The 69,093-nt window shown below is 49.5% G+C and overlaps 4 protein-coding genes across 7 annotated transcripts; 1 reads left to right on the forward strand and 3 right to left on the reverse strand.

Annotated features, from left to right (window-relative positions):
* The first annotated feature begins 1,982 nt into the window (after positions 1-1,982).
* Positions 1,983-2,669, forward strand: LOC147527484 (uncharacterized). The gene has a single exon (XM_086623150.1). It carries the CDS (start codon positions 1,983-1,985, stop codon positions 2,667-2,669), a length of 687 nt encoding a protein of 228 aa, XP_086479276.1.
* A 3,382-nt stretch (positions 2,670-6,051) lies between these two features.
* IFT52 (intraflagellar transport 52) lies at positions 6,052-16,217 on the reverse strand. 3 transcript variants are annotated; one of them, XM_086623006.1, is made up of 13 exons: positions 16,035-16,217; positions 15,090-15,177; positions 14,716-14,845; positions 13,774-13,849; positions 13,614-13,685; positions 12,614-12,740; positions 11,619-11,705; positions 10,855-10,923; positions 9,961-10,115; positions 8,867-8,954; positions 7,630-7,738; positions 6,964-7,109; positions 6,052-6,383 (listed from the first exon to the last, which is right to left on the reverse strand). In XM_086623006.1, exons 1-13 carry the CDS (start codon positions 16,151-16,153, stop codon positions 6,336-6,338), a joined length of 1,314 nt encoding a protein of 437 aa, XP_086479132.1. In that variant the 5' UTR covers positions 16,154-16,217; the 3' UTR covers positions 6,052-6,335. The 3 variants fall into 3 exon arrangements, with proteins under 3 accessions (XP_086479132.1, XP_086479131.1, XP_086479133.1); XM_086623005.1 differs by having other exon boundaries at positions 13,614-13,712; XM_086623007.1 differs by lacking the exon at positions 15,090-15,177 and having other exon boundaries at positions 16,035-16,063.
* A 1,710-nt stretch (positions 16,218-17,927) lies between these two features.
* On the reverse strand, positions 17,928-33,235 carry SGK2 (serum/glucocorticoid regulated kinase 2). Of its 2 annotated transcripts, none has more exons than XM_086622689.1 (14): positions 33,184-33,235; positions 27,063-27,132; positions 25,713-25,770; positions 24,610-24,659; positions 23,958-24,015; positions 23,300-23,383; positions 22,847-22,978; positions 21,886-21,998; positions 21,297-21,333; positions 20,642-20,728; positions 19,193-19,288; positions 18,795-18,950; positions 18,309-18,398; positions 17,928-18,083 (listed from the first exon to the last, which is right to left on the reverse strand). In XM_086622689.1, the coding sequence occupies exons 1-14, from the start codon at positions 33,233-33,235 to the stop codon at positions 17,928-17,930; spliced, it is 1,239 nt and encodes a 412-aa protein (XP_086478815.1). The 2 variants fall into 2 exon arrangements, with proteins under 2 accessions (XP_086478815.1, XP_009976015.2); XM_009977713.2 differs by lacking the exon at positions 33,184-33,235 and adding an exon at positions 30,585-30,786.
* An 8,679-nt stretch (positions 33,236-41,914) lies between these two features.
* SLC32A1 (solute carrier family 32 member 1) lies at positions 41,915-44,357 on the reverse strand. Its single transcript, XM_086623045.1, has 2 exons — positions 43,980-44,357; positions 41,915-43,102 (listed from the first exon to the last, which is right to left on the reverse strand). The coding sequence occupies exons 1-2, from the start codon at positions 44,355-44,357 to the stop codon at positions 41,915-41,917; spliced, it is 1,566 nt and encodes a 521-aa protein (XP_086479171.1).
* Positions 44,358-69,093: the final 24,736 nt, after the last annotated feature.

A 69,093-nucleotide genomic window follows, 5' to 3' on the forward strand; every position in this document is an offset into this window, starting at 1 on the left:
GCAAGAGGATCGCCCCCTGGAACACCCACACCCCTGCAAAACCCACGGCAGCCCCCCCCGGGACCGCGGCTGGGGGGGGCTCGGGGTGCATTACCCCCCCATGACACATCCTTGCTCAGCCTCTGTCACCGCACTGCTGCGGCCACCTCGTGCCAGGGCCAGCCGGCCACGGGACACGCGACCCGGCAGCCGCCTCCCATCAGAACGAGCAAAAAAAGGGCAAATTAAAGTCAACCACCGCCCCCCAGGCTGCTTTCGCAGCGCCCTCCGCCCCAGGGGAGCACTGCGGGGTCCCCGGAGCAGGGCACAGCTCTGGCGCTTCCCAGGAGAGAAGAGCGGCCGCCAGCGGACACGCTCCGCTCTGCCCCGCATCCCGCAGCCGCGCGGCGGCACCGCCGCACCGCGCACGGAGAGCGGGAGCAGCCACCCCGCTGGCAGCTGCTCCGGAACACTCCGGGGCTGTGGGCACGTGCGTTTTGGGTTCCTGCTGCTCCCACTGCCAGGGCACACCAAGCACATGCACCTGTGGGTGTCTGTATGTTATCTATAACGTCCATGTCCAACCTGGGCACGGGGATGCTCCTGACCAGCCTTTCGGAGCAAACGAGACAAAACATCACAGAGAGGTCACCTTGTTAGGACTCTGCCTGAGCTTTGGGTCCAGGGAGGAAGGCTCTGCATGTTCTTGTCCTCCTCCTGCAGCAGAGGACCACGGCTCCTGCAAACACCCCTCTGCTCTCCAGGGCTGCCCGCTGACAGGCTGCAAACAACAGAGCCTGTGCAGGACCCAGTTTACCTCCAGCACCTAACCACAGTCACTGCCCCTGTGCTGGAAAAGAAACAAACAAAAACCCCTCCCTCTCCCAAACTAGCTTAATTAGGAAATTAGTCCATTAATTCACTACCAGAAGTATAAAATCTCTGTAAGGAAGACTGGCAAAAAAGGATCAAGATCTTAAGGAGGGGTATCTATAGAAGTTGAAGGTAAGTAGCACTTTTTAGTCTACTGTTTGCTATTTATTTCTCACATACTAATTTATTTCAATTATCTTTAAAGAAAAAGTATTTTAGCCTCTTAAAGAAAACTTTCCTTCCAGACTGACCATACAGGCCCTCTTTGCAGTGAATTCAGGAGGTTTTTATCTCTGCTATTAATGTGTTTAGTGTGAAAGTGGTTTCAAACCACAGTAGCTGCCTTCCCCTTCCCTGACCTGCCCCGTTCCCTCTGGGGGTAGCTGGAAGGCAGCTGCTGCCTGAGCCAGTGGGGAGAGCTTCCTTCCCAGGCAGAGGAGGACCACAAAGGAAGCTCCTGCCCGTGGAGAAGAAGGCAAGGGTACATGGTGTGAGAGCAGCCAGGAGGGTCTGTGCGCAAGGACCTCCCTTAGTGTCCTGTGTGGGCTGTGGGACCCCACAGGTCTGTGGGTGGGGGTTACCACCTGTGGGACTAAAGATAAGATGAGAGGTGCTCCTCAACCTCCCCCGTCTTAACTGGAGCCTGGTTTTAGTGCCTCCCTTGCAAAGGGACTCAACTCTAACTGGGGTTAATGGCCCTCTGACTTGAGGAACAAGGATAAAGTATTTTATCTCTGGGGAAAAACAACTCCATCTTAGTACTACTAACAGGTGAAGCTTGCTGAGACTCTCTACACCCCATGCAAAGCAAAAAGTAGTGGTATATGGGCTGAGGCTGAATAAATACAATTCTAGGGAGGCTCCATGATGACCTCTGAGCAATGTATAGGCTATGGTGTAATTGAATTGTGTTACTCTAGAAGTCAATGACAGGCTGGATGCCCACCTACCTGCCCTGATCTCACTTGGCCTCTTGCTCTCCTAAGCAAGACTGAGATAAGATTTTGCAGAGAGCAGCCCTGCTACTCTAAGTCTGCAGCTTGCTAGTGAACAGTAATGAACAGTGACTCATTTATTCTGACAGGGACGTCCTGGTCTCTATAAGCCTGACAGTGGAGGGATTCTGCACGATGCTGTCCAGCAAGAGGCATGGTACCAGCATCCTGACCATAAAGGAAATCCTAGACAACGGGTTTGTGGCTGAGGCCTCCAGCCACATCCTTTCTCCTGTCCACAGTTATTACATGGACTCTAGCATCGCCTGCAATCCAGACACCTGGGAGCTTCTCATGGACTTGGACAACGCAACGAAAGGCAGTTCTCTGTGTATTGTCGCACAGCCCGAGCCTCTGAGCAGCTGTGTGAAGACTGACCTGCACAGCCTGACCCAGGGTGTGTCTGACCTCAGTCTTGTCTGCTTCTGCAAAGCCCACTGCAGTCAGGCTGCCTTCGACCTGTCTGACCTGGTGATGGTGCCTTGCGAGCACGTGGGCAGAGCCAGCTGCCTGATGGACATGACATCACGGAACACCTCGACGCCGTGCAAGAAGGAAAAGCACCCCAAACCACTGGAGAACCTGCTCTCCAAGAGTATGGAGCTCACTGGTGACCTCTCAACCCCCGGGAAGATTCCAGCACCTAAATGGGACATCTCGGCCATAAAAGCCTCCCTGGATACCAGCCTGTCCCTTGACGTGAGCACTGAGGAGTTAAGGTTACCGGGATGCTCGAAACTGGACGCGTCATCCTTGGAGGCCCCTGTAGTAGTTCCTCTGCCTTGGCCTGGTGCCTTCAAGAAGCCCCCGACGCCCAGCTGAGCCATCCCGACCCCGTCCCTGTCTTTCTGAACCGGGATCCGTGATGCTCCCGCAGCCCCGCCGCCTCCCCCCCGATCGCTGCCTTTTGTACCAGCGCAATAAAAACATGAACGTCGCTCCGCGCCTGGTCTCTGCTTTCCGCCCGGCCTGCGGCTGAGCCCCGCTGAACGCGGCCGCGGCTGCCGGTAAACCCCCACCGGAGGCAGCCGCCTGCGGCACCCTCCCCACCCGCGGGCGGAGCCCCGCGCCCCCAGCCCGCTGCGGGGCCGCCACGGAGCTCCGCGGCCGCCTCCACCCGCCTTCCGCCGCGACCGGCTGAGGAGGGGCGAGACGCCGCGACAAGATGGCTGGGCCCGGGCGGGGAGCCCCGCGGCAGCCGCCGCCCCGGCCCGGCCCCGCTCCCAGGTGCGCGGCGCGGGGCCGCCCCGCCCGCTCGCCCCCGTTACCTGGCGGAGGGGCCCGGGGAGGGCTCTGTGGAGCAGAGGCGCGGGAGCGCGGCCCTGGCCCCCGCCACCGAGCCATGGCGGCGGGGCCGCCGGGGCCGGCCGGCTGCCGCGGCGCGCCGCTGCCCGCAGGGAGGCGGCGGCGGGGCTGGGGATCCCTCTTCCGGCACAGAGCGGGAAAAACAGCCTGGGAGCGGCGGGACCGGCCCGGGCAGCGCCGCGCCGCTTGTCAAGGGGCTGCGGGGAATTTTTTCGGCTTCCCGGGAGCGCCCGAGCCGCCGCCGCGACCCTCCCGCTGTTAGTTTTCCGCAGGAGTTTAATCCTCGTCCCAGCTGGAGGAATTCTTCTCTTCTTGCTCAGCTGTTGGAGCTTCCCACCTGACACTGCCACTTACTCGCTTTCTGGGTTTTCCTTCCTCCCCAGTTGCTGCTTACAGCAGACATGAAGACATGGAGAATTACTCCTTAACAGCCAGCTTTCCAGGCATTACAGCTTGTTGAAGAACCAACATACACTCCCCTCTCTTCTTTTAGGGATAGATTATGGGACAAGAGGTCATGTTGCAGAAGAGGACGGAGAAAAAACAGGGAAAACAGCGATAGCTGCTTGGAACTAACTTTTGTGAATTACAGCAATAATTTCATTAATATATAAACTCCACGCCTAGCTGTGTGCCTGACCTGCCAGGGGCTGGGCCTCAATTCTTGAAAACCCTCACCTGCTTTGTATTCCTTCAAAATTCTGCCAATCAGTCATAAACTTTACATGTACCATATTCCCATGACCAAAGCAAGCACTTCTGTTTACAAAATAAGTTTAAATACTTCCAGAGGGCCAAAGGGACATCTTTGAAAGAGACAAGCAAGCTATTGCCTCTATGTCCAGCTCACATTAGAGCTTCTGGCCAAAAAAAACCCCCACATCCATTCAGTGGAAAATCTTTCCTTCAGCTGTCAGTGGGACCACAGACAAACAGTAAACAGGGAGCTGTTTGTATTCTCTGGCTGCTCAGATGACGTTTTTTTAAACCATGTTACGACACCAGGAACAGGTGACAAAACAACCCAGAAAAAGGGCCCCAGAAAGAGAACGTATTTACAGTTTGAAGTATAAACAGCACAAACCAGACCTGTAATTCGGAAGAGGATCACGCAGTTGTTTGGATCAACTGCAGTCTGTGCTGGTTGACTGACTGGTATTGATACAGCCGAGGAAAGATTAAGCTTATTGTGTAAATCTGTAGCTGGAGCACACAAAGTACTCTGTGTGACAAACACAACCATGCCATTGAACTAAAACAAACAGAAAAGGAAGAAATGAAAAATTTCAAACATGCTGCTCTGAAAAAGGCATGTCTGCAGTACGTGGTCCATAACTCAGCAGGTGCTTTGAGGCAGCTCCTTCAGAAAAACCTGCACCAAAGTGGCACCCAAAGCATGAAGCCATGCAAAATTAAATGACTTTTTGTGGGATAAAAGATGAACAGATCTTTCAGAAAGAGCAGCTTTGACGTTAAAAAAGCATGGCAGAGCAAGATAAAGCACAGGTGTCCCAAAGGCAGCATAGAAGGCTTGAGTGGGGGAAGAAATTAAGTTTCATGGTTTGGGTGCCAGATTAAATACAGAATTTTTTGGACATCAAAGTGCAATCTCAGTGTTGAGATAAAAAAAAGTCCTTGCAACACAGACACACAGTGTTAACGATGTTTACAAATCTTTTCTTCTCACCACTCATATCCTTGGCTCTGTTTTTGCTGTGCACTGAGCTTCAACGTTCATGGTGTCTTTGTTTAGCCCGTACCCGGGGCTAACACTAGCCAGCTGTTCTATTCCCCAGTGAGTTCTCCCCACTCAAGAAGAGGAACTGAGAAAAGGAAGGAAGACCCATGAGTTGAAATAAGAACTATTTAATAATTGAAATTAAATAAAATTAAATTAAAAATAATAATAATACATACAGACAAGTGATGTACGGTGCAATTGCTCACCACCCTGGACCAATGTCCAGCCCGTTCCCTGCTAGTGACCCTGGAGCCAGAAAGTCCTAAAACCACAATCCCAGAAGAGAGCGAGCAGGCCTTGGGAGCAGAATGACAGGCGAGACCCTCCAGGGACAGCAATCATTAAGGAAGAGAGGCTGTCTCCAATAAACTTCCCAATTTATAGTGAGCATGACGTTCCGTGGTATGGAATACCCATTTGCCAGCTTAGGTGTCAGTCGCCCTGGCCACACTCCCCCCGGATTCTTGGACATCTGGGTCATTAGCAGAAACAAGCTTTAAAGTCCTTGAGCACTACAGATACCTGCACACCACAGCCGGCTACAAACTAAAACAAAGTGTCTTGTCCACTTTGTTCTCACCAAATCGGGTGCTGCAGTCTTCTTAAAAAGCAGCTTACTTTAGACATGTACCTTCTCCAAACAGAAAATTGCTTCTATGATTCTATCCCAGCGAAACCAGGACCTAGCTGACTATCTCTGGGAACAGGCTAGATACCAAATAACTGTAAGTAAAAATATTCCTGAGTTTCTGCACAGTATCACATTGTCTTAATAATGAATCCATTAAATCTTAAAGTTTTTTTTTATCCAAATGCTGTCCCTTCTTTTCAGAATGATATATTTCCAGTCTTACACGCAGCAGCAAGCTGCCACAATGTCAGTACTGCTTAATTTCAACTCTTCCCCTCCCTTGGAAGAAATGTTTTCCTTCTACAGCAACAAACCCTCCTCTTCTTGGTTCACTTTGGCAGAGAGACAAAAGGAGACTGCCTCGGGATGACAACAGCAGCAGCTCCTGCATTTATGGCTGTATTTTCTTTTCCACAGTTCACAAACCAAAATAGCAATCTTTCCCACAGTGCAATTAAGGACTATATGCACACTAAGAGAACCCACAGTACGCCTTACTTCAAGAAAATAAATGCTGGAGCCAGAAAGAAGGACCAAAACCATGTTTTCTTAGTATAAGATTTTTTTTCATATATTACAAAATTACAGTTTCAATAAAGAAGTAGAAAAATAGGAAATTCTTTGAAAAGTGCTTGCAAAAGACAAGCACTTCCTCAAAAGGCATTAATTATCCAAACTACTACACATAAATGATCCAAACATTCAGTGAACTACTGAGACAGTCCGAATCAATATACCGAACACAGAGGTTGAAAAAAAATGGAAATGTTTCTAACTAAAAGATCTGTCTCAAACTGGGGAAAGCCAGGTCTCAGTTACCGTTCTGGAATCCAGCTTCACTTGTGTCGGTATCATGTTCCTTAGGTAAGGGAAGAAGAGAAAGGAGAGAAAAAAAAAAAAAAAAGGGCATTTTAACAATAGAGTAGAAATATCAGATTCTTCTCTTAACTAGATCATCTGAGAAAGAGGGAATACTTGTTAGTAGAAGCAGCTGATCTACCAATACGTTCCAAACAGACTTTAAAGCATCAAATTTACTATAAAGAATTATTTCAGAGTACTGCTTGTGAGTAAGAACACTAGTTTCACATCTACACTGTAGCCCCAGCAAGCACTATGAACATCCGTGAGGACACACTGCTGTTACAGAATGCACCAGTAATGAACTGTATTTACCAGAACTACGCTTGCACGTATTAATCCCCCAATTAAAATAAACGAGAGACTTAATAAATTGAGCACTACACATTCTATACGGATTAACAGTCATAAAGTATTCTGGATCACACTTCACTGGTTTGATTTATTGTACAACACATATTATGGCTTAACACATCACTGTACCTCTTGCCTGTGACAAGCGTGGCTGCAACAAAGATGTATCAGCCTCAGTGCTGATACTACCAACTATTCACTTGTAATTCTGTTATTAAAAATACCTGATTCAGTTTCTTAAACTCAACCACTTGGAAGAAGATGTGCTCCAGGATATGTTTGGCATCTTGTTTCTCCTTTGGGAGTTTACTCGTTACTCCCAGGATGTCACCGCATTTTCGTACGTAAAACTCCAGGTCATCATCAGTACCTAAACAAGCAACCCAAGGAAGAAGGCAGTTGGTATCACACATATCCATATGAGCTGGGGAAAAAACGTACTACGAATCTCCACTTGTTGTTGGCATTCTGGGAGGTTAAGTCCTACAACTATGTTCACTGGACTAGCTGAGATGTATTCTTGCAGTTAGTACTTTCCCATCATTTTTAGATTTAACGTGTGTTTAGAATAACCTTAACATTTTAACTTCAAAGTATAAAAAGATGTGAAATAAATCAGCAAGAGTGTGCAAAGTAATCAAAGTAATTTATGCATAATACAGGAAACAGCAGATAGAAACACAATAAAATGTCATGTAACAAAATAAAATGTCATGGTACATAAAGTCATGTTATCAATTCCCAAGGCCTTCCAATTTCTTGGCCCAGGATGAGAGCAGTGGATTTTCATAGACGAAGCCCATGTTTTAAAATTAAGTGTAACAACCACTTTCCTCAAAAAACTTGGACTTTATACACAAATGTGTAAACAATCAGTCTGCTCTGCTTACATTTGTTTGTAATCTCTGCAAGACGAGCTTTCTCAGAGGAAAAAGTTTCGTCCAAGTCAAACAGCTCCAGAGGGGGAGGAGGCAATTCTCTGAAAGCAGGTGGAAAAACCTTGAAGAGAAGAATTAGCATGGTTTATTGCCATATATTTTTCTTATACTTTACAAAGACAATAGTTTTGGACTTAGATTGAACTTGAAGAAACGTTTGAAGTCAAAAGCAACTTCAAAGGCCAGAGTGCAAAGGCACACCTTTTTAAAAACTCCATTTATATTTCGTAAAAATAACTGAATATTCCAAAAGAGTTTAGTCACAAGAATGCCAGAATTATCATCCTGCATCACAATTAGACGTACTGTATTTGCAGTTTGGTTTTAGTTTTGCTCCATGAGATCCAGGTGATAGCTGAGATAACGGAGGTACTCAGCTCGCCACAACAGCTCACCTTGGAAACATATTCACACTAACTCCAGTAGGAGTATTTTGTTTTTCATGCATTCACTGCTTTTGCTGCAAGTTGGACTTCTGTTTTTAAAGAGCAGTCCATGAGATACTACTTTCAGTTGCACCCCTGCAGCTATAAGGATCCCAGTAATGTTTCCTCAGTGGCTGAGGTAAAGAAGGATGGAGTCATGGTGGCAAAACTGAAAGATACTCAAAACTGCCTGCTTTTCAAAATAAGTCTGACACTGCCATAGCTCGTGTCGTTGCTGTCAGCCCACATCTCTGCTGGCAAAAGTTTGGCCAGTTCTTGCTGTAAAAGACCAATGCTCCACTTTTTAATTCCCCGAAGGATAGGAGAGATGGAAGAAGAATGGGATAGACTGGCTGCTTGCCTGGCAGCAGTTAGTATATGACTCACACCACTACTGCTTTCTGAAATACCTCACTCTGTTTTCACAGTAAAGGCTGAACCAGCACCTCACAGGACTGGGAGCAGCTACTTGGCTGAAGGCTTATACACAAGGCATCCTGAGCTCTCCAGGAAGTTGTGCTATGCCACCAAGATGCTACATTGTCAAGCTTTGTTGATAAAAATTAGAAGTGTAAATAAGTGCTCTTTCCTAAAAGACAGTCCTTGTGATGTATTCAACTCCTAAGTAATTAATTATTACTGCAGTATTTTTATCTTTTTTCTTTTCTTATTGTTTTTTTAAAGAACTATGGAAATGACACACAGAGGTTTTACATGAAACAGAAGGGTTCTCCATGCACTATATTAGCAAGGAGACCACTCACAGCTGGCTGGAGGACAGGTAGTGGGGTCTCAAATTGAGGCTGAATGAGTTGGAGGGGTTCATGCTTCACATTCAGTTGTTCGTAGGCTCTGCGGCACAGAAAAAGAGAGAAGATACGACACAACATCCATTTCTGCTTGCAGGCCATAAAGGCTACAGAAACAAAGTTTTATGAAGACATGAGGGTCAACATTATGCACAGTCATAGCAGCAAAAAAACGGGACGACTAATTTTAGAAGGACCCCAGAGAACTACCTATCAGTAATAACCGACTTCTACAGCAAGCAAATTAGTTGAAATTATGACAGAGAAGAAGGTAACAGGAGGTGGATATGTAAGATGATAAAAAACAAGGAAGTCACCTCAATTCTTCAAGCAACTTTTAAAGGGATGAACGTGCATGAGGAAAAAGTGATGCAGTTCAAAAAGAGCAGACTTGGGATTTCAGAAAGGTTTTTCAAGAAGTGCATAACCGAAAGCAATTTTTAAAAGTTCTTTGTTATGGGATGAGAAGGGAGATCCCACTATGAATTCACATCTAGCAAAAGTACAAGAAATACAGAGTAAGAAGAAACAGTGTCCACAACAGAGTGGAGTTTCATGGAATCTGTGTTAAGCCTGCTACTATTCAATGTGTTCATACATGACCTGGGTAACAGATGACTCAGGAGGGACAAAGCTGCTAGCAATACAAAAAACTGGTAAAACTGAGCAGCAGAAAAATCTCAAGATAGAATAACTGGGATGAATGAAATGCAGCTTCAGTAAATGCCAAGTAATTCAAAAGCGGAAAAACAACCAGCTCTGTTATCACTCCAGAAAGTACCCAACATCACTGTAGATAATTTTACTAAAAATATCAGTTCAGTGCATCAGCAGTAGTTAGAAAAAAGGGAAAAAACAACGTCAGAAACTACAGCTAAGAGAAGAAGCAAGAGGAAACCTCACTGTCACACTCTGGTCTATCCATATTCAGAATGCTGCCTACAGCGCAGTCCCTTCTGCTCTCCAGCAGACACAGTTAAGCACAAACACAAAATGCAGAACACACAATGGGGAAATGAATAAAAAAATAAATAATCACAGTTGCTGACTTGATAACTGAAGGGAGGGCAGTTGTGTCCAGCTGATAAAGGGATGTATCAAACAGCTTTGTGAAGTCCCTTGGGTTCTCATCTCCTTCCTGCAGACAGACTCGCAGCTGCTCAGACAGCGCGGCTGTATCCGGGAGCACGGTGTAGTCTGAAATCTGAACACACACAGATACACACCCCTGCGATTTACAATGACCAACCCATTCACATAGTCTCTTTCCAGCTTATACCCCACCTACAATCTCATCTAGAAATAATTATCGCACTCTCTACCAAGTGTGACCATTTGCAGTGCAGCTTACTAGCTCAGCAGACTGTGCAAACTCTATTCTCTTAGGTGTAAAGCTACTCACCATCTGGATTTCTGACAATTCTTTAGAATTAACAGAGAGCTTACTAGCCAACCGTGAGGGACTGTCGTTCCTTTTATGCACACAGAGTATACAATTTTATGACATATGACATTTCCAAATAAAAATAGTGTTTGTGTGCATCAGTTAAAAAAATAACTAAAATTGATACACAGGTTGATCCCTACTCATATACAGAAAATCTACCTTCACTTCACGCACGTTCCTCTTGCCCGAAGACCCAGAGCAAAGTGCAAACTTACTAAGCTGAAGCAGCAAGTGATCTCATAAACATGGGCAAAATGGGAAGAGATTTTCATAAATGAAGTCTGATAATAGCAATCTAAGTCTGACAGAGACACAATGACATTATTTTTTATGTACAGTTCATCTACCTACTCAATCTCAGACCCTGAATAAAGGATTTGCAACAACAACAGCATCCATCTAGCTGTTAACCATTTTGTGCTGGACACATGGTTTCCCAAAACTGGTGCTGCTAGACCACACCATTGTTCACCTCCTTGTGATGGATCTCTCTTACCTCTGGGTCCTCCATATCCATCTGGTTTAAATGGATATCTGATGTGGTGAGCCACTGGAAAAGCACGTCCTGGAGAAGAGCAAAACTTAATTAACTTCAGGAGGGTCCAACTATTTCTTGTATTATGCTTAAATATTCACATTAAATCTACTAAATAACATACCATAAAAAAGAAAAAAAAAATGAGTAATAAATCAAAGAATATCTAGGGAGAAAATACAAACTTTATTTGTATTTACATATGGAAGTAACGAATCACGGCAATGAGCATACTTTGTATGAGGTGCATACTTTCAGGAACACCCCAGTAGGAAACTCCCCTTCTTACACATAACAATGTCACATACCCCACCTTAGAAAGTGCATTATAATCTCCAGGTATCAGGAGCTATATATGCAAAAGTTTATTATTAATCAGTAGCCACAATTAAGCACTAAAGAAGCTAAGAAAAAGTAGTAAAAAACCCAAACCTCTGCTGAATGTTTAAATATTAACAACAATAAAGTGAACAGAAATAGGAATGGCTTTTCAGAGTCCTATAACATAAATAATAAACTATATCTTTAAAAACTCCTTCTTGTTGGTTTTCCTCTAACAAATTCCTCAGCATGTTAGTGTTGGGTTAGAATCTCCATACTGAATCCATTTCATAGATGTCTTGTTCTAAGATGAAGCTAGAGAGCTTGGATTGCTTTGTAAGTGCTGTGAAGATCCACCAAGGTGGTTTTTTTTTAAAAAAAAAAAAAACAAACAACAAACTTACCATGATCTTACCATTTTCTTCTTTATCTAAATATTGATCGAGGAACATGTGGGAAGATCCCAATGCTGCCATCTTTCCACCTTGGTTCTAACAACAAAGAATACAATATAGCAAAACGTCCTTCCAAATTGCAGTTTTAGAGGCAACTCTTAATGCTGTCTAACTACAAAATGATCTAAAGAAATCAGAAATTTTGGAATAAGGAGTGGCAAAAGCAGTTGCAAACTTGGCAAGCTCACAAGGGTGCAGCATTATTATAAGAGCATATGCTCTTTAGGCTCATAAATTTATTAAAAATACTGATCTCCATTTTGTAAGAGCAGACAGATAATTGGCTGGCAACCAAAAAAATACAGAGAACCTCATCAGCAATAGTTGCACTTAGGCTATTTTTGCAGAAAACTATCATTAATGAAAATAGTGGGGTATCCTCAGGAAAAAAAAAATCACCTTCCTACTAAAGATATCAAAAAAACACAGCAGTGTTAGAAACTCATCTACACAGCAAAAAATGTGTTAGCATGTTTACGTTCATTAACAATAGTAATTCTTTGTTTGCATCCATCAAGTACTACTAGATTTCTGAAAATTCTTTTATAAACGAAAAGGGCTGGACAGGTAAGATAACAAAAATCTACGGGTTCCAAGGTGACAGGCCTCTTCCTCAAATCAGTATGGAATATTTATGAAGTTAATGGTAATCTTAATTACTAAATGACCACTAAAACAGTGGAGAAAAACCCGAACAATGAAATTTTAAAGAACTAAAAACATTCATCTATCAACCAAACATATAGTTTTTGATGACCATCAAATTAATGCTCCTCTGAACGCCATGCAAAGAAATTTTGCACAGAAGGAGGCAGACATCACCAGGATCATCTGGAGTTGGCAGGTGCATCAAACCCAGAAGTGGGTTGTCAGTACTCCCGGACAATTCACTCACGATTTTTGTGTAGGGTAGGGGGAAGTGTTTGTTATGTGCAGAATCATACCTCGTGCTGATAGAAAGCAAGAATAGGCCTGTTGAGTGGGAAGCAGACAGATCCTGTTGACAGAATGGCCACTGCTGGTTTCATCACGTTCAGCGTGGCACCAAACGGATACACGAAAGTGAGTGCTCTGCAGGAAACACAGCAATGCCGTAAGTACCTGTATGCATCAGGTAGGCTGGATGGATTTATAAAACTCAGTTTGTCTGCCTAAAACGCAAACTGTAATCGTGTGCTGGTGGTGGATCACCAGGAGGCAGGATTTCGAACAGTCAGATCATGACAGTGACATTTTAGTCTCTTTCTACAGGCTTTTCCAGAACCTTTTCCAGGTTCTTAAATACGTAACAAAGAACACACTTGATTTCTGCACACTCCTGCATCTGAGAGGAGAGTCATTAACTCACAGATGAATATATATTCTGGAACAAAACCACATAAAATGTTTTTCCACTTATGTTTTTCCTTGTAATCAATCACATGGTCATTTATTAGACTAAAAACTAGCTGCAAGGAAGAATACAAACGTTTACAATTGTTTACGGACAAACTGTGTTCTTTGCAATGCCTTTTCACTCCTCTGCAGCGCAGAGGGATGGAAAGTTAAAAAGTGCAATAAATGTCTACGTTACCCTGAATTAAGACTTTTTAAAAAGATGTAGGGTTGCTCATGTCTGCAGTCAGACCACCCACCATCTAGAGGCTACTCGTATTTACATTGTTTAATCAAACTCAAATCCACTGACAAGGGACAAAAAGAGATCTGGTCAGGACAGTAATAATTCCCTTCAACACCTATCACTCCTGCTACTTCACTGGTTACTAAGCACTACTGAAGAGATTCTCCTTTCCAGATAAAACCTTGAGGAGCAAGAAGCTGACATAAGAAATATGTTAGAAAACCTCAACACAAGCACAACACACTCCTGCTAGATTACAAACCTGCTAACTCCAAGCTACTCTAAATCTTTTCACATCACCTTCCTCAAAGGAAAACACTTACTGTGAGTCATGTCCACTTCCATCTTCATCTGTTGTCTCAAGCACTGTTTTTCTTGCAGCTTCACTGATTCCCCTACAAGATGTTGAAAAGCAAAACTTACTGAAAACATCGTGGATTACTGAGAGTTTACTGTAAACATTTACACACCCCAGATATTTACCTATTCAAAACTCCATCAGAGATTAGTGCTTCTTTTGGGTGGTGGTACTTGTAATATACATTTCGTACTACAGCATCTTGAAGAAAGAAAAAAAATAAAGAATTTTACATCTTAGCTGATCAGTGTGCTAGATAATAGCAATGAAAAAAACGAGTTTAGCTCTTGGATTCCCTGGGTGTTTGCTTCTAACAACGCAAAGCTGGCATATGGCTCCCTAAAGAATTCAGATCTGCCTTCACTACCACTTCTTTTCAGACATGCAGATTTAGAACCAGAATATATTTGCAAGTTCAAATGAAAATAAGCATATCTCCATGGCTTCTGCAAAGCACAGGGATGATCCAGTTAAACAAATACGTATCAAGTTTTACAGGTTCAAATTCTTTTTTTACACATCTTCCAAAACCATGATGAATCTAATATTGTTGATGCAAAAAGGCATAGTCTAGAAATGCCACCAAAGACCCTAAAAGTATTTTATGTACACCAAGACACAGTTGTTTTGATTTTTTTTTTCACACTGACAGTACAAAACCTAAAGAATGGTATTTTATTGGTCTGTTAAAAAAAATAAGTGTCACTGTTTATTCAGAGTGAGTATGAAGTGATTCAATCCATTAAAATGTGTGGAAAAATGTTTGACATGAAAGGCTTTTTAACAAAGAATTGCCACTGGAAATACTTTTCGTTAGTAAATAATTAAAACTGACAACTATAGCTGAAGACAGCTGAGTTGTTATTAAGGTAGTGTGTCCATGGAAAGCCCTTGGTGTGCTCCAGTATTACACTACCATGCACGTGTAGATTTCAAGAAAAAACATCTCTTAGACCAAAAGGTACTTTGTGACAGGGATCTGCTTGGCTTATACTGACAGAAGCTGAACTTGCTCTTTAGATTTTGCTGAAAGAGGAAGAATAAAAGGTATCAGTGACCCCCATTACCGTTATTGAAAACGATCCCATATTCTTCTAACAAAAAGTTAATATTTGTGCCATATCGAGACTCTCCGCCTTCTCTTAGCATCACCAGGATGGCTCCACCATCCTCCAGGAATTTCTTCAGAACTGAAAACTAGAAGACAGCAAAGATCCAGAAAAAATACACATGAAAGAAGCTACATACAAGACTGCAGGAAGTTATACTGAGATGAGGAAAGGTAAATGATTCAGACTACTCGCAATGAACTTGATCCTATGAGAAAAGTGTTCAAATTTCTATTTGTATAATAGAAATCTAATTTTTTAGATTCTTTTCTAATTTGCATTAAATAAATCTTAAAACATAATTCATTTGCAAACAGTTATTGGCTTCTTACCTCAGCAGCACTGAACTTTTCTCTTGGCCCTGCTGTAATCCACAATTTTACCCCAAACAGTTTCTCAGATGTGATCTCATCTTTCAAGCTACAGACAGATTAATAGACATGTTACTCTTGGATATGGTCCTGAACCACAACTTTTTTCCTTTTTTTTTTTTTTTAAGGATTGGCAAATAAACACAAAGCAAATCACTTCAGTCACTTAACATCCTTTTATCTAGGTTTAAAATTGACAACTCAAGCAAAAATAATCCTTACACATTTCAACTCACTACATAGTAAAGCCTCTCTACCAAGGTACTGTGGCAGATCCAGAACTGGTATAAACCACCACAGCTGCTATTAAACTTTGCACCTGATGAGCTTCCCCTTCTTTTTTGGTTTTGCTCTGGACACATTTTGTGCTGCACAGACAAGCAGCATCACACGTACAAGGGCTGATTTCTTTTTATAGAATCATAGAATGGTTTGGGTTGGAAGGGACCTCAAAGATGATCTAGTTCCAACCCCCCTGCCATGGCCAGGGAAACCCTCCACTACACCAGGTTGCCCAAAGCCCCATCCAACCTGGCCTTGAACACTTCCAGGGATGGGGCAGCCACAACTTCTCTGGGCAACCTGGTCCAGTGCCTCACCACCCTCAGAGTGAAAAATTTCTTCTTTATATCTAATCTAAATCCCCCTCTTTCAGTTTAAAGTCATTGCCCCTTGTCCTATCACTACATGCCCTGGTAAAAAGGGGGCTGCCCGGTGCGGAGGGGGCGGCAGCCCAGCCTCTCCCCGCAGGAGCGGCCGGTCCCTCCCGCGCAGCCAGGCGGATCCGCGCGGCCCGGGGGGCGGCTGCAGGGAGGCTCGGCCCCTCGGAGCGCAGGAACGCGGCTTCCCTCCCACGCCAGGGCTCCGAGGCGGCTGCTGAGCGCCCCTCAGAGAGCCGCCCCTCACCTCTGTACCCTCCAGCTCCCGCGAAGCCTCTTGCGCAAAGCTTTGTAGCTGCTGGCGAGCGTGAAAGCCTCCCCTTTGGACGCGTTGAAGACTATGGCGTTCCGCGGGCCCCTCTCCATAGGGCTACCCGGGGCTGCCGGAGCTCTCGGGACGCGAAGCGAACCCCCGGCGCTCCTGCTTCGCGGCGAGACCCCCGCAGGCCCGGGAGCGGGGGAGCCGGGGCGCTGCCCGCGGCGGCCGTTCCCACGGCGCGCTCCGCCCGGCAACGCGCGGGCCGCGGCGGCGCATGCGCACAGGCCCCGCCCCGAGCGCGGCGGCGGCCGGCTCCATTCCACCAGGGGGGACGGAACGGGACGGTACCACCGCGGCGGGGGGGTGAGCAGGGCTCGTTCTGCCCGGCCCCACGGCGGCTGCTCCAGCTGCGGGCCCCAGCTCCGGGAAAGGGCTTGGGCCCAGGTAAAAGCTAAAATCCTCAACCTTCTATTAATAAGGCCTTTAATTGAAAAAAAAAATTGCTTTCCCACTGTAGCCAAGCGCTAGGATAGAGCATAAAGCCAACACCCACCTCTCCCTGCTGCTCCCTTACACACAGGACCGAGACCAAGCACATCAGTGTATGCACTTTAATATAAACCGTGTCGTATTTCTCATGACTTCAGCATGTACAAGATAAAAAAAAAAAAATTGTTCCAGCACAAGCTTCCCAACACCATGAGCATCACACAAGTTCTAGAAAGCCCCTGGTTTCTCCCTGTGTTGCAGGTAGCAGCTCTTATCCCCCTTTCTCCTCCCCACAACAGCAACAGAACAAGGGCTTTAAAAAAAAGTGGGAAGTGACATTCAGTGAGTATACCAGCATTTATATTAAGGCAGAATAAATAACTGTGCTACATCAGTGACAGGTATCTAAGGGGTGCTGGAGCCTGCAGGACTGTGCTGCTCTGGCTCTGATGCAGAAGGGCTCAGCACTGCTGTCCCCAGCACAGGGTGCAGAGCTGAGCACAGGCTCCCCTTGCCCCGTGCTCTCCTGTGCTCCGTGCTGCTCCAGATCCCGCTCATCGCAGTCATCGTGGTGTGCCTCAGGCAAGTCAAGCACGTGCTGTGAAAAGATCCCCCACCCCAAGCAGGGTTCGGCCATAAGGCTATTTTTATTTCACCAAGCAACTCAGCCTCTTCCCCTCCCATTTTATCTGGGATTTTCCCCAAGCACACCAGCTTCTCCATAACAGCCTTCTTGTTGCTTCAGCAGCATCCCAATCCTGGATGATCCACTCACCTTGAGGAGGGACTGGCTGGCATGAAAGGCCACAGTACAGTTCAGAATTTATAAACCTGCATCTGCATTTGGAGCAATAACTGATGGACAGTTTCTCAGCTGAGCTCAATCCAGGATGAGTGACTGCAGTGGCACAGTCCACTTGAAGGAAGCCACTGCTCCTGGTAGTGTGAAGAGTTCCATTCTCTACTGGGGGGACAAAGCAGTTGGACACAGCTGGCAGAGTTAGCTCCACACACACAAAAAAATTGGTCAATTAGAGGGCCACGGCTGTCATGTGAATGATGGTACAAACCTCAACCATAAATACAACTGCAGTGTGAATACAATTCTGCCAAGTACAAGACACCCGGGGGAAAATAATGAGAATAATAATAATAATAATAATAATAATAATAATAATGTGTCCCACTTTCCCTGCCAGGGGAACAGTCATTTAGAGTGAAATCCAAATAGCAAAAATTAAGAGCTCTGTTCCATCCCAGCCAGTTAGTATATTAGTCCCAGTTTCCTTAAACCATGAGCAAAGGACAGTACCAATCCTTTCAAAAAAAAGAAAAAAATTCAACATAAAACCCATTCAGTTAAAATTTGGCTTCTCAAAGCCATTGTAAAACCTAGATGCCCTCTTCAGTTGGTGCATAAGAAAATCCTAAAAATGCATCTGAGGCACTGGAGCTGCTGGCTGCGAGGTCAGGCGTGTGGGTGATGGAAGTGGAGATTGCTTCTTGGGTGAACTCTGGGTCAAAGTGTCGCAGATCAGCTGGACCAGCCTAAGCCAAGGAGCAGAGACATACAGTCACCTTGAGCGAGCAGATCCCAATCAACCACTTGTGTTCAGGTAGTGTAACACAGCTGCTCTTCCAAAGGAGTCATCACCACTGCATTTAGCAGTTCCTAGCCTGCACTTCAACATCCCTCAGTGTCAGCGTAAGACATCTGGAGAGGATTCCTTTGGTACCACTATATAACAGACACCAGCAGAAGTACTCACTTACCACATTGGGGTTAAATGGTGGAGTAATCCTCTTGTGGTACAAGTCATCCCAGTTTATTGGGCTGAAGAATACATGGTTCTTTATCTCAAGCTGCATAGAAAGTGGAGAGAAAAAAAGTCACACGTCTCTCAACTCTCCTTTTCCAGCACCTGCCAACTGGTTTCATAGCATTAAATGGTTGAAGCAAGACTTGGAGCTACCACGTATCTGTGTAGGGCCTATGCAGCAAATCCTTAATACATGAGGGTCATGGTCCAGAAATCCCTTGAAGGGAGATGACATCACACATTGGTGTCCTAGCTTGCCACCACACCTTTCCCTTTGGAAGTCCAAGTCAGCCCTATATGCCTCCTTTTAGGAGGCTGGAGAGTCATCAGCATGCATGGAAGGCTTTTTCCAAGACAGTGCTGTTATCACAAAAGACAGACTTGGAATAGAAAGGTTTCCTATCCATCCTCCCTCCTGATCATAATGGAGGCCACCTACAAAGTCTGTCTTGGCACCCAGCCTCCTCTTCTGGTCCTTGTGGAGAAGTCCTTGGAGGATGTCACAGGCTGCCACAGTCTTGCTTCCTTGGATCTGGAGCGGCTTGTGCAGAATGTTGTCGTACATCTGAGACACATCCCGGCTGTAAAAAGGAGGCTAATTTGAAAGAGAGGAGAAGCAGCCAGGTGAAACATGAGCTACCATAAGGAACCACACGTCGCAGGTCAGAATGAGTCCTGCAGCGAGTAGATGAGGGAGACCTGCCATATCTCTGTTCAAAGGGCAATGGGATTATTGAACCACATTGTACCATGTGAACACCAGAGCAACCTCACACCACAACTTTTGAAAATAAATTCTCCACCATGTAAAGTAAAACAGACAGCTTCCAGACTTACCAGTCCAAACAGCATTTCATAGAGGACAGCTCCTAAGCACCACCAGTCTACTGTCCTGTCATACGGCTGCTTCTTCAGCACCTCAGGAGCCAAGTACTGGGAAGAGTCAGAAGGAGATATTTGAGTCAAATTATAAAGGAAGGGCTTCGTCCTTCAAAACATGCAAACCTGGCTGCGGTTCAAGCTGAACAAGTGCATTAGGAAGCACACAGATGCAGTTCCTACTATGCTTTGATAGACTCTCCACTTGCTTGGAGCAATGGGTGTGAAAAGACACCTACCAAAACCCCCAAAGTGGTTTTCTGGGCTACAGAATGTTCTCTTCCTATAGAGGACTCGTACAAGGATTTGCCACCCACCACAACTCAGCCAGCAAACCTGTCCTGCATTCATATGTTACACCCCTAAGAGGCTCCTGTGGTTTTAAGAAAGCTGCAGTTTTCAGTCCCAGTAAACCTGCTCAAAGCAGCAAAACTGCCAAAAAACACCACCAAGGAGCAACAGACAAGAATTCAAGTGTCCTGCAGAACAAGCAGCACATCAAACCTGGTCTTCCACACCCACAGGATTATCTGTGTACTATCAGACTCCCTATCTAGGGTAGAAAAAAAAAACAAAACACAAATGCAAACCAATCAACACATCAAAAACCACAAAACAAAGCTCAAATTGCTTGGTTCATGCTGTACTTTTTGCATAAGCAGGTCTCCCGTGAAGGCAGAAGGCTACCACCAGGAAATTCCTGCCTATTTCTACTGAGCTTGAACACTGAAAGGTGTCTTATTTACAGACCCTTCTCCAAGGTGTCTGAGGAAGGGCAGCAGGACAGGTGTATTGCCTAGGTCAGAGTGTTACCAAAATACCCAGTTTAGTACAAAGCAGGAAAAAAGTCTCCAAGAAGCCAGATTTGGAACAGGTTTTAGCAAAACCTATCTGAGATGCCTTGGAGAATAGACGTTTCCTCTCCTCTGAGCCATGCTCACATTCTGAGAGCCTGGTCCTCTCCTCTGCACAGGGTGTTCTGCAGCTCCTGCATACCAAGGACATGCAGAAGAGCACAGCAAGGTCCCGTGTATGTCAGTGCCAGCATGCTCCCTGCTCTGCAGCTCCAGGGTATCAGAACAGGTAAACAGCCTGCTCCTGGGGTCAAGGTTGTCTCCAAAACCACCTGGAGCAGCCCCAGTTTCACAAGACTGGCCATTTCCAAGTGCAGGGATCCCTGTCTCTGATAGCACAGCAAGTTTAGAGTAGTAACCAGCTGCTACAGGTAAAACTCTCTGCTGAGTAAGGAAGGCCTTATCTGAACTCCAGCTTCAGGCTGACAACCTCAAAGAGCCCAAGATGGTGTATTTTGAGATGCTGAGCACCCACACGAGTCAGACTCGGAGCAGCAAGTCTGTGAAGGCTTTCAGCTCCCAGGTCACAGTGAAACCCCAGCACATGCTGTACCTCAGGAGTGCCACAAAAAGTAGAAGTTGTCTCCTCTTGCTCCATTCCTTCTTTGCAGAGTCCAAAGTCTGTCAATACTATGTGTCCCTAAAGAGAGAAGTTTCAGCTTGGCCCACTCTTTCTAGAGAAGACACAGGATTCCCAAGCATTGGCCTTCACATTGCATCTGATATGTTTTAGATCCCCCCGGTTCATCTGCCTCCCTTCCCTCATCTTCTGAGCATCCTGTAGTACAAGTACAGGAGCCTATAGGGAAAGTAGAGTCTGAACTTTTTTTTTTTTAAAGTTCATCTACAACTGCACAGCTATGAAGAGATCCAGCACTGCTGTGCTTTGCCACTGCTTTATCCCAGAGGCAGTTTATATAGCAGTCACTAGCAGAGTAGCAGCAGTGACTCGCTCTTAGCATCCCTGATTCCTTCCCACAAGTCAGGTCCCAGCTCTTGGGGATGAGCTGGGAGGGCCCCAAGCGTGCAGTTCTGCAGAGGGCAGGCGCACTCCCTCTAGCAGGATCTGCACAGAAATGCAGTGGCACGTAAGTACAAAATCCATGCAATGAAGTGAACTGTAGCCCAGCTTGCAGAACCACAGCCCTCTCTTCATGGTCCTGATGCTTTTAGCGCCAGAAGGAAGGAAGCACGAGCTGTGACTATACCTGGCAATCCAGGAGGATATTCTCAGGTTTTAAATCCCTGCAAAACAAAAAGTGCTGTTTGAGCAGATTTGGCCAGACATTTAGAAAAGCCAGATCTGAAACAGCATCAGCTGAGAACAGGAGCTAACAAAACTTCCCAATCCATTTCACCAAGACCTTCCCAAAGTGCAGATTCCCACCACTGCTGAGTATCAACATACACACATGCTAACATAGAAAGAGTGCTGTCCTACAGGATCAGGTGTTAGCCTGCATTTTCCTGCATATGTAAACATAAATTGCTACTGAGAGACAATTTCTTACTTATTGAGCCAGGTTTATTTTAGATGTTTACACTTAACCACTCTCTCCTTCCCGCTATCAAACTGGAAGTATTTATTGCCCATCAGGTCCCGTGCAGACAACATCCCCCTTGCAGGACAAATGCCAGCAGTGCACTGCCTTGTCTGGGGCAGGAGATTCTTCAGCTGCTCCAGTCCTGCATCTTGCAGGGCCCCAGTGACTTCACCCTTTTCCTCCCCAGCACTGCACACAGCCTGGCTGGGCAGACTTGGTGGCCCTGCTCTCCCTGGCAGGACACGTGCCTTACCTGTAAATGATGTTTAAGGAATGCAGGTACCCAATTGCACTAGCGACTTCTGCAGCGTAGAATCGGGCCCGGGGTTCACGGAAGCAGCGCTCCCTTTGCAAGTGGAAGAAGAGCTACAGGCAGGTGAGAGGGTGGATTACTTCTGCTCTAAAAAAGCCTGAAGGATATCTAGAGCAAGCCTGAAAGCCAGCTACTCAAGTGAAAACTGATTTGCAGCAAGTAGCACATGAGCAGCACCAAATAAGCCCAAATCAAGTGACTTCGAGCAATCTAAACACCTTTCTAGAAATTGCTTAATTCATCCTCCTCTTATGTCATCTTCTCACTTAAAAATTCATTCCCCCCAAAAATGGAAGCTTAACCAAATCAGCAGATGACCTAGCTTGCTACAACCCACAGGCTGATTGTAGTGGTAGTATGGCCATGAAAAGTGGTACATGGAAACACTGAACCCACAAAGATCCCTGATATGAATTCTATTTGGGCAAGCCATCCATTTAACACTATCTCCCAGCCAGTTTCAGACAGCACAGGAAAAAAAAGACAGCTGAAAAAAGGTAAGTTTCTATAGGACAGGAAAAGAAATCTAGCATACTACAGTGGCATCACCCAAGCACTAGACTAGGATCCAGAGCTGGCCCACAAGTGGGTTTTGCCTAAAGCTCATCAATACCAGTATTTCCCATATTGTCCGTGGGATTTTAAAACACCACTAACACATGCTTTTCTCAGCATCTTTGCCTTGGCAGTCATCTGACTTGGGTCATAGCCAGCAAGATCTTCACTCAATTTAGAGGTGAGAGAGCATGCCAGCTACTCCTGGCTGGTCCTCACCAGCAGTTAGAGCAACATTATACTTCAACATCATTATGTTCTGACAAGGAACTAGTTTAGGCAATAAAGCTGCATGTTTGGGAAGGACCAAATAGAAGATTAAAATAAAGCCCGTAAGTGCACTCACCTCTCCTCCATTTACGTAGTCAAGCACAAAGTAAAGCTTCTCTGAGGTCTGGAAGGAGTAATGGAGTCCCACAAGGAAGGGGTGCTTGACATTTTTCAGGAGCACGTTGCGTTCTGCCATGATGTGGTTTTGCTATCAAAAAGCAGGGAAGGCATTAGTTTCAGACAGGGGTCTGGTCCACTCTGCCATAGGGCTTCACTGCATTTTCAACACAAGCAGCAGCTGGGAGCCCAAGAAGGTCATCTCCAGCCCCAGAAAGGGAACCACTCTCTCCTATCTGATCTGATTCATCTCAGTTCTTCCCCATGCTCCTGTGGCACGGAAAAATCCACATTTAATATGTGAGGTGTCTACATGAATGCTGACTCAGCCCCAAGACACATCAATTGCATTACCAGGGTAGCTCATACACTGACCACAATTTGCAGAAGTAGCCAAGGAGAGCAGACATACCTCCTTTTTCTTTAGGATGGTTTTCTTATGCAAGACTTTCACTGCATAAAAAGTCCCATCACACTTGCGTTTGGCCAGCAGAACCTGCAACAGAAGGTCCTGGTCACAGATTTCAGTCTCACCTCCTGCCATTTGGTTAGTGCTTCTAGTTCAACACTCTCATGAGTGATTATACACAGAGTACAGCTTCAGAGGATCAGGAACAAAATTTTAAAGACCAAGCTCCAGCCTTCTGACTTCTCAGCACTTTCTCATTGCTGGAAAAAGAGCACACGACATCTCCACATACATCTCTTACGCACCCAACAGAAAACAGTTCTGGACAATTTGAGTGAATCCTTGCCATCTCACAAGGCAAAGATTTGTCTGGAGATCTTTTGCTAGCTGAACAAGTTTGAAGCTTATGTTGAATCAAGTACTGCTCCTCACCCCCACCACCATGAGCATAAAACACCCCACACTTCTGTCTTTAGAGAGATTGCAGAACAGCTCAAAGTAAAAACAGACTATGAAAATCCTATCTCAGGTCTCAGTCCCACTCAGGCCAAACTCCTCAGGACAGGTGCCAGCAAAGGGCACAGCTAGAAGCTCCTTCAGTAAGAAAGTCTTCCCAAGCTGTCTCTAGAGAGCTACAGCCCACCTGTACAGACCCACTTACTTTTCCAAAGCTTCCTTTGCCAATAACCTTCAGGAAGTCAAAGTCTGTTGGCTTGGCACTGTTGGGCAAGAATTAAACAAGTTAATGTTTCTGGGAGAGAAACATGCAACAGCAACGCTACCATCAAAGCTGAGTTCCTTCTTGGAAACAAGAGTGTTTGTGAAAGGGATTAAAGGGCACTGAACGGTGACCCCCGCTCCCAGCAAGCACAGGATTCACACTGTGTATGTCAGTGAGCCCAGCAAAGGATGAGCAATCCCTCAGCAATCCACCTGCTGAACATGGGAGCAGGTGGAAGCATCTGTCAGGACCAAGTGTCACTTTTACCAAGGACAGAGTTTACCCCCATTTCTAGAGAAAGATAGTCAGGGAGTCAGCAGTGATGAGGAAGATCTTCCCTTACTACCTCTCAAGAGAGATGGGCTGCCGACATGGACAAGAGAGGATGATTATGATAACAAGGACCAGCTATAGCTGAACATCTTGAAAGCTGGTGTGTTGCTGGTACACATGGTATTAAAGGCCAGGTAATGTAATTATTAGGACTCCTGCAGACACCACCCACACAAGACACAAGGGACCAAGGGCATTCCCCTGCCAGATTTCTTCACTGCAAGCTCCACACCCTACCTGGCTTTTGCAGGGAGCTTACTTTGGGTTAGCGGAAGGTCCAAGGTTGATGTTGTCAGTTGGTGTCGAAGGCTAGGGAGGATAACAATAACATTAGTCACAAGGACCTCACTGCAAGTTGTGCTTTCCTTTCCTCAAAACAACATCACTTGCACCGAGCCATTGATAAACACCCATCAGTAAAAGCCAGGGTGGATGCTTTGGCAATCTTAAGTGAAGAGGAAAGGGAGAACAGAGCTCTCCATTAAAGCAATATCACCCCCAAGCTGGAGGCCGTACTAAGCTAGAGTCTGTGCTGAAGTCCTCATTCCATACTTGCACAAAGAAAGAGTACTAAGTGACTCCTTGGCTCCCAAGGCCTGCTGTGCTGCCACAGAAGAAGGGCACCGAGTGGCTCGGTTGCTCACTGCAGCACCGAGACAACAAGGCACTCCCCGCTGCTGTGCTGGGCAAGGAGCCCTGAGCACAGCTGAGACAGAGGAGCACTCCTGCAGCAGGACATCAGCAACCCCCTTTCCCCAAACCCTGCAGCCCTCTGCCCACTCCCGTTAAGCCCCAAAACTGCCAAGTCTGGAGCCTTGGAAGTGGCCTTATGCACACCCAGCACCACAGAGGTGCAGCCTTCATAGAATCATAGAATGGTTAGGGCTGGAAGGGACCTTCAAAGGTCATCTAGTCCAACCCCCCTGCAAGAAACAGGGATATCTCCAACTAGATCAGGTTGCTCAGGGCCTCGTCCAACCTGGCCTTGAATGTCTCCAGGGATGGAGCATCCACCACCTCTCTGGGCAACCTGTTCCAGTGTTCTACCACTCTCATGGTAAAAAATTTTTTCCTAATATCCAATCTGAAGAGGAAGCCTTCCTCTTCCCAACGTCTTCAAGACACAAATGGTCTTCCTCCTCTTCCTGCTCCCCAGACTCAGAGCATTATGCCTTGTCCAAAAGGCTATATAAGGCCTCTCTGCCCTCCTTTTTCTCCACCAAGCACCACTACAGGGACAAGGAAGCAGTAAGACTCCTCACAAGCTAACATAGGCTCTCCTCCTTGCTCTTCTGCTACAGGCACTAGCCCCACTCTCCATCCCAGCCATGAGGACTTGCTGGTTCAGAGCTAAGATCTCACCTGGGGGCTTTTGTCCGGGCTCCTCGAACGATCCATTAAAAAAGCAACTCGTTCAGCACTTGGGAAAAGAAGAGCAAGGCAGTATTGAAAACACAATCCAAGAAAGAAACAACTTCAGACCATTAACCTGCTGGGGACCAGCGCAGATCCCAGTGCATGCTCCCCTCTGTCATAGGAGACCTCAGCCAAGCCCCCCAGCTGTCCCCTCAGGAGCACTGCTGCTCCCAAGGGATGGGGTGCACACATGCTGGGGGAGGCAGGGGACAGCGGATGCATCCTCACAGGAGACAGGGGGGAAGGTTCCTGGGTGCACACATGATTTGAACAAGCACAGGCATATTAAATCACAGAATGGTTTGGGTTATCACAGTCAGCCCTTGGTTTGCAACAGCAGCAACAGGTCAGGGCACTGGCATGTAAAGACCTGCACAGCCCAGCAGCAACACAGCACCAGGACTAGATGAGGTTGCAGCTGTCCTGGCCACGGCCAGACCCCTCTCAAGGCAGCTACTGCCTCCACCCCACCGCCCAGGGACGCTGCAGCACCCAGCCCTGCAGCCCAACAAGTGTCCCCACAGGGCAGCCAGGAGAGTCCAGCTGGGTCTGACCACCACATGCCATCCAGGCAGCAGTTAGAGGCTGTTGCCCCCCGTCAGGGCAGTTCGGGGCTGTTGACATTGCAGGGGGCTGGCCACAGCGAGCAGAGGCACTAAAGCACAGGGCTCCCGTCTACCCAGAGCAGCCACTGCTGGGGCTGGAGAAGTTGGACTTGAACAACACTTGTTGGTTCAGATCCACCCAGCTCGATCATCACTGCGGAGGGATGGGCCCTGCCACCCCAGGGATTCCTCCCCTTAGTTTTAAGGTTCCCTCATACTCCTTGCAAAAGCCAGGACTACAGAGAAGACAGAAGAAAGAATGAAAAGCTCCGTACCCTTCTCCCCTGCCCCAGAGAGCTTCGTCCATCCCCCCTCAGCCTCACCAAGCTCTCACACACCACAGGGAGGCTCTGAAGGCTCTCACCCCCACCAGGCACCCTCCACCCTTCCAAAAAGAGGGCCTGAAGATCCCACCAGCCTCCCCCAGACCTCACCTGTGGATGCTCCCCCTCTCTGCCCCCACGCACCGCCAGGCACAGACCCACGGCCATCCCAGAGTCCCCCTGCTCCGTGGCCGGGCTGACCATGGCAGGAGATGCCGGGCGGCAGCGGGTGCTGGCGGCGGTCCCTGGGGACTGCCCACATCTGGCCGGTGCCAGCCAGCTCCATCCACCGCCGCTGAGCCAGCCCACGGGTTATCAGGCTGAGCTTTTAAAGGGCTCTCATCCCACGGGGAAGCTTTCGTACTCACTACGAGCAGAGCCTGGAGCCGGAAGCCTTGATGGTTTGTCCGATCCTCTCGCGGCCGTGCCTGATGAGTTCTGCGAGGAAAGTTGGAGCACCGACGCCGATTAGCTGGCGGTGCGATCACAAGCACACAGAGGCACGTTTGTTCTTCACTGACCTTGCTCCTCTCTCCACAGCCGCCCTCCTCCCCCTTCCACCCACATACCAAAATAACCAGGAAATTATAGGAACCAGGACAGCTCCCCTCCCAGCCCAGCCAGGAGCCCTCAGTAGCTCACAGGACGGGGATAAGTCCCACAAAACAAACACCCTCTCCCACGGCAGAGGGGACTCAGGGTGAAGTCCCACCGCCAAGCCTCCCTGAGCCACCCCTAGGTCCCCAGGAGGGACAAGGAGAGCGCTCACAAGGACGATGTTGTACTGGGATACGTCACGCACTTGGCACATCCACTGCCCCTTTCATTCAGGGCTGTGCAAGTAATTAGGGACATGAATGAAACCTTTCAGGGCCCCGCAGGAGGTAAGCCAGTGCACACATGTCGCAGCAAGTAAGTGACTTTCCCAAGGACACAGAGTCAGTGCCAGAAGCTGGGATTCCCACCACGGAGCATCCCTGCTGCTCAGGCAGTTGCACTACCCATCACAACCATCACCTCTCCCTTTGCAGAAGGACGAAGTCCTGCCCCGGCTCCTCCCAGCACAGGCTGAGCAAAAGAAAAGCCTGAGAAGCGCAACCTGTACGGAGGAGTTCCTTGTTTTGCTCAGCAGTAGATAGCAAGAATATTCCGAGACTCATTTTCACTCCCTGGCTCAGTCATAGTTTTGCTACTGGGGGGAAAGAGAAAGAATCAAAACATTCACAGAAACATACACTTCTCCCTGCCAAAAGAGTGCCTTTGTAGACACAGCAAGTTGTCATCCTGGGATAGCTCTTTTATGGACCAAGGACTTGGCAGCATTGACTGCCCGAGCCCATCTCCCTGGGCAAAGAGTGTGGAGGACAAGAAGCAGCTTTGAAGTAAGTACAAGCCCATTCACAGAGCCCTTCCCACACAGGTCTTCAGATCTGGCAGGTTGCAGGACCTGCACGCTCTGGAGAGCCACCGAACAGGGGGCACCGCCAGGTTCTGGGACCTGCAGATCTGACGAGGAGCCCATAACCAGGATGTGGTTTTAGAGTTTCTGAATGGGCAGGGAGGAGAAAGCAGGGATTTAAAGAAACACAAACCATTCAGTGAGTGAGCTTACAACCTCAGGCTGCTCCAAGACCCTGACCTTCTCCATACTTTGCCTTGCAGCAGGTAGGAGAGCTTGTCCCAGCAGGCACCCCCCAGCAGTGACAGCATGCAGGCAGCACCCAGAGGGATCAATCCCCCTCTCCTCCCACCAGGCACAGTCCTTATTTCCCTGACAGTCTGTCTCTCCCCAGCTTGCTGAGGTCTACTGAAGGTCATCCAATGCCTGCCTTGGGGCTACATCTGTCCCACAGGCTGCTCGACAGACCAGCATGGTCACAGTAGAGGGACATCAGCCCTGCCCTCCAAATCTGAACCCCTACAAGCTTGGTTTTGGCCCCAGGGTCAGCTCACTGCCATAGACACCATCTGATCCCAGACTCAGAGGAAAATAAGACTCCCTTCAGGCACAGGTGGGCACATCACAGCTTGGGCAAGTTGAGCAGCACCTGAGCAAGCCACAGAAACACATACATCTGGCTTGGAGGCAATTGCTGGTAGCACAGGACACAGGATGAGTTCCCAACTTGCTCTAGGGGGCTGGGGCAAGGCTGCTTTAGCAAGGTCTCCACAGCCTGCAGCTAGGCAGGAGCATTGCTGCTGAGCAAGGGCTACGCAGCTCTGCCAGGGCCACAGCCTGGCAGCTCCTTCCTGCCTTCCTCCACCAGCCCCATTCTGCTCCACTGTGGCTTTGCTGGAAATAAAGCTACTCAACAAGTCCCTGCTGACCAAGGGCAGCATTTTCCAACAAAGCTATTTCATTTAATGTCCTTGCTCTGAGACAAGAGTCTCTCTTTCTGAAGTACCACACACATTTTTAGGATATGCATATCCCCATCCGACAGCACTTTATTCACGCTCAGAACCACCTTCCCTAGCCCGAGTCCACCTTCAAAGCCAGGTTAATTTCTAGTTAAAAGTCTCCTGAGCAGTCAAACAACCTTTTCCTTATCACTAACAAACCCCACTCCCCCTAAAGCACAGAGATTTCCCGAGCGCACACACACTGAACAACAGAATCAGAAATAGGTCACGAAAATACGCTGGAATCCTTGGTTATACATGCCCGGCTGCATCCCTCCTCGTGCCTGCCGGGATGCTCCAGGCACAGCCAGGGCCACAGAGAGCATCAGCAAGCAAATCTAGGAGTTTCCCAACGTGATGTGACTATTACACACCAAGAACAAACCACTGCAGCTCACACCCCGCTCAGACCATTGCGCCCCAACACCAGAGGTACCTCTCGGGCAGCAGGAACCCACTCACACAACATAAAGCTGCTACTCACAAGTTGGAGCAGTTACTGCAGCTAAATCTTCCCCCCACCCCAAACATCCCTCAGTAACATACGTTTTCTTCCCAGCACAAGCAGCTCCCTCTTCCTTCAACAGTTCTGCCAGCAGTGACCCACATTCCCATGCCAGCCCAGCGGTATTTGCTACAAACACATTACTAATGCAACGCGTACCTCGCGCGGAGAGGCAACCTCATAGACTCGTCATCCGCAAGCTGCCTCCCACCCTCCTCCCTGATGTCACCACTCTCAGCATCGTTTCCTACCTAACCTAGATTGCAAACTCCTCTGAGCCAGTGCCTCATCCTCCCCGGCTCTGGGAAAGGCTGGTTGCCAGCATGGAGAGGCACGGGGGCCTGGCAGGCTGTTGCTGGGACAGCAGGCGATGGTTTGGAAGCAGAACAGGGTTTGGAGGGGCAGGGTTGAGAGAGGGGCACCTAAGGCAGCCCCCAGTTCTCATCCAGCACAGGGGCTGCACACAGATTAAGGGGAAATGCCCCAGTTTCAGCTCAGAGAAGGAGCACAGGGAAAGTAGGAAGGAGGACTCCTGCAAACACATGCTTTTACTGGAAGAAAAAAAAAAGCTCAAGTTTTCCCCTGCTACAAATCTAAGCCATAGCTCCAGGCCAGCACTTGGCTCCACTTTCATTGCCAGTGAGGCACTACAGCACACAGCAAGTCCAGGAAGAGGTTAGGAAAGATTGTAAAAGACTTCTTCTCTTGGGAAACCTTTCTTAGCTGCCCTCTGCAGAGCTCCTGGCTTGTCCAGTTTTCTCTTGTGAATCCTTCCCTCTCCACCCCAGGGACACTGCAAACCAGCAGAAGCCTCAGCCAAGCAGCCCTGGCTCTGAACAAGCTGGAACCCAGACAAACACCTTCCAGATTTTAGAGAAGCTACATGAAGAGCTGAATAAAAAGCCAGCAGGCAGCTAAAGCTTGCAGCATTTTGCAAAATAAAAAAATCCCATAAAAGCAGAGAACAAAGCATCACACACACCTGGGAGCACATCTACCAGCAGAGGCTGTGTCCTGAAGCACGGGAAGCAGTCCATGGCCAGCGAGCACAGACACCCCTCACTCCCCACACACCCCATCCTTGCACCAGCCCACCCTGCCACCAGCTGCCCTGGCAGACCAGAAGCCCAAGGCTCTTTCCTAAAACACAGAGAGCAATCCCTCTGTTTCCCACAGCAGTTCATTTAACCCATGAACACAAATACCTCCCCAAGGTGACCACACCACTACAGCTGGCTCACTACGGCCCTTTAAAGAGAGCAGGAAAAGCTGATCAGCTGCAAAGAAAATGGAGACACCTGATAGATATACCCAAGGAGTGAGAATTTAGGTGGGGGTGGTAGTTTTGGATGAGGAGGGAGGGGTGCAAGTGCTGGGTAGGAGCTAATTACCTCCCAGCTGGCATCTCAGGTGGTTCAGAATGATTTTCTACACATGGTAGTAAGCTGTAAATTTGTCCACTGTCCTAGGGTTTGGAGGAAGGTCAAAAGTGTCACTGGGTTCAGGTCAAACCCAGAAGAGGGTGTTTTTTCCAGCGTCCTCCACCAACCCTGCAGCCTGGGGTAGCCAGGTTGGCGCTTGGCAGCAGTATCAAATGCAAACACAAACACGTGTGGCGGGGAAAACCTGGTGTCGGAGACACACAGTGGTTTGAGAAAACAGAGACTAAGCTCTAAGCAAAGGGAGACATTGCAGAAGGGCTGGTGTCTCTCTCGTTATGAAAAATAAAACAGTTGCTTTTCGCTTCTATCATTGTTTCCTACAAAATCTGCCCACAGCTGCAGGAGGAGAAAATCCGGCTTCCCTGGGGGGGCAGAGGGGCTGGTCGCTGTGGGACAGGTCCCTAACCCCACACTGCAGCTACAGGGAGGAAAACATCTGAAATAGAATCACAGAATAGAATCACAGAACGGTTTGGGTTGGAAGGGACCTCAAAGATCATCTAGATCCAACCCCCCTGCCATGGGCAGGGAAACCCTCCACTACACCAAGTTGATCAAAGCCCCATCCAACCTGGCCTTGAACACTTCCAGGGATGGGGCATTCACAACTTCTCTGGGCAACCTGTGCCAGTGCCTCACCACCTTCTGAGTGAAAAATTTCTTCCTTATATCCAATCGAAATCTCCCCTCTTTCAGTTTAAAGACATTGCCCTTGTCCTATCACTACATGCCCTTGTAGAAAGTCCCTCTCCAGCTTTCCTGTAGGCCCCCTTTAAGTACTGGAATGCTGCAATAAGACCACCCCGGAGCCTTCTCTTCTCTAGGCTGAACAGCCCCAACTCTCTCAGCCTGTCTCCATAGCAGAGGTGCTCCAGCCCTCAGATCATCTTTGTGGCCTCCTCTGGCCCCGCTCCAGCAGCTCCATGTCCTTCTTGTGCTGGGGACTCCAGAGCGGAACGCAGTATTCCAGGTGGGGTCTCACGAGAGCAGAGCAGAGGGGCAGAATCACCTCCCTCGACCTGCTGCCCACGCTTCTTTGCATACAGCCCAGGATACAGTTGGCTTTCTGCGCTGCCAGTGCACATTGCCAGCTCATGTTGAGCTTCTCATCCACCAGCACTCCTAAGTCCTTTTCACCAGGGCTGCTCTCAATCCATTCTCCACCCAGCCTGTACTTGTGCTTGGGATTGCCCTGACCCACGTGCAGGACCTTGCACTTGGCCTTGTTGAACTTCATGAGGTTCTCGCAGGCCCACCTCTCCAGCCTGTTGTGTTCTCAAACATCTGATGTTCTCACTGCCATGTGTAACAAGAGAGGGGAAGCAGCATGTTGCTTGAAATTTCGTTCTCTCTCAAGCCAAAGCCTCAATTTTTTGCTCAGCCAACATCCTCAAGCTATCAGCGTCGTCAGCTTTTAAAAATATCTCCTATTGTGTTTTTATTTTCTCCAGTTTTGCCTCTACTTGCATTGAAATGGTCAAGTCTCAGAATACTTTCAGCAGGCAACTGACATTTTCAAATCAATATCTTCTGCTTTTGTTTCTTTCAATAAAAACCTTGGTATTATTGACAAAATCTAATTGATTTTATTTTCCACAGAAAGGCATCTATAATTAAAAACCTGTTTTCTATCCAAAGAAGAGAAAGCAGAAGGATCCTGGAAGGAAAAGTTTTTCCCAGCTCGAATGCATAAAATCTCTAATCAGGAGCGCGGCCAGTAACGACAACAGATACTGATGGACAAAGCAAAGGTTGGGTTGGTTTTATCTGTCTTGCCCCCTCCCTCCGTAAGGGTTGCTGACACTCCAGGGCTGTGCACGCACTGGCTGTAACTCAGGGCCAGGCGTGTGACCCAAAGCTGCCCCCCTCTTGCACACAACCACCCCAGGGATCCCCACGGGTCCCACAGGATCCCAGCTCCAAGCAGCCCTTGCTGGGAAGGGTGAGCCCCCACCACCTGCGAGGCTGGGCTGTGGCACCAGCCAGGCTGGAGCCCACCTGGAAGGCGTGCAGTTGGGCTCTGCCCTCTGCCAGCTGCTCCACAACCCGACGCTGGTGGGAGACCTCCGTGAGGAAGCCTCCCCCATGTCCTCACCATCCCCAGGGGGTTAGTGCCACCGTACCCGCCAGAAGCATTACCCTTCGTCTTCCCCAGGGCAGTGGAGGAGGGCTCCATCCAGGCCACGTACATAAAGCCAGCCGAAATAGTCCCCTCTCCTTACAACTGGGGCAGGAACTCAGCGACCGGCACCGGGTGTCCTCGGGAAGCAGAGCACACAGAGCCCAGACGTTTCTCTGGCTGCAAAGGTGAAGGGCACAGGAGTAAGAGGAGAAACAAGCCCTCGGGTGCAGCACTGGCTGCCTGCCAGCCGAGCACAGCTCTGGGACGCAGGGCCAGCTCCCTGACTGTTGTCTGGCCACCAACCACCCAGCACCCGGTCTGGTGGAGACCATCAGGGTGCTCTGCCACTGCTCCAGCATCCCTCTCTTTACACTCCTCTGGAAAGTGCTTTGGGACTGGCAGATGGAAGGCGCTGCAAGAGAGCCGGTGGTGCTGGCGGGCTGTTTGACTGCTGTACAAAGCAGTAGATGAAATTCACAGCTTTCTGCTCTCAGGAAAGGATTTTGTTGTTCGATGCTTTTGAGGAGCTGAGACCCAATTCATCCTCCCTGTACCCAGGGTGACTGCCCTGGCACCAGAGGTCCCTGGCACAGGAGAAGACATTCCCTGGAAGCACAGGGGCATGTGGACGACCAGTAAATCCCCAGCACAGGGCAGGTCCTCACCTGGGGATTCAACATCAGACACCACCAGGTGCCTGGGGCAGCTGCAGAGGTGTCCTGGCCAGGCGGTTGTCCCCATGACAGGAGACATGAGTGGGACAGGTAGATGTGAGCAGGGTCAGCCTCCAGCCTGCAGCCCACCAGGGCAGCCCTCCCCATGTGCAAGAGGTGAGACCTTCCCCCTTGCCCTGCCCCTGCGCACCCACAGCCGCGTCCAGCAGCAGCCTGCAGCAGCCCTCGCCCCTTGCCCAGCGCTGCCCCTTGCCCACAGTGGGACACATTAGTGCCATGTTGAAGGGGCTGCTGGATGTGGGAGAGCTTGCAAGGCTCATATATTATATGGGGACGCAGGCACACATCCCTGTAGATACCGCAGGGCATGGCCATGCACCCCTGACACCAGGACTGGGCTTGGCCCATTCCCCTGCCCAGCACCCGCACGCTCCTAAACAGAATGAAGCAGCTCCAGTAAAGCCAAGGCCAGCTTGCCTGGGTGTGGGGTTTTGCCAGCGTTGCTGGTCTCCTGTGTGGGGGTGGTGTTCCCCTGCCCTCCAGAGAGCACATCTATGCCAGGAAAACCTCTGGCTGGACCTGGGTCCAGAGGTGACGAGCAGCTCTTGGGTGGTTTAACCCCTTCTGTGCATTTCTCCTGCCTGGGCTGGGCTTGGTCAGACCCTGGTGGCAAAGTCAGGTGAAGTGGGAGCAGAACCAACCCTGGCTGGTGCCACTCACCCCGGGGAAGCCACATCTGCAACTTCTCCAGGGCAGGACACATTCAGTGAACAACAGGTCCAGCCCGTTGTCTCTACAAAAAAAGTACCTCTATATATATTATATTATTTTATATGCTGTGCATATATGCTATTTTATAGGGAAAGGTGTATTATCTTAATCTCCTTATCTAGCAATACCCATAACAATAATCATAAAAGTATCACTGAAATGGAACCACACACTCCTGAGCAATGGGAATTGCAGGGAAGGGTCCAGATAAGGTTAAAACAAATGTTTCTCTAGAGAGCACAAAGCAAGTTTCCATTGACCTGCAGTGAAAGGTGACCCGAAATGTTTGGCTACTCAGTTATCTCTGTTGGATAAGGAATAGGATATGGACAGAGATAGGGATAGGATATTCTTTAAAAGGTCAGAGCCTATTTCTTCACCTTACGAGGATTCAAGAAATACTAAATAGACAATTGGTAACCAGTGGGGTTCTTTAAAATATTTTTTTTCTCTCTGCATATATTTTTTTTAGTTTAGTTTCAAAAAGCCAGGGCTTTGCCTCAGGCATTGCCCTTGATTTTGCTGTGGAGTCCCACCTGGGCGCTGGGAATTTTCCCATGTTTTGGTGAAAGGAGCCAAGAAGAGGCCACTCAGGACCAGGTTTTTACTCTGAAGGGCAGCTAAAGTGGGTTTGAGCAACTCTTGCAACTCTCTGTGCCTCCATTTCTACGGATATGAACACAGCAGAATATTACTGATCTCTTTACATCTCCAGAGGAATAAATGCCTGCTGTTATTATTGCTGTCACATGAGTTGACTGGGACTTTCTTGCTCCCAAGTGTTTTTTCGGTGTAGGCACAGCCCCAATGAATAAATAACACAAAAGTTGGAAGCAGCCTGACTCTGACTGACCCTTCCTCTCCTGGCCAGCCTTGTCCTCGAGGAAGGTGCAATTCTCCTGCTTGCTGTACTCTCCTCTCCTTCGCAGGACGACTTCAGAACACATTACCGCCTATGTTTTAGAGCTTTTCTTTAAAAAACCTGTTTTTTGGGAATGAGCTCCTCTTTTCCCCAGCAGTGCAGCCCGTCTGACGCAGGGTGCACACTCAGGGCCACCACCCCTGGCTCGAGCCCCACATGTGACTAGCCTGGTGAGGACAGGGCAGAGAGGCAGTTTCCCGGCCAGATTGAGCAGGGCTTAACAGCTTGGAAACAGCTCAGAGAGCCTGAAACCAGGCCCCTCACCGCTGGCACAGTGCTGGGTTCGTTAGGAAAGCTTCTGGGCAAAGCATCCATGGGAATGCCTCCCCTCCACCCTGCTCCATCCCCATCCCCATCCCCATCAGCTGCCAACTCGAGCTCAACTGCATGGGATGCACGTTTTCACCCCTCTTTATCCACATGCAAAACCTGAGAAGCAACTGGTGCTGGCACAGCTGGAGATTGTCTCCAGCAGTCCTATATACTAGATGCAGTGGGCAGCCAGTCCCCGCTGGGCCAAGCACTGCTCGAGGCATTAGCAGGACACGGCAGCTGCTGTGCGAGGGCAGCAGCCCTGCGCTCAGATCTCTGCAGCCCATCTCCGTTGCTCTGCTCCGGCGCTGAGCAGAAACAGCCCGGGCTGTCCTGCGGGTGAGGGCTGGGGGATGCCCCATCACAGGGATGCTGGACACAGCATCCCTGGGCTTTGCCAGGCCCAGCCTGGCTGCAGAGACACAGTCCCGGAGACTGCAGCCGAAACAACCTGAAATTTCTGGTGCAAACCTCACCATCCCTGTGCTGGCTGCAGAGCCCCAGCGCAGCCCAAGCTCCTTCCGCTGTGCAGGTGGCTCAGGGCTGCAGGAGGGGACACAGTCGGTCACCAGGTACCTCTGCTGATCTGCCAGCTCCTGGAATTACGCAGGGTCAGAAACACTTGTGACTCCTCCCTGTGGGAGCTCACCTAGGGATGGAAGCTGGTATGGGGCTGCGGGCATGAGCAAGGTGATGGAAGCTCCTTGTGATGGAAGCTGCTGGTGACTGCTGCCCTGGGGAAGGCATAGTTAATGCAAGAAACCTTTCAACCTAGAGAAAACATTTCCAGGGAAGCAAGGAGGCTGCTGTCTCCTCTCTGGATTCCTCCATAGCCAGGAAACAAACCCACTGCTGGAACTCAAAACCTCTCTGCTTCCAGCTGCTGTCCCTGAGGCAGATCCCACGGAGCAGCTCTCCCAGGAGCCAGCTGGGTCCCTGGCAGCGAGGGATGAGCCCTTCACAAAAACCTCTGCCTCTCCCAAACGGGTTCTGGGCCTCATTAAGAAAAGGGACAGTTGTGATCATCCCAGAGAAAGTAAATGGGCGTTACCTGCAGAGAGCGAGGCGCGGGGAGCCGGGCTCCTGGGCTCCAGCAGCGGGACCAGTGGGCACGGCCACCCTCCAGCCGCGGAAAGCAGCATGGGCTGCTCTCCCTCCCGTCGCTTTGATTTTGGTGGTTCGGTCTGAAGGTCGAAGGAAAAGTCCGAAGGAGTGGCCTGTGGCAGGAAGTAAATGATTACCCTGCCACCGCTCTGAGGGGACCGGACGGGGAGCCGGGGTGGAAAGGAAAATCCATCCTCGGGGGGATTAGAGGGCAGCTGGCTGCCAGGGAAGTGCAAAGGGTCAGAACAAAGTGCTCTATTCGCCAGGGGTTGCGCCAGGTCACATGTCGGGTCTTAGCGGAGGTAATGAGGCTTGGGTCACCTCCCAGACCAGCCAGACCTCCTGGATGTGGACATGATCCAGCAGCAATCTATGGAGCTTGCCAGCAAGAAAGGAGCTGGGCGAGGTGGAGTCTCGTCCTCTGGCAGCACCGTGTCTGGGGCGGGAGATCAGGGACTTTAAATGCTTGAACTTTGCAGGTGCCATAGTCCTACAACCCCACTTCTGCCTCCTGCGTGACCCTCCTCTGGCTCCACGCTGTCCATCCTGGGTCACACATATGCAGGGACAAGCACCTGAGCAGCTGGCAAGGACCAAGCCCCATGGGGACATCAGAGGGGAGCGCAGAGAAGCCCTCTTGGAGCCAAAACCTACTGCCCTCCATTCATGCCCTCCCCCACTTTCTCCCTGTTCCTCTCCTTTCCCCTCTGCAGGTACCCAGCATCAGTGGTCGCCACATCCCTGCATGGGTGCCCAAATAATGGTTTGATGGTGGAGCGTCCTGGCGGAGTCACTGCTGGTCACTGGTGGAGTCACTGCTGGTGCCTCCAGCTCCTCACCTGAAATACAAACATCCTATGGAGGAGGCATTTTCTCATTACCCAGGAAGTTTTCTTTCCCTCTCAAAAGCCCTTTTGCCTCTGCCCCTCTCGTGGGGGTGGACCACAATGCAGTGGGTCGATAGGTCCCATAGCTCTGAGAAAACATGAATGACAGCAGAATTCCTCGAGCGCTTGTCAAACCACTGACCTCTTGCCATTGGCACACACCCATCCCAGCTGGGTCTGTGAATCCCAAAGTAGAGAGGAGAAAGAAAAGGGTCACTGGACAGGGAGGCCATTACAAAAGCAAGAGGGTGAGCTGAGGTGGGACTTAAATACACAGATGGGCACAAAGATGTACAAAATCAGGTGATGGAGAACATTGATGCCGCCATCAAAACACACATTTTCTGAAGCAGTCTGGAACACATGATTTGGAGCAACCGAGGTTCATGAGGCCAAGACAGCCAACTGCCACCACAGCCAAAGTCCCCAGCTCCATATGCATGGGGAGAGGGCAATGCCATACCTACCCCTCCGTGAGCTCCGGCACCAGTGGTAGCACGCGGAGAGAAGCGGGCTCAGCCCTTGCCTTGCTCCAGCTCCCGCCGACAGTCCTGTTGGGTGGCACAGCTGTGCAGGTGCGTGAGGATAACAGGATTTGCTATTACCCTCGTGTCTTGGGGAACAAACCCAAATAGAGGTCCCTATTGTACATGAGGAGCTGTAAAGACACAGAGAAAGAAATCTGTTCCCTGGTAGTGCAGAGAGGCCTTTGTTTGTCTCGTTTTCGGAATGAGAAGGTTTAGAGGATTGCTGCAGCACATGACCAGAAGCTACGAAGCTGCAGACAAAAGCCATTTGGAACAGAGATCGGACTTCGCCATCGTGCTTGGCTTTTCAGAAGATTCCTGCTTTGTCCAAGTTAAACCTGCTGCTATTTTGGGGTTTATTTGTTCCGCTGCATCCACTGCTCTAAAGGCTGCACATTTCCCACAACACTAGGTTCACGTACACGCTCACTACCATCAGCACCATCGAAATGTCTGCTGCGGCAGGCGGGAGGGGGCTGCCTGTATTCCAAGCCCAAGTCACAAGGCTTGCACCAACAGCCACGCTCATTCCAGCCACGGACAAGTTTAGAGGACAAAGCCTCGGCTTATCGCTCCGGCTTGCTGAGCGGGCTTGTTTCGCAAGCTGGTCGCACGTCAGCCGCGAGCGTGCGTCGGCACCCGGCAGAAACACGGAGGAAAGCGCTTAAGCAGAACTGACAGCGAGACAAAGCCCGTTGGGGCTCGCTGGATAATCACTGGCTTTGCCACAGCTGAAAACTACAGCAAGCCAGACGCTGAGATGCCCTGTCGTCCCTGGGACACGCACAGCCTGCTGCCAGGCATCACAGGGGAGGCAGAGATGCCTCACAGAGTCCCTGCGGGCGGGTGGTATCTCCGCTCCCTGGGAAGCAGGGGCCGGGGGGGGCTGTGCATAGGCAGGACTCGGGGATTTGAGGTGCCCTTGCAGGGGCTGAGGGCACCCTCTGCTCCGCCTCCCCAGCTCTGCACCCTGAGGGACAGCAGCACCGAGCCCTCGGCTGTCCTGACTTTCCCCCCACTGCCACAAAAAGGGCACAAATCATCTTACAGCCCCAAATACATTCAAAGCAGGAGCCACTTCTGTTCACAAGGCAGGGGAAAATGACAAATTTGGTTTAAAACCTCTACAAAGTTAAAGCTGCAGAAAACAGTTTCCACCATCATGTGCCCTGAACCAGAGAACCTTTGGCCCCTGAAAAACACAAAGACACGGAGCAGGTTAGTCTGTGAGCATCCCACACCCACGCACAGGCAGGCACAGGCACCCCGCTGCTCCCTACCATCCCAGCGGGGAGCACGGAGAGAAGAGGACCCTAAACACCACCGCGTGCAAGACAGATGCAAACCACAGATGTGCAGAGAAGTGTGTTAACCTTCCAGGGCTCCTCAGCTCTCCACTTACTCCCAGGATCTGAGGAGTTATCTCAGCCCCGCACAAGGCAGGGAGAAGAGGGGCTGGATCTCCTGCCGTGCTGGTCTCTTCTCGGCACCCTGAGGAGAAACCAGAGCTGGAACAGAGAGCTCACGGCAGAAGAAAAAGCAGCAGGCACCCATGGAGGAGGAGCTCCTCGCCCAGCTCCACCGGCCGGGCTGTCCCCCCGCATCCCGGGCGAGGAGAAGCGGCCGCTCCGGGCCGTGCCGCGCCGTCGGGCGAGGGCGCTGCGCCGCCGCCGGGGCCCCGGGCTGCGGGCGGGCACCCCCGCGGGGGGGCGGGCAGGGGGGCGGGCAGCTTTGGCTGCCGGTAATGACAGATCACTTGCACCGGGATGGGGATGGGCGTGAGGATGAAGATGGGGATGAGGATCCTGATGCTGAAGATAGGAATGAGAATGGGGCACAGCTGCACCTCCCAGAAAAGGGGACCGGCAGGAAGAGAAACGCGGCGCATCCGATGGGGCAGGAACCTCTCCACGATGCCCCCTACACCCACCCACAGCACCACACGTCCCTGTGCCCACGCAGAATACACCCCACAGCTCCCCTGCTCTTTCCTGTCTGAAGGTGACGGGGAAACCGCCCGAAATGCCGTTTTCCCCGGGAAGGAGCATCACTCCCCGTCTGTCCGCAACCCCTTTCCCCGGCTTGTGCCAACCCCCTCCCCGCTACCGCATTGCGGAGCTGCCCGCTGCCGTCGGGGGCCAGTTCGGGCCGGGCAGAGGGGGGATCCTCAGCCCTTACCGGGGCTCGACATGATTTAGGGGACGATAAAAGGACCCCCACGGGGACTTCTGCTGTGCCCGGGCTGCGGGAGTGCTGCCGGTGGGTGTCTGCCCCCGTCCTCCATCGCCACTGAGCAGCGGCAACGGGCGGACAACGAGTTAGTTGTTGTGGCTTTAAAATAGGTGTAAATCGAGGTGTTTTCAGCGACAGCAACCCCCCAAAAAACTGTAGGACAACCCCTTCCCAAAATATGTGTCCCATCTCTCGCAAACAGCTTAATCCCACCGTCGGTGACAGCCCAGCCTGTTACCACCGAGGATGTGGGGTACCCACCGCTGCAAGCGGGCACAGGGAGGACGAACCTCCCTCTGCCCCTGCCCAGCTCCTCCGAGCCCCCCACGAACCAGGCCAGCCTCATCAACTATGTTTTCTCTTTATTGTTCGATATATTTATGTACCACATTATATGTTAAAGATAGATTTTTTTTTTTCTGATATACATTTTTCATCTTATTTACCACAATGACACCACACGTACATCGGAAACAGCTCCACGGATCTGGTAGATTGCACAGAATGAATTGTGTTGTAGTTTTGTTCCTGTATCCTGAACGACGTCAAATCCAACAATTTTTTTTTTTTTAACTTTTCATAATTTGGAAATAACAATTGTTAAAACGAAATGAAACAAAAGTCACCGAGGAGTGGACTCCAGGTCTGCGATTTCAACCAGAGGCAAAATATGGTAATCGATGGGAAGCGCCGTTCCTCGGTGTGAATTCAGACGGAAGAATTAAGCAGTCCTGACATCTATGTGACTACGGTGTAAACATTGCAGGTAACTGGCATCGCTGGTCATCAGCCGCTGCTTGGACTTGTCGGGCTGGTCGTACAATCTAGGTCTACATCTACATCCATCTCACACAGCTTAAGATGAAGGTCCCTGCTCCCAGCACCCACAGCTGGTTCGCTTCCGGCTGTGAGCGCAGTAACCCAATCCCATGGGATCGGCACCTGTGTTTCAGGTCCTGAAACACTGAATTGCATATCTGTGAGGAGGATTGAAAACTGCCACTGTTTCCCAACAGGTCATTCGTGGGGGGCCAAGCTTCAGGCAACAAGTGAGGAGATAGGGGTGGGGCACCAGATAATTTCCTTCAAAATATTCTAAATAACAAAAAAATAGATTTAAATCTTAGCTTATTTAAAAAGACAGCAGGGTGAACACTTTCATCTCTTCTTATTTCCTTGAATTTGCAGATTCTATGACATAGAATTTGTTGGATGCACGTAACGGAAATAATGACTCTTTCCTTTAAAGGGATGCAGAATTATTTGGCTATGCAGATGTTTGATGCGATTCTGTTACTGCAACTGACTCTGGCCCCTCCTTAGTCTTCAGCATTGGTTCTGAAGGCCTCTATGAGGCCTTCTAAAGAGTGGATGAACCCGGAGACGCTGCAGATACCACCTATAACGAAAATGGCGACATCGAAGAAGACATGGTGCCACAAGAGCTTCCTCCACAAGAGTTTGAGGTGGAAAAGACTGGGGAGCAGGAAACAGAGCCCTGCGCCTGTGAGGCTCCCAGTAAGACCCATCAAGAGGGCAAAATGTGGGACATAGATAGCCATGAGTAAGGTGAAAACTACCAGGGCACATCTGAGGGTGAGTCCCCAGGATTTGAGCCGCCCATCACCCCCATAGCAGTTGGGGAAGAACGCCCTGTTTCCATCTTGGAAAAGGGACCGCTCCAGGACTTCCACGGCCGCAAAGAACGGCAAGGGGTACGAGAGCAAGGCTTTGGCCACCAAGAAAATGTTGACTACTGCCCTAATGGTGGATGGCAAGTTGTCTGTAATGACTTCCTTGGTCTCATCAGCCCAGGTCAGATAGGCGACCAAGGCAAAGAGTCCCTTAAGGATGCAAGCTGCTATGTGAGTCCAGTTCATCATGCAATGAAACTCCTTGGGGTTCTGCATGTTCCCCTCCAGGGAAGGCAGAAAGATCTGAGAGGTGTAGCTGAAGACAATGATGCCAATGGAGATGGGAAACTTCTTTACATCAATGTAAAACTTGACTTTTTCCCAGGCCCAGTCGCGTGCCCTGGAGAGGCAGTAGGCGATCACCAAGATGTTGATCACAAAGTGGGCTAATGTGCAGAGCAAGCTGAACTTGGAGACTGCCTTGAGGTTCTTCAAGAACGCACAAGGCAGGAGCACGGCCGTGGCAATGATGGACCACGACTTCTGGGAGACGGGAAGGTTGGGGAAGCTGTTGTACATCAGGTTCCCACTCACCACCACATAGAGGATGCAGGTCATGACCAGTTCAATGATCTGAGCCACGTTCACAATTCTGCCTCCGAGGGTAGGGAAGCGGGGTGCGCAGCACGCATTCGCTATGTCCACGTAGGAGTCTCTCACCCTGACTATCTCCCCATCCTCATTCTCTTCATAAAGACAGGCAATAAGGATTTTCCCAGTGTAGCAGCAAACCACCGCAGCAAAAATTATTAAAAAGAGTCCTAGGTATCCACCATGCAGGATGGCATAGGGCAGGCCCAGAACAAACATCCCCTAGAAAGAGACAAAATGGAAACCGTGTTGCTCGTCTGGCAGAGGGGACCAGGCGGGCGCCCGTACCCGGGCACACGCAGTCGCACAGTCGCAGTCACATGCGCGCTCGCTGTCTCGCTTGCACGCCATCGCACCCACGCAGTCGGTCACACAGTCACGCCATGCAACCACGGCCACACACGATTCCACCCCCCCTTTTCTCTCTGACGTAGCACCCCCCCACAATCACACCCACGCAGTCGCACCCGCACACTCACGCACACCCGCATAATCTCACCCCGGAGCACCCAGAACAAGCGAGCACAGTTTCAGCACCCGGGCTGTGCCCCACTCTCTACCCTCTCTGTCCCCAGCCCCTATCAGTGCACCAAGACCCCCAGAGCTGGGGATCCAGCTCAGATCCCAGATCCCAGATCAGGCCCACCCAGACACAGCCCCATCACCGGCACGGGCACCCCTCTCACCCCCCCAGCCCATGTGCGGGGGCAGCCTGACAGGGACACCCACCAGCCTGGCCCCGCGGGGCACTCAGGGCCTGGCGCCTCTCCCTGCCTCTGTGCCGTATTCCGGGGGCAGGGGGCAAAGCAGAGATCGGGGTCTGGAGATTTTTCCTTTCTTTTTTTTAATCTTGTTTTAAATTCTATTCCCCCTCCCCTATTTTTTCTCTATCTTTCTTCTGTTTTTTTTTCTTTCTTTTTCTCCCCCCTTTTTTTTTTTTTCCTTCCCCTTTTCTTCGACATCGGTTTGCCATCAACCCGGGGCTGCCGGAGGGCCGGGCGCGGGGCCAGGATCGGAGCGGGGCCGGGAGCCGGGCACGGGGAGCGGGGCCGGGAGCGCTCCCCGGTGCCCGGCGGTGGCGGCGCGGCGGCGGTCGTACCTGGATGGCGTTGGTGACGTTCCAACCCGCCTCCCAGGCCGTGATCTTGGGCTTGCCCTGCCCGGAGAGCTCGGAGCAGATGCCCGCCTCCTTGGAGGCGGAGGGCGGCAGGGGGCCGGTGCCGTCCCGCTGGTAGTGGATGTCCCCTTCCAAAGGGGGCTCGGCGCCCTCCTCGCCGCCCTCGGACTTGAGGATGTCCATCTGCAGCCCCTGCCGATGCTCCATGTCCAGGTCGTCGCAGTGGGCGAAGCCCACCGCCTCCTCGTCGGTGGCCGCCTGGAAGCCCATCCTCGCGAACATGCCGCTCATCTTCGCCTGGGACTTGTTGGACACCGAGGTGGCCACGTTGGAAAGCTTGCTGCGGAGAAGGGTGGCCATGGTGGCTGGCTGGCCGGCTCCGCTGCTCGGAGACCCTCGGGGACGGAGAGACCCGACGGGGCGGGGGAGCGGCGGGTCGGCGGACGGGACCTCAGCGCCCGGCGAAGGGCGGCGGCGGCTGCGGGGGGCTGCTCCGAGCCGCTACCTCCGCGTCCCGGCGCAGTGCGAGCGGCTCCTCGCCGGGGTGCCCAGGGGCATGACACCGCTGCGGGGAGCTGCGGGCCCGCACGCCCCGCTGCCCGCTCCGCGCTGCTCCGCGCTGCTCCGCGCCGCGTCCGCGCCGGACGCCGCGGCGGGATCGGGGGGCGAGTCGGGCGGGCCCGGGGGCGGTCAGCAGCCGGCGGCTGTCACCGGGCGGGCAGCGCAAGCCCCTGGCAGAGCGCGCAGAGTCTCCATCGCAGTGCGCTCACCTCGCGGAGAGAAGAGGGAGAGGGGAGAGAATTGCTGCATTTCTGGGGGAGGTACCAGCCTCCCCGGCCAAGCCCAGCCTTCCCCCCCCCACCCCCCGCCCACCCACGCCCGCCGGGCCCCGCCAGCAGCGCCGCAGCGCAGAACCCCCCCCCGCCCCCGCCGCCCCTAGGCTCCGCAGCCCCTGCGCTGCCCGCCCTGCCCCACACCCTGCCCCACACCTGCGCCGGCGGCCCCCGACCGCCAGCCCCTTCCCCACGGCGAGACAAAAGAGCCCCGTTGAAGGGGCGAACAAACGGCTCTCGACAGGTTCTTAACGAAATTTGCCTCCTCGTACTCCCTCTTTTTTCTTTTTTCTCCCCCCAAAAACGTGCGGCCCCTTCGGAGGCGGGGGAGAGCAGCGGGGGCAGCTCGGGCAGCGGGTTCTGTGGAGCACAGCGGTGTGTGGAAACCCGCGCACAGGGTTTAACCCGGGTTTAGGGCGCTGTAACGACTCGTACGGTCTGTGTGCTCCGAAACCGGAGCGAAACGGGTTCCCGCTCCCGCCCCGGGGCTGCCAACCGGGCGGCAGCGCCTCTGCCCCGCGGACCCTCACCGGCACCGCCCCGCAGCTGCGGGATGCCGGCACCCTGCGGGGATGCTCGGCTGCGGATTTCCCCTTTTGGTCCTCACGATCTAATGTAGAGGTTCTCCTTTCTTTAACAGAACACCCATATTTTCGTTTTGCTTCCAAACATTTATACTTTTTTTGTAACTAAAAAGCCTTACGATTTTTTTCTGTTTAATCTATTTCCGAGGTGAGCAGCCGAGACAGCAAACAACAAGAAATCCCCGTCCTGTTTTGTAGCAAAAACAGATACAGGGTGGAATTGGGAGCGTTGGCATTTTGGGGCAGTGTGTGTGAGAGCACATCCCCTCTGCTGCAGGGAGAGCGTTTGAATCGTTGTTTTATTAAAAGAATAAGTGTTCCTTTAAAGGGGTGGGAATGAATCTGTGTTTCGTTTGCTGTTTTGGAAGGTAAAAAAAAGAACATTTTTTTACTATAAATGGGCGGAAAAGACAGAGCTAAATTATTTCCTGATGTCGTTGATGAGGGAGCGGGGAGGGAGCGCTCGGGCTGCGGTTGCGGGTGGGATGCGGCACCGAACAGAGGCGGGGAACGAACCCCCCCGGCTCCTTGGAAAAAACCCTTAAACACCCCTGTTTTGTTGGATTTTGGTTTGTTTGTGATTTTTTTTTGCGGTGGTCGGTTTTGGGTTTTTGTTGTTGTTGTTGCTGGTTTTGTGTAGGGTTTTGTTTGTTTGTTTGTTTGTTTTTTTCCTGCCAGAATCCGAAAGGAATTGGGCGCAAAGCGACCGAAATAACGTCAAAACAAAAAAATAATAATAATATCCTCGGAGAGGGCTTTACCCCTTAAAAGATATTTCGAAAGGCCGCTGCTCCCGGCTCCCTGCGCGGCGGGTGCTGCTGCGGCAGATACTAACCCCCCCCAAAAAAAAAAAAAAAAGAGGCTTTTTTATAGGAACCGTTCCTGGGCGAGGGGAGGGAGGGAAGAAGGCGCTGAGCGCGGCGCACCCTTGGCTTGGCGGAGGAATTATTACATGTCAGTGCACAAATAGGTCGAGAAAGCCAAGCGGGGCACGATTTCGCCGCGGGTTTGGCAGTGGCCCGCCCGCCCCCGGGGCACGGCGAGGTCCTGACGGGCTGCGATTTTACCGGGGAAAAATTCAAAGGAAGCGGAGGAGGACGCGGGGGGCTGCGGCTGTCACCGCTGCATCTTTACGGTTCTGGAAAACGACTGCTACAATGAAAAAAAAAACAAAAACCATCTCCAGGAGTTAATTCAACGATTTTTTTACCGCTTTTTTTTTTAATGTAACCGAAGACAGGTTCATTGCGAAAGAAGACGTGAAGGAGACCTATTTCTGGAGGCCGCAGGGGGCATCAGGGAGGAAGGAACGAAAATTCACCCAAACCGCTGTCTGGTGCGTGAATATTTCTTAAAATCGCCCTGGCACATCCCCTTGCCTGCCCCGGCACACCGTTTATAAACCTCGGCCTTGCCCCGCCGGGGCACCGCGCCGCCCCTTCTCTCCCCCTGCACCCCTCGATGTCGGGAGGGGAAGGGGGCTCCGGCCACCGGCATCATGCCACGGGTGGAGGAGACGGGCTTTCGGCTGCTCCTTGAGCATCCAGAGTATTGGGGATGGGATGTGCTGGGCTCGGGAGACATCTCTTAAGGAAACAGACAAACAAACAAACAAAAAAAACAAACAAAAAAAACCCAAACACGACAACAAAAAAAAATCCCAAATCAAATTAAAAAGCCCTACAAAACCAAACCAATAACAACAAACCCCGAAAGTATAGGGAGATTGAAATGAAGTCCCTTCTCCCGGGCCGGTGCGGAGGCGAGCCCCGAGGCGGGGGCTCCCCGCGTGGGCCGTGGGACCCTATGGCCTCGGACCGTTTCTCCGGGCGGGGATGCCCTGGGCGCGGGGGATCTTTTTTTTTTTTTTTCCGCTGCTGGATGCAGCAGTGTCTCCTCCTTGCCCGAGGAGCCCCCACTCCGCCACCCGCCGAGCCTTGGCGGACACCGAGGCGAGGAGGAAAGCCGGGGATGCAGGAGATGCAGGGGACGCGCGGGAACGCCGCGGGGGTGCGGGGGATACTGAGGAGTTCAGGGGCTGCAGGGGTCCGAGGGATACAGGAGCTGGGGAGTGGGGGGTGCCGGGGGTGCCTCTATGCCCACTCGATAATCCCAAGCCCGGTTCTAACGCTGGGAAGCTCAGCCCGCACCTGCCCCGTCCCCCCGCCGCTGCTGGGGCGCACCTGGAGCCGCCCCCGCCGCCCCCGGCAGCACCCTGCCTGGCTGCAAACACCTTCCCGGGGACTCCCCTGCCCCCGGGGCGGCGGTTCGCTCCTGCCCCGTTTGCAGAGGAGGGAGAAAAAGACTTTCTGCAGCAGCGGCTGGGAAAAAAAACCAACAAAACCCTCCCTGAACTTCTACCGGCGGCTAAAACCAGCGATAAAACACAGAGAAAGGGCGGGGGAGCGGGATAAAGGAAAGAGGCAGAGGGAGAGAGGAAAGCGAAGCCTGGAGGGATGGAGAGGAGGGTCGGGGCATTTACCTCTGCTTCTCTCCCCATCGCCGTCCGCAGCGAGCCGCTCCGCCGGGAGCCGGAGTGGAGCGAGTAGGGGGGAGGTTGGATGGAGGGATGGATGGAAGGATGGAGGGACGGATGGAGCGATGCAGCCGCGTCACTCCTGGGCTCCCCCTAACTCCCGATTAACCCGAGCAGGATAACGGTGGCAAACCTTATCCAAAGGTTAGCGGCTCTCAGGGGGCGTTTTTGCTGCAAATCATTTCAGATCAAGGTAAGAGCAGAGAGCGAGCCCGCAAACGAGCCGCAGCCCTCCCCTCTGCCCGGGCTGCGCTGGAGGGGCTGGCACTAACTGCTTTCTCGGCAGCCGCTCCCCCGGGCGGGCCGAGGGTCTCGTCGCCCCCCTCTCCCCGGGCAGCCCTGGCAGGGCTAGGGGTGTGCAGCCCTGCTCCTGCTGGGAACAGCTCGCCCAGAAACCGCCCCCCCGATTCCTCCCAGGCACTGGCAGATCCAGCCAGAGGAGCCACTCTGCCTTATCTCCACAGAGCAGGCTCAGGGGGGGTCGTGGCTGGGTCCTCCTATTAATAAACTGAGGGAAAAGAGCTATTCATGCTCAAAAATCATTTAAGGCCAGCCCCGGGTGGGTTACCTTTCTACAGCCCTCAATGGCAGCTCCTCTCCAGGCTACTGGGCAGCACAGCAGTGGCAGTTGCATGAAGATGAAATAATTTGGGAGCGGGACAAGCATCGCTCCTACTTCATGGCTCAGTCAGGGTCCCAAACCCCAAACAAAAAGGATTTGTTTCTCACGGGCTTCAGTGCACTGGGAACTGCCTCAAACACACCGTGCTGCAAATCGTGTCCATATGAAAAACGAGACTTGAAATTCCTGCATGCTCAGCTTCATCCTTTCCTGTAATGCTCACAAAAAGCGTGGGTGTCCGAATGCAGGTGCATAATCCTCTGATTCCTGCTCAGCCTCCTTGATTATACCACACTATTTCCCCACACCCCTAAAACCCACTGCTGGGCACCATCAGCAGAGCTGCCAGCTGCAGAGATAGGAAGGCTGGGGGGCAAGTTCTGCCTGACCAGCCGAGAAGCTTCCTTGGCCACGTCTGCCCAAGGACCAGCTGCCCAGAGCAGACCTAACGCATGTCAGCCCAGACACTTGCTCTTGGAGAAGCAGTCACCCCTCCCAGCCATGTACATTTATACCTAGAGATGTGATCGCAGGAGCCAGAAGCGGTCCACCTTGCCTCCAGCTGATGCTAAAAACACCTCGTGGGTTTATGGCCCAGGCTGTCACCATCCCTGCAGCATCAGAGATGCACAAGCTCATCCTCCGCTCCCAGTCGCGAGTGGCTGCGCCGCAGCGAGCTTCATCCCAGCCTCGCCTCCCTGTCCCCCTCCGGCACCACGCAGGGGAACTCTGACAGGATAATAAAGAGTTGCACAATATACTATAAAAAGGCAATTAGATAAACTGCTGGATTGGGACCAGCTCCCATGACCTAGTTAATAGCTCTGGGAATTTCAGGAGGGAAGGGAAGGAAACGGCATCGGTGTCAGTACGCGGTGCGGGGCGAGGGGGTTTTGGAGGGGAGGAAGGGCTGAGGTCTGCAGCACGCACCCTGGAAACGCCCCGAGAAAGCAGCCCCATCAAGGCATAGCAAACATCTCTGCTTTGGGTTACACCTTTTCCTTTCTTGTCCATGTTCAGCACTTGTCAGCATTTAGGGTATAAAGTGAAAAGGCTGGATGTAGAACCAGTTCTTGCACAAGCTGCTGCTCGTTTTGTGCTCTGGATCTCGGGACTGAATTCACACACAGCGTGGTGTTCAAGACAAAGGCAGTTGTAGCCAGAATGACAGATACTTTGCAGTAAGATAACCATAGCAGAGTAAAATCCAAAAGCAAAGTCTCCAGGTGAAAGTCTGCAATGGATGTCCCCTCTTTATTGAATTTTTTGCTGAACACAAAATGGCTGCCTAAATTATAGAGACATTAAACAAAGACAGAGCATATAAAGGGCTGGGAATATCATAATTTTCGATTAAAACAGGTTGCAACAAGAAAATTAATTTGAAGAATACATGAAAACTAAATAAAGGCCTCTTGATTTAACCTCACTATTCCTAAAATAGACGATTTCTGATCTGTAATGTGGCAGTTTGTACATGAATTCCTGTGATTTTAAATTCCCAGAAGGGAAGAGCCCTGATAAACTCTTATAAACTAAAAAATAATTTGCAATTTGACCACGATGTGTTCTCAAAGATACTTCCAGTAAGTTCGAATTAATTTAACTCCTAGTTTGTCTTTACTGTTGACACAAAAATTAAGTGTTAGCCATTGGTTACTTGCAATACCAAATTCCCAGCTCACGACGCAAATAGTATTGCTCCCACGAGCTTAACAGCATTTTCATTGACTTAATCTGTAAAGCTTCATCACTGTCAAATTAAATATTCGTATATGTACATGCTCTTACATTTCATAGGAAACGATTATGGACTAGGAAAGCAAAGTGCATGGTTCGTACATGCCAAGATTTTTAAGGTCGACTTGGAAATAAAAAGCCCTTCTCTCCTGCTACAGTTGTAGACTCTAAAAGCTGGTTTTCAAAATTAGATTATTGTGCTTCCCAGTCCTAGATTGGCTGTTTTCCGCCACCATAAAGTTATTTTTTGGGTTGAGGTGTTTTTTTTTTTCCCTTTTCTTTGTGATTTTAAACAAAATTGGAGTCAACTTGCAATGAAAGTGCAAGTTGCAGAGCACTAAGCTATAAGCATATTTTTTTTTCCCTTTTCTTTGTGATTTTAAACAAAATTGGAGTCAACTTGCAATGAAAGTGCAAGTTGCAGAGCACTAAGCATTACCTATAGCTATAGGCTACCCAGCAGTGAGCGCATAGGCAGTGTCCATGCCCGTCTCACCCAGCCCAGCCTGGCATATTCCCGGCCAGGTCAGGAACGAGGAGCCTGTCCAGGAGGGCACATGTTTGGCTGCTCAGCTCAGACAAGGGGCAAACACTTATGATGTCCCTTGCTTGCTCTGCTGACCCTGGCCCTGCTCCCCGCAGAGCGCTCAGCTCCTGTGCAGTGGCCTCTGGACCCACCTCCTCCTGGTCCCAGCACCTGGTTGTATCCTGGCTGGTAAATGATGCTTCAAAGCACGGAATAAAGGCTGCTGTAATGAATGGTGACTGGTCTGTACAGGAAATTTCCCCCTAAGGAGCCTGTGGTCAGATGACACCTCAGTACTGGAGAGTTTTTATATAATCTGTATTTTTTTTCTTATGTTTTTTCTCCTTTTTTAAAAAAAATTACGTTTTATTTTTTTTAATCAAGCAGACTCTGAGGAAGGGCCTCTGCGAGCAGAGGGATGGTGCCGGCAGCCAGCTCGCCTTTGGGGTGTTTCTTGTCAGGAGGGCTCAATCTCAGCTGGCTCCATCCTCCATCTGTCCATTTTCCCTCTCCGATTTGTGTCCGTTTCTGATAAAGGCAGGTCAGTGACACAGACAGTCACTCACATCTCTTGCAAAAATCTCCCAGCCCCATCCAAAAGCCAAAACCAGCACACTGGGAAAACCCGACCCCCACTTTGTGGTATTGCTGGCAATCCAGCCAAGGCTAATGTGGGAAGGCAGCAGGCACAGGCTTATGTATCTTCCTTTAACAGGACCTTGCTCAGTGTTTTGGAGTGACACGAACAGGGTACACCTAAGCCAAGGTCCGATGCTTCCAGCAAAATTGCAGGGGGGTCTCTGAACCCGGCCACTGCGTCTCTCTGCGGAGCCTCACGCATGGGGGCTGCTGTTTCCAGAGGCAGGATTTGGGTGGGCAGCCTCTGCATGATGCTATCATCAGTCAGTTTGTTTTGTTGTGTTTTTTTTTTTTTTCCAGAGGCCAAAAATAAAAGCCATGCAAAGGATACAGTCAAAATCTGAGCTGAGAAAAACGCCGTGTGAGGCCATCACTGTGTCGTAAGGAAAAGCGAAGGGCAAAGTGAGGTTTGTCACTGCTCGATCCGAAGGGAAAGACAGCTCAGCCCACGGCAACGCTTCCAGTGCTGCTGGGTCTGCTGCTGGAGAGGACAAGACAGAAAACCTCACCTCGGGCTGGTGTTTGCGAGTCCTCTGCATGCCCACCGCTGGCTACCGGTGCCTGCAGGCGAGGACTGGGTGCTGCGGGCAACTCGGCTTCCTCTGCTCTGCAGTGCGGGCAGTCTCCTGCTCCTGCATAAAAAAATAAAGCAAACAGAAAAAAAAAGCCTCTTTTTTTGCAGAAAGGCTCCACACACGTTGTTCTCTCTCATCGCACACGTACTGGTGTGAGCACTGCACGGCACAGCGGCAGGGAAACACGGCACGACCCCCGGAGGGTGGGAGCCTTGGGCACTCTGCAGCCCAAAGGGGACCCAGCGTCAGGTGTAACTCAGGGTAAATCCGAGGAAATACGGTTTACGCACGTCTAATGGAAGCAATCGAGAACCTGCTTATTTCTTACATGGCTCAAGGAGATGGGCTAATCACAGTGTCTGAATTCCTGGTTGCATCCTGCCCCTGCCAAGCGTCTAATCCTCGGTACGAGGGAGCAGCCGATTGTCTCCCGCTGCCGACGGCTCCTCCGTGCTGACTCCGGATCCGGTCGTGGGGACAGCGTGTATTCATTACAGTCTAAATGTAGCATTTCTGTATAGTTTACCAAATACCCTGACCTGGAAAGCATTCCCGTCAGCACTTCAGATTAGGGAAACTGGGACGGGGTAATATTTATTGTCCTTATGAGCAGGCAAGCAGTGAGCCGTGCTGTGGGAGCATTCCCTATACAGAGGCACTGGAAGAGTCCGGCCAGCACCAGGGGGGATCAGCATCATCCCCACACACAGCAGACCAGAGAAGCTTTTATTTCTTCATCTAGTGTGATGTACAGAAAGAAAACAGATATTGGGACATGACTGAAATGATCTCCTGCCAGGAGACAACGGGGAAGGAACAGACCATGAGCTGGAAACCGCAGCTATAGCAGAGGATGATTTTTTGTGACGCAGCAGCACACGCTTCCGCTGTGCAGCTCACCCTGACCCACAGCAAATGTTTCAGCAAAATGGAAATTTCACCTGTTATCGCTGTTGAAAGCCCCACGGGAGGTTCGCTGTCAGGCTTCCCGGAGAGCTGCTCCACACTGGGGAGAGGCTGAAACGGGCCCAGGAGTGGGCAAGGGGCAGCCAGCCCAGTGCAGCCAGGGTGGCACTCACCGGGGGTCTGCTCGGCTGCTGCCAGGAGCCTGAGGTACCCAGTTAACGTGTGTTACAGGGACTTTTGTGCCCTTCCATGAATTTAGCTTAAGGCTTTGAATTAAGAGGGAAAAGCAAACGGGATTACAAAAATATTTACAAATAATAGAGCTTGGCATTCTCCCTCCCATTCAAAAATATAATACATGCATATATGTATATATAAATATGCATGCACATGCATATATACCTGTAAAAATATGCATGCACATGCATATATGTATTCATCATGATACGTACCTCCTCGCACCTGCAAAACCATGCAAAAACGCTCCTACTGCCATCGAAAAAGCTGAGAAACCAAGAGCTCACAGCCGGGGGATGCCGAATCCCAGCTCCCTGGCGCCCAGCCCGTGCTCGCACTGCCCAGAGGGGTTTTACAGCCACCGCCCCAGCGGTGCCCGGGCTTTTCACAGCGCCGGCTGCATCGTGCTCCCGGCGCTGCGCGTGGGTGGGAAGCGCTGTTATGCTGCCTTTCAGACACGAAAAACGGAGGCATGAAGAGACGGGTACAAGGGGTACATATGGATCTAACTCCCACATTTCCCTCTGCAGAAAACTGCACTTAAGCACTTCATTACGTCTATACTTTGTGGCCCAAATTACTAGTACAAACAGAATTTTTTTTTCCCCAACACCAGACATCACACTAATGATGTCTGAATCCCAAGTCTGTGCCTTCATCACAGGAACATCCACTTTATGCTTTATCCATTGGCTCTGATTCCTTTTTAAACATCCTGCTCTTCCAGCCTGAAAAATCTTTAAAACAAAAATATTATTCTTTTTTTCATTTTCTTTTTATTGCGTTGACCCTATTTTAGCCTTAAAAACCCACCGAAGCAAACGGCCCACTGAAGCAGTGACTGCACAGTACTCTGGAGAACTTTCTGTGCACTAAAGCAGCCTTTCTGCCTGCTCTCTCCATCCTTGCTAGCGAGCAGAGGGCAGCAGCACGGGGCGGCTGCCTGAGGCTCAGAGATGCTCACAGTGCCAGCGAGGCAACTGCCACTCTTCCACGGAGCACACTGGGAGCCCAACCCAGCACCGTGCATCTGTCCAGGACACACTGTAGGTTTCACAGGGGGCTTCACCCTCCCATGCTGCTGCTCTTCCATCGTACCCCACACCGCAGGCTCCAACGCTGGGGAATCATGCTGGGCTGGTTTGCTGTTGCCCCACGCCACTTTCTTCCTGGGGTAGCTCCTAGTAGGGAAAGGGGACACGCTGCTTCATGAAGTGAGTCATGTTCCATGAAAAGGTCCATGAAAAAGTCTGTGAATGCACCAGCCAGGCTCACTGTGGCTCAGGAGCTTTCCCAAACCGGTCAAGACCATGACCTTGTGCTTGCCCACAAGGCTGGAAACCAACTCGGGACTGGCTATGGCTGCCTGGCTTCTTGACACTGACGACAGCTCTGAGCAGCAGGCTCTCAGCTGCTCAACGACCACAGAGCTTGAAAGCGCCAGATTCACTCTCAGAGCACAGTTTAGAGGACCATAGGGTCCACCACCCTGAATTTATTTGAATGCTGCAACACTCAGGTGACCAGACTGGCTCGCGCAGTTTCCCTGGAACGGTCTCTGGATGGGGAAACAATTTCCCAGCCTCTTCAAGCCTCCAGTTCTGCTGGAAACCTCAAAGGGAAGGAGCGGTAGGAATTTATTGACTGCTCCATCTCTCCAGCATCTTAAATGATGTCTCCATGACAAACCACAATGAAGGGCAGAGATCCCAAAGTACTAAAGACCCAAAGCCATCACACCGGAAACCAGAGTGTTGACTTACCAGCATGTGCCACTGTGGTCTAACCATGTCAATCCACCCGAGAACGGGGCCTCCCTGGCTTGGGTGTTGTGCTGGGCTGACACTGAAACCCTGAAGTGTAAACACCTAAATTAAAGCTGCATTTGATTTGATCCCAACTGTTGTCCTGGAAATGAACGTCCAGGTACGACTCCTGCTCTGCTCGGGGATCAAAGCAAAGGGTCTTCAGCAAATACAGTACCCAGTCTCTTAGCCACCTTTATAACTTTTCATCCATCTGTACCTCAGCCTAGACCTCTGGAAATACGTGCCAGAATATTGATTTCACAGGGGAGCCTTTAAGCATGGTCAAAGCCTTTAAACTTTGAAGAGAGCAGCCTGTAAACTCAAAGTACCGCTATTAAACAGACAGTTCTCATAGTAAACCTTTTGGCATCATAACACAACCGTCTTTTAATAGAAAAGCACTTCCTAAGCAATTTAGCTAATTTGATTTAAGAAAAAAGAAATTTGGAGAGTGTAAAACCTCAGGAAAAGAACAGCAGGGAAGGCAGCTCTGTGATTACCTCCCCCTGCACACATGTAAACTGTGGCTGAGATAAATTAATAATGAGACTTAAAGTTACAACTTCTCCACAGAGCACGTCAGAAAACAAAGCAAAAGACAACTGTGAGCCTGGGAAAGAACGATGTGTGGTCTGAGTGCAGGACTGTGATTCAGGAACTCTCTTCCAACACTAAACCACCTAATCTTAGGATTAACTTGTTGATTAAACATGTTTGGGGTAGATCATCTTCAGGACTTGTTCCTCAAGGCTTGTAGGTGTTGTAGACCTAGAGCTGAGTAGGGCACCCGCCCAGCCTCTTCAGGAGGAGCTGACATCCTTCCTGCCGCGTCAGAGGTCTGTGGCTGATAGAGCTGGAGACTTCGTTTTGCCAAAAATTCCTTTATATGGTACAAACTCCCGATGGGAAAGGGGCCACCTGGGATCCCAAACTCTACCAGCTTGTGCAGGAAAGCAGAGATCAAACTTTCTTGTTTCCATTTCAGTCACTGAATCTTTTTTGCTCCAGATAAATCATTTGAGCCTGGTTCAGCTCACATCCCAGCCCGTAACAGGACAGAAGTGCCTGGAGGTAAAGTTAAACTAGTGAGTCTCACTTTCCATGGTCTGTCTAGGTCTAACTCTTTCTACAAAGCAGGACACCTTTCTGGTCATCTGATGCCAAATTTCCCTCTGCTGTTCCCTCCGACACCTGCCCTCCAGCCCAGCAGAGCCCTGCACAGGGATCCCCCTCCTCACCCAACGGCTCCTCCTGGCCTGACCGCTGGCCATGCTGGTGGCTTGTGCACATCCCAGTTCATCCTCCCCGCTCCACTGCCACTTCTTTTCTGCCCCAGGAGACTTCATTTCTGGTGTCCCCTCTCCTAACCCATGCGAGGTGACCTGAGTGATACTGCTGAACTAAGGGGCCAAAAGTAACATTGACTTGCTCTCATTGACAAGGAATTAATGGGAGGTCTGAAGCTGCCAGATTTGATAAATGGGTATTAAAATATTCCTTATCTTCTTCCATTTTTCCAGTTTCACTCAGAACAAGGCTCTGCTCACTGAGGGCTGAGGGCGACCTTTTAAGTCCCCATGCCACAGACAAGACGCTAGAAGTAGGACCTCCTCTTGCTCTGAGCCAAACCTAGTATCTGTTCAGATTACCACCTATGGTTTCTCAGTTGTGTTTACACCCATCAGTTCAATCTTTCTGAGGAAATTCAATCTTTAAAATGATTTTCCCATTAACCTTCACCACAGAAAGCCACCTGAAAGAGCAGCAAAACACTCGCCTTCGAAACCAGCTCCAGAGCAACCAAACAGCTGCTACGTGGCACCTCTCTGGGGCAATGTGAGTGGCTATGGCAGTCAAAAAGTGACCATTACTGTAAGAAACTTCTTGAAAGCACAGTTCCAGAGCAGGGAGTTCCGAGCAGATAGCTCCATGTCCCCAGGAGCTCAGGTGATGCCCTGCAAGGAGACAAGGGCGCCCGCGGAGCCGTTGCTCGGGCTGAAAGCAGGGAAATAAGTCCATAATTGTGTAATCAGTGGCATCTTACTTTTTTTAATGAACCTGTAAGGATGAGGATTTCCCCCCAGCGCCCTCCCTCTCCTCTTTTCCCAGAGCTCATCTTTCACTCTGTCATGCAATTCCCAGCTGGCCGGCCGCAGCCTGCCTCGCTCCCTTTTCCATTACACACTCGGCTGAGCTGAGGACGAAAGGGCCCCTGGATTCCAGCGAGAAGGTAATTAATTGACTTTCTGCTCTCGTTGCTATGCGGCAAAGGTGGAAGCCGCAGCAGCTACAGTTCAGTTTTAATCCTGGAAGATTAGCCACAAACGGCATCATTACGGAGATGATCAGCTGCCCACAATAAAGACAGTGTCTCAACTAAGGGGTGCTCTCAGGATGAGAAGGGCTGTGATGGAAAGACCAGGAGCTGTGAGTAACGCACACCCCGTTACCCATGAGCCAGGTTTTGGTATTTATAGCTCCTCTCCTGGGTTAGTCTCTGTCCTTCTCATCTTAAACTCGCCCTAAGCTCCAGGTTGGGCAGAGATGTCATCCCTCAGCTGCACGGTCTAGGTAGGGGAAAAATAAAAAATCACTTTTCGGAGCTGTATGTAAAACAAGTGGCTGATTCTACTCCATGCCCAGCTCAGGTCAGTGCCTTTTCCCAGTGTGACAGCAGTGACGCACCCTTGGAGGCACTGACATCGCCAAGACCAGCTTCTTGGTGCCATGGAATGGTGAATTGTACCAAAATTAGTTAGAAGATCAATTTTTCAGCTCAAAATGCTAAAAACTATTCTGTAGCCAGGACAGCAGGACCACTCACATGCAGAAAACTACATATGTGCTGAAACTATGTTTGAATTTCAACTCTAGACTCACACTGGAAATGAATTCCTCTCTCTTCAGTAGCAATGAGTAACTGCAAAAATAAACCCATTTTACTACTGGAAGAAAAATTACTAACCCAGGAGGATGCTTCCATTCTAAGCTTTATAAAGTTTATAGTAAATCCGAGTAAAAGCAATTGTTTTGTTAATTGCGCAAAAGAGCTGCTTATTCTTCAAGAGCCCTGCATTTGCCTGATGATTTTCAACTAAGCCACTCTCCTCTATCTGCTAAGTCGTTGTTTAAGCACTTCCTCAGTAATTGTATCCCAGATTTAAAGGGATTTGATAAGGAAGAGCTTCCCCCCCCCAAAATCACTCCTGATGGTGTCTCCAACCTGTGCTGCTACCTCCCCTCCCGCAGCCAGTGCCGGGCAGGGAAAGGGTGAGCTGCTTTGGCCAGACCTTACTCTCAAAATCCAAGGTTTTTTATCTGGGCACATTCATCCAGAGAAGGGCTTCTCCCTGCGCTGGAATTTGGGGAATTCATTACGGCTCCCCTGAGCAATCAGCTGCTTCTCTACAGCCCTCGCCCACTTTCGGTGATTTCTCACTTCCCTGCGGCGCGATGCCTCTCGCCCCACGGGGCTTGGAGCACTATTTGCCTGAGAAGGTCAGCAGCAGAACAAATATTTGCCCTTCCTGTGTCTCATTCAGAGCTTTATAAGAATTAAAGTTTTATTTTATGATCAAAATCTGTATCTCTCTCTTTTTCTTTTTTTTTTTCTGTTTCCATATAACTCTGAGACTGTTTCCTTTGATTCTCAGTTAGTACCGATGCCATTTTGCCAGCACACCCCCAAAACCTTGCCAGGCTCTCAATCTATGTCTCAGTGACAGCACAGAAAAACATCATTTTAGCCTCATATTTCTGAATGTCAGCACCAACCTAAGATTTGAGCCCTACACACAGCTTTTATGGCCTGAGACAGAAGCAAACCTGTTTAAGCAGCCACGTTTACATGGATGCCCCGTGGTGCAGGAGTACAAGCCAAGACAATGGCAAGGTTACAAACCAGGGGTGAGGGGTGTCGGGTCAGACCAAAGAAGTTATGCTATGGACAGATGATTATGGTAAGTGGGTTATGGCAGCAGAGTACGTTACCACGCGTCACCCAGATCTCTGCAGTCAGCTGTGTAGGTATCTCTAACCTCTTCCTGGTGTGCAACAAAACTTTTGGGCTTCAAACATCACTGCTGGAGACCTGGTGGTTCAAAAGCACCTGCAGGTGCCTTCAAGCCACTCCATATGGCTCTCTGCAGGGTGGTCCTGACACAGGGCCAGACCCCATGCTCACATCAATAACCACAGAAGGGCTTTTTCTTGTCCTCAACACCAGGCTCAGACTCTTCCACCCACCACTGTCCCAAGACAGACCCACCTGCGGACAAGGATTAATTTCTGGTCAACCTCCACAGCGCTGCACGAGGAGCTCACAGGGGCTCACTGTGAAATGCAGTGAGGAAGGATGTATGGAGGGCTTACTAACCAAGAGGTGAGATCTGTCACTGGAAACAAGGCAGAGGTCCTCTTCTTGCTTCTGGTCAGGGCCATCACCAAATATATTACACCTATAAAAGCACAAGGCTGGCTGCCAGCATGCCCAGGAGAGCCATCTTGTTATACTGAGGTGGCAACTGCTCTCCCACACGGACCTGAGCACAGACATCACACGCAGGGAGCTGTGGAGGGGTCTCAGCTGGAATAACACCAGGAGTAAAAGCACATTGTTAAAGGTGTCAGTTTACAGCATGCAGCTGGGTTGAGGTAAAGATTCATTTTCACCTTTCTGAAATCATTGCAAAGCCTAAAAGTAATCTCTTTCACTATTCTTTGAGCATTTTGAACTCCCTTCTTCATCCCTATGTAGGGTTTACTCTGAAACTTGATGAAGGTGACCTGTATGTCCATGTTACTTGCAAACAGCTGGGGCTTTTTGTGATCCTCACAAACCAGGTGGCTGTATAATCAGTGGTACAGCAGCATGAAAGTGTGCAGACAGTAGCATCATTCCAGGAAGCTACTTTCAGATGTTCCCGCTCCCCCTTTCCATCACTGCATCCAAGGGTTTTCTGCTTGCGTCATCAATAGCATTAATATACTTACCTACATAGTAGCTGTGCTTCCCCCTTCTCCTCCCCAGCAGTCTGCTGTCAGAAACTGGAATAGAGCTATGAGGTGCTCTCTAGAGTGACACCGAAGAAAAGTCAAAGCTAAAACATGTTTTACTGTTTGAACATTTAACACCTCACGCAGATTTCATCAGCTTTGAATTTACAACCTGCTGTACGTTTCCTATGCTTGAACAGGCGTACCGGGAGCCGTGGTTTGTATCCCACTGCACAACCAGAGCACTTCGGTGGGACTGAGAAACTCCTGTACCATGGCACCAGTGTGTCATTTGCATCAGCAAAAAAAGAATGCCTGAGGTTGTAAAGAGGCGTTCCTGAATGGGCAGGTACCCTTCGGCAGAGGACTGCCTACTAAAGAAGCAAGTTTATTGCCTGAGCCATAATAAAATTAATTGTCTTTTAAAATATGGAGGTGGCAAAATATATGGATATGCCCTGTGCACAGACGTAACTGCTATATATAGTATATAGTATGACAGTAGGTCACCTTTTTTCCCATGGGGTTACAGGAGGGTGTGATCTGGTTCATTTGTCTGATGCCCCCAGATTCTCTTTAGGGCACTGTTCTGTGTGTTACTGGGCTCCAGGTACTGGAGATGCAGCCACTCATCGACGCCCATCCATGCTCATTCCGGCTGCCCCTTTGCTCAGGGAATCACGTTGCTCTTCGGGGGCCGATGACAGCGGAGCAGCCAGCGCTGGCTCGCGCCTTTCCAAGCACTTGGGCTGAGCAGATTGAGAGCAACGACCCCAGAACATTTTGTTGTGCAGCTGACACGCTGCAGGGGCATTGTTGTGACGGATCGCCAAACGCTCGGCGTACACAGACCGAGGGGCTGCGATGATGTAGATAGGAGGCCCGAAGCAGCAGGAGGCAATGGGGAATTATTCCTTGCCTTATCTCCTTCCTTCAGCGTACGTCATCATTTCTGCCATTCCCTGATCTGGCAGGTCCCAGAAGAACACTTCTGCCAGTGCTGCTCACCCGATAAGAGAAGCTCCATCCCATATATTGATCGTTTCTTTCCTTACATATTTCGCATGGCCACACCTGTTTTTCTGTGTTTCTTATATCTAAGGAGATTTGGAAGAAAGCACGTGCAACCAATTCTGATTAACGTGTCTATATTGGCTGCTGGTGTCACAGCGTCCACAGTGCAGACCAGACCTGGAGCTGGATATCTGCTGGTTACAGTGTAACATGCAAATTTATGCTGAACGCCATGATATTCAGTGGGAAGCAATATGATAATTATCCCATTAAAAAAATTAACTTCACAAAAAGGTGTGGTGCACGTTTCCCTTTCTGTCTCTCTCTTCCTCTTATTTTAACAGCAGAGGTGAGATTTATCTCAGGCACTTTGAGATGCTCCTTACAGAGCAGCCCATCCCCAAGAGCACCATTTTCCCTGTCCTACCTGCAACACAGCCCGAGCTGGAGCCTCAGGTTTCCTCCTACAGCTGTATTGTGCTGTAAATAAAAAGCAGAGCCTTTTAAGGTACTGTAACCTCTTTCCCTGCACACTCCTATGGCCAAGGTGGTCTCCATCACCACTGACTCCAACATCAAAACCAAAAAGCAAGCTACGAAATGGAAGGTCAAATATTTATAGCTATGGACATATAGAAACCTTATCCTATACATGTACATGGATGGGAACACTTACCTACTTACCCAGGGATGTTCACTTGCCTAAGGCCATCAAAATATCCCCTGCTAGAAGGGGTGCCTCGTGGAAGGACAGTGCGAATTGTGACTGTACCCAGGGGAGATATCCATCTTGCACCAGTTGGGATCTGTGTTTCGAAGAGTCCCTGTTTTGCACTTTGCTACAGAACATCCAGGGAAAACAAGGATCAGCCTGTGATATCTCCTCATCTGGAAAAGAGAGAGATTAGCAGAGAAGTTTCCATCAGCTCATTCAATGGCACAACTGTGAGTCTTCTTGGGCTGAAGCCCCCAGTCAGCAAACGTTGTATGTAGCAAAGTCAACATCTGCCGTGTCAGATGACAGTCTCAGCATTTGTGCTTCCTTTATAAAAGGAGCTTAGGGTGAAAATGTAACAATATTATGGACAGTGAGAGGTCCAGGTCTTATTTAAATAAGAGCTGATGGCAGGGGAAACGCACACCATGTCACAGCAGGATAGTTTCTGCCTTTCAAAACTTTCCTCTTTGTTGGAAATAGACTAAAAGCAACTTCTAGACATCAAATTGGGAAAGGAAAAGCTCTGGACAAATAAGAAGGTGTCCCTGTTTACTCTGTTCTTAGATAAGAAAAAGTCCATATTCGTTCACTTCAAAAAAACCATGGCAAAACACCCTACGTTTTTTCCTATGCCTCGGCATGCCTATTCAAGAAATGGGAATGGTAAATCTTATTTTATTCACAGGTTTTGGGGAAGTTAAATATTTTGATCTCTATTTTCAAATCACTGCATCCTCAGTTATTACCTTCCATGCACCTTACTCTGATCCCATGCAAGAGGTGGGAGAATTCCTATTGTCTTCAGGGGAGACCGATCAGGCCCATCGGGACTTTCAGACCTTGTCTCTCTTCTGCATTTCAGGCTTGTGTGTTTAAGAATTGGCTTATTGTCTCGCCTGCTAATGTTTTCAATTACGTGAAGCCCAATTCAATATCTCTACCTGATTGGGAGGCAGCAGGAGTTGGCTTTTTGTGTTCTCTGACCTAGAGCTGACTCCATTTGCTGCCTATCTGACTAACTAGTGAAGCAGAAAATGCACACAATACAGCACAATTAATGACAGCGTCTGAAAAACACACCAGATCCCAGTGGAGAGGAAGAAATTAGGCTCCTGCACAGTGAAGGAGTTTGTTGATGATGTTTTTCTATTTATAGATTTTAAGGGGCAGAGAGCTAGGCTTGGTGGAAAATCTTATTTTTTTTTTTTCTAAAATTGGCTTATTTTTTTTAAATTGGAGATGATAATATTAAAATTCGCACCAGCTGTGTGGCCCTGCAGAGTGCCAAGAGAGGGAAAGGGTTTTCCTGGCCTTTAACAATCTTTCTCTCTTGGCAAATATGGTAAAGTGTTTAAATCTACATAAAGAGAAAAATACTCTTTAAAAAGTAATCGTCGAGTGATATAACTTGTTCCTCTACTATGCTGACAGACTACCATTAAACAGGATTTTATGGCAGAAATATATATGAAAGGCATCATAGTTTGAACCTTTAGGGGTTTTTTGCCCATCGAAAATAAACCATAATTACAAAGTCACATCTACTTTCGCCCTCAACTCTGCGCCCGTTGTGCCACGCTGGAGCCAGCCAACTGTATAACATTATATACCCCAGAAACATGGCAAACCTGGCACTGCGTCCGCTCTGCCGAGTTACGCACGTGCAGCCGACCCTCGGCTGGGTACAAGAAGAGATGTTGGCAACAGCCACCTCCCATCACCACCACTTCAGCTACGACTCGGACTGCAAACATCTCAATTTGTTGGAAAATGCTCACACTGTGCTAGCAACCACTAATTTCATTAAGTTCCCTAATGGGATGGGTCTTTTCAACAGCCTGGTCTTTATCTGGAAATTGCTCTTGTATAGAAGTTGCCTTCGGACACTGCGAAGGAACTGGCACGAGCAGCATAAGCTCATTGATGATAATAAAAGAGTGAACAGGACCCAAGGTATCAAAATGAGATGTAACAAGGGGAAAGAGCAGACGAAACTATCTCAAGACATCATCTTTGTGAATCAGGAATATACTGACGTGTTTACACACCTCTCTTTTCAGCTACTTTATGAGAAGCAAATTCTACTTCTGCAGATGTCAGCGGGACACAGATAGTCCTTACTAATCCTTTTAAACATGAGCTGCAACGTTTAAATGTTCCATCTAGACTTTACTTAATTTTATCTCCCTGCCTGGCAAAGCTGCCACCGTCCCCCACGGCGAGGGTGTCCTTATCAGAGCTCTTCTTCCCACGCTCCACTGTCCTCACCCACCAGTTGCGACACCATAGCAGAGCATGTGGCATTTAGAGGTGACACAGCTGGAGCAGGACACTGTGGGTTGCAACAGCATCTCATCTCCACTCATGATGGCTGCAGCGGAGCAGAAGGATTGAGGTGAGGAAGCTGAAAACCTCTCTGTGGCATCTTGATCCTTTAAACTGAGGGGCAATGATGTGATCACCAGATCCACAGTGATCATATTACTTTTAAAAACAGAAACGCTTTCAAAGAAACTGCCCCACGTCTAAGTTCTGCAGAGCCAAGATCTCACACAGCATTAGGATTATTACATAGTAGCTGTGCTGCCTCTTGGATGAACACACCGACACGCTGCCTGTTGGCTTTCACCAGGGATGGCAAAGTCCAGTGCAATTTTCTCTCTAAAGGCAGGGAAGCACACACAGATCACATCCACAGAACCTGGTGACTGTTGCAAAACGGAGCACGCAGGAGACCGAAGGCATCAGAGTTGAGCTGCTCCCTACAACGTTAATTTAGCATCTTTAAGCAGATCCAAAATTCAGCCTTCCAACCAACACACTTCTTTATGGGTCACATCATACACAGAAAGGGTAACACTCTGTGAGAGAACAGATAACATTTTCATGTGTTTTCACTGTTCACTGCGTGGCCACAAGCTTCATTCCTTGCATACAGGTAGACACTATTCTGAACATACCAGTATTTGTTTCCCCACAGGCTGTTTTTCATGGGCAATAGAGCAACCAGATTTTTCAAGCACTGACAGATATACCTGCACAACAATTCAGTAGGACATGGCAGCATTATCCTCATCTGCTTATGAAGTACAGTGCTTAATTGTATAGTCACAGCTTGAAATACAGAGGATCTCATTTTTTAACTGGAATTTAATATTCTTGAGCCACTGATATGTTCAAAATCCAAACCCGCAGACTTGAGGACTGCTGAAAAAAATCAGGTCTCAGAATATCAAGTTGTGACATATTAACATAGCTCTGCATGGGTTCTTCAATGAATAGTTTTTGAAAAATAAATATTCTTCAGCTTCATAACATTTATTTTAATGCAAATATCTTTCTTTCATCCTCTCTGGGGAGCAGACAGTGCAAACACTCAGCAGGGTGCCAGGCCAGGGCTACGAGGAGCAGGAATGTGCCATTTGTCCTCTGCGAACTTTACAGCATTTGCATATTTTGGCAGAGTTTCTAATTCTCTCCTCCATGGTTTGTTGCGATTTTTTTGTTTGTTTGTTTTAAAAACTGCTAATTTAGTAACTCATCATTTATTTTAGTACAAAAAAAAAAGTGAAATATCTCAGGCATTCCAGTTCTCTTACTGCTTTTCTGCACTTTCCCGTTGTTTATTACGGAGACTTCTTACTGGATCCAAGTGGCAATGCAGGGCCTCAAGAGAGCTTGCAAATGGATTCTAAATTGATGTTAAAAGCCACCTTTTTTCAAAACAGGAGAGGCTAATGAGTTCTAATTCCTTGGAAGGTCAGCTACTTCAATAAAAAGGGATTTTTCTATTACAGCAAGTCATCTGTTTTAGAGACTGGTTTCCTTATTTATGTATGTCCGGACCAAAAAGCATTTGATTAAGGCTGTTTTGTCATTTAATAAATTATAAAGAGTAGTGCTGGAGCAGGTTTGACGTTGTAAACATTCAAAAGGAAGGATGGGTCGTATGGAATAAATATATTAGCTGAAGGCCAAAATTTAGACATTTCTACCAGCACCCTGGTATCCAAGTAATTTTCATATGCTCTGAGTGGCATGAGGGAAAGCCACAGAGAGTGGCTGAGGAGCTACAAGAACAACAACAGCTATGTTTATTTCCACACTAAAGCCAAGAATAAAATTTCAGATTTCAACATGTAATTTGGGCTCTTCACCTGAGCGTTACCGTGTCTGCCCATGGTCTGGGTTTGCAAACTTCATGTTAATATCCAGCTCAGCCAAGATTCCACTGCAAATTATTCCAATGAACATCACTGGGTCAGGGACCACCGGAGGAGAAGACAATCTCAGGGGAATGGGGCACATAGCCCTTTTCTAATTCTTCTTGAATATTTAAAAGCTGGACAGTCCCATTCGTTATTGCTTACAAACATGAAGCCAGAAAAATTAATCTCCCCACCAGCATCTAGTTGGGGAAGGGGATTCCTGATGCACACGAGAGGAGAGGCTGTCAACTGCTGCTTTCTCCATGGAGATCTTGCAGCTGTTGCAAATTACTCACTGTCCTGCCCCAGAATAAAAAGGTAGTACTGTTGCTTCAGGAGTTACATAGCTCTGCTCAGCCATACTCCAGCTAGGAGAGAATACGTTATTTCACTGGTTTCCTCCCTCCAGTCTGGAGAGAATTGTTCTCCCTCATCCTCAGCCCCATCCTTTATAGAAAAGGATTCCCAAGGTGAGAGAAATTTTCCTGGTTTCGAGAACAGAAAGGGTGACGCTTCTGCTTCTTGTCACCTTCCTTGGGCAAGAGCCTGGGATGTGAAGCAAATGAGGAGGAGAAGAGAGGAAAAACCTGCTGTCCTCCCTACGGAGCAGCATACACTGGAGTGTTGGTGGTCTGGACAGCTTTCAGCTGCTGATGGAGCACAGAAGAGCCACAAAGAACACTGACGGGGAGCTGAAACCCTTGATAACATATCAGCAGAAGCAGGAAAAAAAAAAGGATGGACCTGAGGGAAGGATGATAACCTGCACTGAAGCCCAAGAACTCCAGGACTGTCTCCTACTAGAACTCCTTCTTGGCCAAACGTGGTCCAAATGCAGTCCATGTGAAGCATGAAAGCTCCCTCCCAGGCACTCTGCACCTTGCTGCCAGGATGAGACAAGTTTTGCTTTCTGGTCTCTGTGTCCCCAAAGGGCAACACGCCAGCTATAGCAAAGGTGGAAGACACTGACCATGGAGGGACGACGTGACGCACCTCTCCCACCGGTGCTCACCCCATGAGTGCTGCGCTCAGTGCCTCGCGGCTGTGGTGCTGCCTGGTGAGGACTCTCTGTGCAGGGACAAGGGGGGTCTGCTAGGTACCATCCCCTTCCTTGCTAACTGCGGAGCTGCAGGGGAGCAAACCAAAACTAGAAGCCTCAGGAGTGAGATTTATTGCTTGGTTAATAACATCCTTCCCTTCCCAATGACCCCAGTGGAGAAAGGAAGGGCCGAGCGGCTTTATCTTTATTCAGTGCCATGGTCCTTCTGGGACACTTGAATGTGATTGCATCATTTTCAGTGTCAGACTTGATAAGACACTGATTGTGTTCCTGCGTTTTTCCATGGCAGAGGACTCCTCCAGCAGCCTGGATGGTTAATGGGAACTGACTGGCTCTCCACACTCCCCAGCGCAGCTCCCTTTGGCTTCCTGCTGTAGCACATTAACACAACAAATTAACATTGTAATTGCCTTTTAACTATTTAGCACTGCGGAAAAGGGGAAAAAGCAAAAAAAAAAAAAGATCACATTCAATGACCCAAGAGATATCTTAGGAAGGCAGGTCTCAGTCTGCACCTCCCTTTATTTCTATTTATAGACAGCTATTAAGTTATGATAATAAACAGCCGACCGCAGGGTATGGCAAATCCCTTGCTCAGGCACAGAAAAATGACCAAGTTAAATATTTTCAGCTTACCCAACTCACAACTACCCGTGACTGCTACGGAAACCACGGGGATCTAAGAGCAGCATCCGTGCCTTTCACTGAGATCTATTGACACAGCAGAGCCTTTGCAAGAGCGTGTACGTTTGGCATGTATACATGTAAACCAAGCACAGGATAAATAAACCAAGGAAATTCAAACAAAATACCCAGCAGCAATGACTCAGACTTAATCAATTATTTTGGCAAAGAACAATTCACTGCAGTTCATAAACTGCTTCATCTGGGGAGAACGGCCCTTTTATCCAAATAGCGACATAATGAATCTGCCACCAATTTCTCCAGAGCAATCGCGTCAAGAATAGCATTTATTGTAACTCTCCCTCACATACAGTTGGTTGTTATGCCATTTTCATGTATATGCAGTAGTTTCTAAAAGGGATTGTATCAGACCCTCACATAACCTATATATTTAATCAGATTATCCAATTAAATAATACAGCCTGAAACAAAAAGTCTGCTATTCCCTCGAGCGGTTCTGGGAAAGCTTTCATCATTGCTTGTTCTTGTGCTTAAAATGTACTAGCAGCACTGTCTTCCACAGCTATTTTTAGGTAGCCAGGCATTTGTAAAGCACCCATCACTAATTTCTAGATGCCAATACCTCGTTTCCCTCAGCAAATTACAGCAGTCGGAAATGTCGCATTAATTTATAAAGCCACAGAGCAGATAAAAACAACCACTGCGGCTTTATCTCTTCTGATTGTGAGCGAACACAGGATGAAAAAGTGATTGCTGATCACGGGGCTTTCGTGGAGAAAGGAGGGGAATCCCACCAGGGTGATGTGATTGCTGTCCCCGTAGGGCTGAGGCTCCTGCTGACCCGCACCCTTTGCAACATGCCAGCACGTACCTGGCAGAGGAGCATCCGTGGAGGCCGGGTAACCTCTGGGATTCCCTGTGACTTCCCCAGCAGCCGTCACGATGCGATGTTGTGTGACGGATTCAGTTCTTGGGGTGACTCATTGCAATTCATCCCTGGCCGTCCCATCCTGGCCGTGGGACCGCAGCACCTCAGCCAATGGGGCTGGAGCCAGAGCCAGCTCCGGGTGGGTGATGATCCTTCCCTAGGGACAGGTGCTCCAGGTTTGAGTCTTTCTGCAGCCTTCAGAGCAAGGATACACAGGTAGGGAAAGGCCTTTTATCAGCCCTGAGCAGAAAGTGCTGGAGTCTGCAAATCTCCAGGAGGATTTCATGTGTGGAAGGTCATGGCAGGGCTCTGCTGCAGAGGTAACTTCTTCCAGCAGTAAACCCTACGAGGACGGTAACACGTCTGGTTATTTTGTCTTCCTGACCCCATGTTGGTAAGACATGTCATCTTACTATTGATTTACAGTTTAATCCAATGTCTCCAAACCATCTATTTTATCACTGATTAAATAGGTCACAGAATACTACCAGGAGAAAGGCTGGGAGGTGTCAGAACGCAGCA

Source organism: Tauraco erythrolophus, chromosome 18 (genome assembly GCF_009769465.1).
Source record: "Tauraco erythrolophus isolate bTauEry1 chromosome 18, bTauEry1.pri, whole genome shotgun sequence".
Classification (NCBI taxonomy): Eukaryota; Metazoa; Chordata; class Aves; order Musophagiformes; family Musophagidae; genus Tauraco; species Tauraco erythrolophus.

Excerpts from the sequence above, each read along its gene's own strand:
- SLC32A1 (XM_086623045.1), bottom strand. The coding sequence starts at position 44,357 with ATGGCCACCCTTCTCCGCAGCAAGCTTTCCAACGTGGCCACCTCGGTG. Across the intron at positions 43,103-43,979 it reads ACGTCACCAACGCCATCCAG|GGGATGTTTGTTCTGGGCCT; the intron begins GTACGACCGCCG and ends GTCTCTTTCTAG.
- LOC147527484 (XM_086623150.1), top strand. The coding sequence starts at position 1,983 with ATGCTGTCCAGCAAGAGGCATGGTACCAGCATCCTGACCATAAAGGAA.
- IFT52 (XM_086623005.1), bottom strand. The coding sequence starts at position 16,153 with ATGGAGAGGGGCCCGCGGAACGCCATAGTCTTCAACGCGTCCAAAGGG. Across the intron at positions 15,178-16,034 it reads GGGAGCTGGAGGGTACAGAG|CTTGAAAGATGAGATCACAT; the intron begins GTGAGGGGCGGC and ends ATCTGTCTGTAG. Across the intron at positions 6,384-6,963 it reads AGTTTAAGAAACTGAATCAG|GAACATGATACCGACACAAG; the intron begins GTATTTTTAATA and ends CCCTTACCTAAG.
- SGK2 (XM_009977713.2), bottom strand. The coding sequence starts at position 30,786 with ATGAACTGCTGTGGGAAACAGAGGGATTGCTCTCTGTGTTTTAGGAAA. Across the intron at positions 24,660-25,712 it reads GCCCGGACAAAAGCCCCCAG|CCTTCGACACCAACTGACAA; the intron begins GTGAGATCTTAG and ends TATCCTCCCTAG. Across the intron at positions 18,399-18,794 it reads TGGGTGCCAAGACAGACTTT|CTTGAGATAAAGAACCATGT; the intron begins GTAGGTGGCCTC and ends CTTTCTATGCAG.